The following is a 72089-nucleotide window of genomic DNA, read 5'->3' on the forward strand; positions in this document are numbered from 1 at the left end:
AAAAAGCCATGAAGGCTGAGACGGAGGGAGCAAGGGTATCAGAGCTGACAGCTGTAAGTGCTCCTAGGCCCTCTACAATCCTCAGTTTTAACAATTTGTTCTAAGTAAAACTCTCCTGCTTTGCTGTGCCAGTCATTGGCTCTACTGCCTTTGCCCATTTAGCCAGGGCTGTGGTCCCAAAGAGCTGGCAGGCTTTTAGATCTGACTGATAGCAAGCTGGAATAAAATTAGTTTTTGCCAAACCAACTTACGGGCCATTATGTTTTCTTTTAAATGTGTGTGTGAAGAAAGGGTGGAGGAGAGGACCGGCTACTCTAGCCCGCCCACCCAGCCCACCTCACCCGCAGGAATTGCATCACCATAAGGTGGGGGTAAAGAAGATGACAAGGTTCTTCGGAATGGGGTGAGACGGCATGGAGAGCCCTACGGCTGCTGCCTGAGAGGATGCCCTATCTGTGGTGGGACTGTCCTTGCAGCACAGGGGATGAACTGGCAAATTGCAGCTGTCAGTGCTGCGGCAGAGGCATCAACCCACGGAGGGCAGCGAGCGCTTTCCTCTCTCCTCCAGCTGCTGCAGACCCTGCGAGCAGTTCCTGCTGCATGTGAGCTGAATGCCAAATGCCCAGGGCCATGGAGCAGGCGAGAACCTGCACAGACCCAGCAAGAGAGCCGAGGTGTCCTGCAAACCCAATTACAAAGTGCTTTCCCCAGCTGCAGTTTTAAGTCTTCTGGTCAACACTGTCATGCATCCCCATAGATGAGATGGGTGGGGGTGAGGAAGGGCTGTTATGGATCCTTACCCACCATCTGTGTTTCAAAGGCAGAAGAGGAGCAGGAAGGCTCTGGTTCTTGCCTTGGAGGGGTATAATGGAATTTTCTCCCCCATTTTCAAGCAGACATGGGGACTGGAACTCCCCATGGGTGAGTGCCTGCAGGATAGGGTTGGTCGCAGGACAGATGAACTTTCTATACTGGCCTGTTATACCCTTAGAGGGGCCATCCTCATTGTATCAGTTGTATTTCTTCCCTAACTGCTTATCTTTCCACTGCATTTAGCTCTTCCAACAGCCCATTCAGCATCTGTGAGAATTTGTGAAAACCAAGACACCTTCCCCCTTGTGTGTAAGATCTCACCTCCTCCCAGGTGAGCCCCTGGGCCAAGCAGAAATGCTATGAAAGCGTGTCTGTGGCCAAAGGCGTAGGAGGGAGAGGATGCAGCTGGCTTCGCAGCCCGTTCCCTCTGCTTCCTTGGCTTCGTGGCTAGGCAACCACCCTGCATAGGAATTAATCGAATGACCTTCTGCCTGAAGCCTCTGTTGAAGCACCAGACCCATTTACTAGCGGAGGTCAAGTGACTTGTGTGGGGAGCTGAGATGTGAATCCTCCCTTGGCGTTGTGTGCCAAGTCCTGTCCGTCTGCTCAAATCTCTGCCACCGGTCCTTCATCCAGGCCTGCTGCTCCCACCATGTTTGCCATTATTAAACACCCCAGGAGGCAGCAGGGAACCTTGTCCTGCCACATCCCAGATTTGGTACCGTTTCATCCCTGCATCTAGCTCATCTGCTCCCGTTCTCTCAGACGCTATTTGGAAATCAGGCTTTGTCGGCAGCACACAGCACTGCACGTGCCCAGTCTGGCAATAAAGCCTCCTCCGGAAGCTCTCCCATTTTCCCTGTATGTTAATATGACCCTAATGGCCTCATTAGTTTTAATTTGTTTGGCCACCAGATTTAGATGAGTATTCCAGTGATAACGCAAGACCTGGAGAGAGTAAACAGTGACTAATTAATGCAGCTAAAGTTACTGCCTAGGGTGGCTGTTGAGGAGGAGGACAGTGCTGGAAGGCAGATTTTCATGCACCTGGACACTGCTGGCCACGGCCACTGATTCACACTTCTTGTCCTGCAGAGGCTCAGAGCTGATAAACAGCATCCGCAGTCTGACCTGGAGGGAGGTCAAAGAAACTTCCCAGAAATCCCTGGAGCGGGGGCAACACCTCGGCTGGCACGATAAGTATAGAAATGTAGGGATCAATCCAAGGGGCGCTGATAGAGGTGAAATGCCTCACTGCCCAATTTCACCAGGGGTTCAGACAAGTCAGTTTAATGGGCAACTGCCTACACAAGCTGCTGCTAGACAGCATCCTCCATATCAGCATTAACAGAGGGAATTTGCACCTTCAGGTGCAAATATAGGTGAGGATGAAGGAGTCCCAGGAGGATGGGGTGATGGCTAATGTGTATTTTTAATATGAAGAGAAATTCACAGTGGGAAAATAGCTTCATACGCCTCCTCCTTTGCATGCCCCTGCTCCGCCACTGTCCCCGGGGTACTTTGCTTGGAGTCCTCTAATAGAAAATAGAGCACAGAGCAGATGTAGGCCTTTCTGGGCTAAGAAAAGAGGAGGTCTCTCAGAAATACTGATGGTCTGTCCTGGATTGTGTTCTTGTGATAGAGAAAGAAAACATCCTTCACTTCTTCCTGCCCTCTGGGTAGCAGCTTCCTCTGGAGTGGATGAAACCATTGCAGCTCCCTCCTGGGAGTGGTCCCTACTGCCCAGTACAAAGTTCCCTGGTTCAGACCATGCCCTCGACCACGGTATTTCCAGGCTCTCCTTAAATCTGAACCTTCCTCCTCCTTTCCTTCCAAGTTTTCTCTGCCATTTCATATTCATGGCCTTCTTTCTGCCTAAAAAAAGAAGAGGCAAAATAAAATAGGGGACTAGCAAGGCTGCAAGATGGCTGATTTAGCTAGGATTTTATTGCACCTGAGAAAGATTCAAACAGTCACTATGCTGGTGTTTGTTTTGCTTTTATTGAGGGCTGTCTTGAAACTTCAGCCAGGTTCTGGGACAAAGGGACTTGAGCCCTTCTTCAGCGCCTGCTGTGTAAATAATGTTTTTGTCCAAATGGATGAGTGACTCCTATAAGAACTGCAATGATTAAAAAAAAAAAGAAGTGTACGTGAGACCTCCTTCCTCATGCTATCTGTTCCCAAAACACTGCAATTGCTGCAAGCCTTAACGGTATCACAAAACATTATCTCACCCTTGGCCCCACTCCTATGCTCCTATTCACTGATTTCATCTGATGTTAAATGCTGCTTTGCTTTTGCAAGCAGAGTAACAAACCACTTCAGGGAAATTCCTTTCCTCTCCAGGAAGCAACGGCCATGAGTGCCAGGCGAGAAGCAGCGCACTCCTCTGTGCGTGTGCGTGCATTTCAACCATGTTTCCTGCATCGTCTTAATTCATGGCTGGTTGCAAGAGCAATAAACGATGCATATTTATCATAGAGAATGCTCGTTTGACAAGGGCATCTCTGAGCAGAAGCAAGGAGGAGTTGAACACTACTGATTAGAGTTTTGCCTCCACATTGGTCCTGCAGATGGGGAAAAGACTTTGTGCCGATCCTGTTCTTCACTGACAGGATAACAAACTCATCTTTGTGACAAAGGCACCCGGAAAGTGTGAGTGCAGGAGTGCGACAGACAGAGAGCAGAGATGTGAATAGCTGTAGGTCTTCAACTGTGAGAACCACCAAGTACAAACACAGCTAGGCTCAGGTTCTCCCTGCGGTTTTACACTGGGGAAGGCTGGGGTAGTGGTTAACTGATGGCGTAATGAAACCTAGAATTGCCACCAGAACAAAACCCCATGATCCTGCTTGCAACACAGATCCTGCTGTAGTTCACTCTCCCTTTAAATTCATTTGTATCCAACCAGGAACGCCAACAGCAAGGAGGTACTTCAAGAGTATGTCTTGTCTATTAATTAAGTACAAGTTAGACCCCCTTATGTAAGCTCAGGCTCAGTGCGGTTATGGACTAACATGCATTTAGACTCCGATGTCACCTCAGCTCTTGAAACACATGAAGCAATGAGTGCACACGTGATTGTGCAAGCATTTGTGTGGGTCCAAGCTCTTCGTCTTTTGCCCTGGCTGTATTAGGGGTGGGCATGGTGGGCAGCTCTCAGTCCAGTTCATCAGTGCATATGTTGGCTGCAATTCTTCAACGGCATGTCTGGGAAGCTCAGTAGATCATAGAATCATATAATGGTTCGGGTTGGAAGGGACCTTAAAGATCACCTAGTTCCAACACCCCTGCCATGGGCAGGGACACCTCCCACTAGACCAGGTTGCTCAAAGCCCCATCCAGCCTGGCCTTGAACACCTCCAGGGATGGGGCAGCCACAGCTTCTCAGGGCAACCTGGGCCAGGGGGTCACCACCCTCACAATAAGGAATTTCTTCCTAATACCCAATCTAAATCTACCCTCTTTCAGTTTGAGGCCGTTACCCCGTGTCCTATCGTTCCAATCCCTGATCAAGAGTCCCTCCCCATCCTTCCTGTAGGCCCCTTCAGGTACTGGAAGGGGCTATAAGGTCTCCCTGGAGCCTTCTCTTCTCCAGACAGAACAACCCCAACTGTCTCAGTCTGTCCTCACAGCAGAGGTGCTCCAGCCCTCTGATCATCTTCATGGACCTCCTCTGGATTCGTTCCAACAGGTCCAACACACAGATGTGTGCTGTGGCGTCCTGTTGTCTGCACCATCCAGACCAGGGACCTGCCCAGAGCACATGGCAGTTTGCTTCCAACACTTGACCCTCTTTGCACACCTGGAGCTCCTTCCAAAGGCTGTCTGTGCAGGTGTTTATGGTCAGCATGGCACTGCATGGCTGGGATACTGCAAGGTCTAAGGAGATGTTCCCCAGCACACGCTCAGCTCTGGGACTCTGGATTTTCTCCTGCTTCCCAGTTTGAACCTTGCCTTTTGGGGGTAAGCACTGTCAGGAAAAGCAGATATAGCACCATCAGGATCCCCAACATTTTACAGTTTTAACATATCCTTAAGTTACCTGTGTTCTCTGATGTCTCTTCTGCACTGTTTGAGCAGGATCCTCACCATCTGGGCAGTATAAAAGTACCCATGTCCAGTACCCAAGTGAAGCTGCCTTGCCTGGTACCTTTACGGTCCTTCTCCCACCTCCTCTTGAGGGCAGAAATGAGATTTGCTTTTGCAGGAGACTACAGGAGCCCTTGCTCTCATGAGGTCAGTTATCATCATTAGCTGTCTGAAACACAGCATGGGCCAAAGTACAGCTACAGCAGGCCTGAGAAAATTGCTGGAGGGTTCATTACAGCCAATGATCCTGGGGAGACAAGCACCTAAAAAGACATTGGGGTTGAATTAATCTGAGCTGGTTGTCTAGATTCCTACTTTAGTTGGAGAAAAACAGGTACTTCCAGAGCGTGATTAATCTCATTGTAAAGTAGACATCTCAAATAGGTCAGATGACTCATGTCCTGGCAGCGCTTATTTCTCTCTGCAGACTATAAAGGGAGCCGAAGGTGACTAGCTTAGCTGCAGACGATCAACGTGGTAGACATCTAACATTAGGTAACATGAATCCCATCCCGTAAGGCAAATCAAAGCAGTGGACTTTGCACGCTACAAGAAAGAGGTTAAAGTTGCCTGGCCAGTCAAAGCCACTGAAAAGAGTTGTTGAGGGAGGCGAATTTAAAGAGCAAAATCTTGTGGAAATGTTGTCTGGCAATTATTGTCCCAGGAATTGTATTTTCAGCAAAGAAGGAAGGAAAACTGAGGAAGAGGGTGAAGCAAAGTCAGCTGTGCTGGAAGCTGTGCGGAGGGCTCTAAAGAGGTCAGGCACTTTCCATCTCCACCATGACCATCAAAGGTGTATGAGGGTAGGGACTGAACTGCAGATGGCTCTTTGAGAAGACACAGACAAAAGGGCTGTAGCCTGGTGAGGTGAGGTGAGGGGTAAGCAGGATGGAACTAGTCGGAGGTTGCAAATCCAGCCTCATTCTCCATGTTCAGTGCTTCTTCTGTCCTTGGGAGATATGGAGCTATACTAGGACGCAAGAAAGGAGAGACAATGACTGGCATTTTTGTCCTGTTTAATGAGTAGACTCACCACTCCTCCTAGGGATGCAAACTCAGGCCTTGAGGTCTGGGACAGCAAAAAGTACTGCCCATGCTGGTTGTCTCTGCACGTGCACAAGACTGAGTGCATTTGGCAGCTTGGATGTATCTCCATTTTACAGCTTTGCTGGAGGAAGAGGCAGCCACCGGAAGGCCTTACAATGTCCTTACTCTCCTGGTGCTCCTGAGAGTCTTTTCTACAAGAGAAGGCTTCCTATCTGCTGGAGAATTGACCTGTGTGCAACCAAACCAGTTTGCAGTTCACCTCCAGGTCTACCAATGAGGTCCGGCTCTGGCATCTGCTCCTCCTGGGCTGCTCTGCAGCAGGACCATGGCTCAGCTGTGTGTGGCATGCAGGAGGGAGGGGAGATGTTTTGGGCCAGGTTTGTTCCAGCTGTGTACCATGGCTGCTGCCAGGAAATCGGCTCCAGCAGATTATTCGACCATATGGGAACCTTCTGGGGTGTCTCTGGGGGACATCCTTCGACTCTTGGCTTCAGAGGACTGCAATTCCCTCCCTCCTGTGGCCCGCAATGAAAGCTCACAGGAAGGGGAGTGTATATATTTAAGACTGGAGAACTCGTAGGATTAAAATCAAAAAACATGCACCACCAAAATCAGATATTTCACACATCTTTTTTTTTTCCTTTTTTTTTTTTTTTTTATACAAATTGCTTCCACTTCTTACTAGGTTTTAGCATCTGATTCCCTCAGTGTGGGGAAAGGATACGGGGTAGACTTTCCCTGTTAACCTGTGGGGTTATTGAGTGGGGTGGTTCTGATCCAGGAGTACTCCCATTTCTCTTAGTGCTTGGCAAAGATCAAGTAAGAATATCCTCTCTGTTTAACACCTGAGCATCCTTCCCCACAAAAGCCCAGCCCTGCTGTTGTCTGGGCACACATCCCTTTTGGAAGAGGAGCCATTAGCTTCTCCGGAGCCTCTTTCTCCCAGGAGGAGGGAGCAGAATTGTTGGTTAGTTAAAGCTGCCTATTCCATAATTTTAAATGCATTGTACTTGGACGGTAATTGCAATTCATACTGAGCAATCACTGTGTCAGCTGTCACAATAACACACTGCTTATTAGAGGTACACTGACGGGCCATCACCGGAGCTTCAGAGAGAAAGAATTTGGCTCAAAGGGAGATATCATTCGTGGTTTGACAAGATCTAAGTAGTCACAGGGGCTGCTGGTCCTGATTTGCAAGTATGCCCAGGACTTCCCTTGGGCTTTTATCTGCTCATTCCTGATGTCTGACCCAAGTTACAATTTTGTCTGACGTGCTCATCACAAATTCTGTTCTGCTACTTTTCCTCCAACCTTTCCACCTCATCCCAACCCTGTCTTGCTGCTCCTTCTTGCGCATTCACTCTACTTTTCCAAAAGAAGGTGAACATGAATGCCAGGTGCTAAGCAGGAGGCATTCGCTGGTCCCAGGCTGACATGACCAGCCCATGGTACGAGGAAGGAGATGTTCTTGTCCTTGTGACGCTGACAGGTCCTGCAGACAGGCCCAAGGCCAGACAAGTCAGGCTTGTGATGACAGGGTATTGTTTGAATTGCAGCACTGATTGGATCCTTCTACTGAGAGGAAACAGAGGACAAGAAGGCACTAATAGTGTAACTGAGACAGGAGGTGGTGGGTGTTGCTTGCATGGCAAAGTGGCAGCATGGAGCTGAACTTAGAATGACAGAATCATAGAATGGTTTAGGTTGGAAGGGACCTTAAAGATCATCTAGTTCCAAGCCCCTGCCATGGGCAGGGACACCTCCAACTAGACCAGGTTGCTCCCCATCCAACCTGCCCTTGAACTTCCCTGTCTACCTTCCCTGGTGTGAGGGAACAACCCTTCCTCTGGCAGAGGTTGTCATGGAAAGGAAGGAAATGAAGGACTTGGGAGCATACAAGTAATTTCGGGAGTTCAATGCTGCAGATGAGACATTGCCTGGAGAGGCTGAAAGGTTAAATACACAGAAAATTAATTTCTAAAGGAAGTGTTATGTACGAGTTGGAAGGGAAAGCTTGCTGCTGTGGCCAAGGATGTGCCCACCCTATGTGCTGCAGTGGGATACAGACTTCTCTCATCCAAAATGGCTCTAAAGCAGACATGGGGTATATTTGATGGACATGAGCTCCACTCCCCTGACAAGACCACTCCTTGGGCCCAGGTAAAATGGCAATGCAGAAGGTTTTACCTGGAAACCAGTGGGGTATGTACTTTAGAATTACTAGAACAGACATCTCAAAGGCTGGGGTAGCTCACCACCTTGTGTTACTGTATTTTGACCACCATGGTGAGTACAGGATATCTTGGTGGTTTTTCACTGACTAGCTACAGAATCAAAGAGCACTCATTAGAGATGTGAGGTTGAGATGACAGGTTTGTGGCTGGGTGAGCATTGGTAGATAAGGGGAAAGCAACCGACGTCATCTACCTGGATTTATGCAAAGCATTTGATACTGTCCTGCATGACTTCCTGGTCTCTAAATTGGAAAAGCATGGATTTGATGGATGGACCACTCGGTGGATAAGGAACTGGCTAGATGGCCGCACTCGAAGAGTTGCAGTCAATGGCTCAATGTCCACATGGAAACCGGTGACGAGTGGCGCTCCTCAGGGGTCAGTACTGAGACCAGTGCTGTTTAACATCTTTGTCGGTGACATGGACAGTGGGATTGAGTGCACCCTCAGCAAGTTTGCTGATGACACCAAGCTGTGTGGCACAGTTGACATGCTGGAGGGAAGGGATGCCACCCAGAGAGACCTTGATAGGCTGGAGAGGTGGGCCTGTGTGAACCTCATGAAGTTCAACCCGGCCAAGTGCAAGGTCCTCCACCTGGGTCATGGCAATCCCAGGCATAAATACAGGTGGGGCGGAGAATGGCTGGAGAGCAGCCCTGAGGAGAAGGACTTGAGGGTGCTGGTGGACGAGAAACTCAACATGAGCTGGCAACGTGTGCTCACAGCCCTGAAAGCCAACTGCATCCTGGGCTGCATCAAAAGAAGCGTGGCCAGCAGGTTGAGGGAGGTGATTCTGCCCCTCTACTCTGCTCTTGTGACACCCCACCTGGAGTCCTGCATCCAGCTCTGGAGTTCTCAACACAAGAAGGACATGGACCTGTTGGAACAGGTCCAGCGGAGGGCCATGAAGATGATCAGAGGACTGGAGCACCTCTGCTGTGAGGACAGGATGAGAGAGTTGGGGCTGTTCAGCCTGGAGAAGGGAAGGCTCCGAGAAGACCTTAGAGCGGCCTTCCAGTACCTAAAGGGGGTCTACAGGAAGGATGAGGAGAGACTCTTTATCAGGGATTGGAATGATAGGACACGGGGTAACAGCTTCAATCTGAAAGACGGTAGATTTAGATTGGATATCAGGAAGAAATTCTTCACTGTGAGGGTGGTGAGGCACTGGCCCAGGTTGCCCAGGGAAGTTGTCAATGCCCTGTCCCTGAAAGTGTTCAAGACCAGGCTGGATGAGGCTTTGAGCAGCTTGGTCTAGTGGGAGGTGTCCCTGCCCATGGCAGGGGTGTTGGAACTAGATGATCTTGAAGGTCCCTTCCAACCCAAACCATTCTGTGATTCTGTGAGAGAGATCTGCCCATCCCTGAAGTCAGCAACATCTGAACTGCATGACAACACACAGAAAGGACCCAAAAAGTTGTTCCCTCCAGAGACTGTGAGCACCCTGACCAGGAGTCCAGTCCACACCCTGTACAGACACTGTCTGACCTTTTATACAGGTACTAGGCAAAAGGAAGAGTGTCTGAGCATGTCAGAGGAAAAAGACAATTGGAGATCTGGGGACAATTTTGAGCTTACAAAAGTTGTAGCCTACCATTGCAGGGAAAAGGTTGGAAACTCTGGAGCTTTCTATGAAGCCTTTATGCACACAGACTCTGTTATTGCGATGTTATAAGGGATTTCTGCTACAGAAAAATCAGGGTCTTTAGTCACTGAGGGTCTTTAGTAGGACAAAGGCCAAGGCCTTTGAGATGTGTCTTGGGTACAGCATGCAAGAACTGTCAACCACGTTGACATGAATGTTACTGGGATTGGCTGTACTGGGAAGAGAAGTGAAACATGTTGGAGTAATTGTGAAGGAAAAAGAAGGAAAAATGGGAGGAGATGGGGAGACGTGGCTCCTTTCTACAAGATGTAGGATGGCCCAGTTTCAAGCAAGCCATCCGAACGCTGCTGTCCCACCGCAGCCTTAACTACTGTGTTCACTGAGCTGCTCTGGCAGGAGATGCAAGTCCCTTCAACATCTCCTCTATTAAGATGTGGTCCTGGGTCTTGAGTGTTTCTGACAGGTCTCCACACCGGTAATAAGCAGCAGCTGCCTGGTTCTGCCTGGCTGCACGCTGGAGATGGGTGGAGGAGGAAAGCAGAGATGTTTTTTTACACCTGAAGGGACATGCTGGGCACCGCACACTTCTTCTGACAGCTGCTTCCCCCGCCTTTCCCTCTCTTCTCCCCTTTCCCTCTCTTTCCATGGGGAAAAGCTTTGCGAGGTATGGAATGCTGTGCTGTGGAAAATGACATACGCTGGCCTTAACCAGGTTGTCATATCAACAGGGCATGGGAGAAAGGAGCCTGCACCTTCCAAGCGGGGCTGCTCTGTTCAGCAGCTTGCAAGGTCTCCTTTCTGGGGGATTAGTCTGGAAAGGTGTAACAGGGAAGCAGAAAGGGGGAGAGCTTATTGGCACTGAAAACTTGGTTGCTTTGCCCAAAGACTTCAGTTAATGAGTGGGAAAGTCATTGTCTTCCTTTATTTGTAAACAGGGCTTGGAGAAGCTACTTTCTGCACCATCACCAGCCCGTGCATTACAAATATTACTGTAGGTTTTACTGGGTATCTTCACCCTTTCCTCCCCGACATGTACGGGGAACAATTTATTGGAGAAGAGCTTATTTACACTTTATAGGAGTTCAGGCTGATCCCTACTTTTAGTAGTTATGGTTTACCTTGTACCTGGTCACTGTCTAAACATCTCTCCGGGGAACATCTCACCTGCAGATGACACCTTCCCATTTGAACACAGAAGAATGACACCCCACTGAAAACCCTCCTTCCACAAAACTCACCTCCTCTCCTAAGGATGGTGAAAGCTGGTCATGCCTGCGAGAGAGTGCCTCAGTTGAGGGCTGCCACTCAGGTTTTAGCAACGAGCAGAAGCTGCCCTTCCGCTGCAGCTGGGAAGCCAGGCTGTGCAAGTAAAGTGACTTTACACAAGTTTCAGAGTGGAGTCAGGAATAGAAGCGATGTCCCTTGGCCCTTTTTGGGATGAATCATCCTTGTAAATCCGCTTGCCTTGACTGATCTGGTAAATATAGGGTGTGAGAAAGGGTGATTAAGTGACTTATCTGAAGTCACATGTGGCATTTATGGGATTTGGACACAATCCTAAACCGGCTCCACTGCTTTAACCACTATGCTTTCCCTGCTGTAGCTGTGACCCTGAAAGCGTGCAAACACCATCATGTATTACAGCAGCAAAGAATAAATTCGCAGCCAGCCTGGAAAATCAGCTCCCTAAGGAAATACAAGATTAATCCCATACGGGAGAAGATGCAATCTAAAGCAGGCTGTTAATTAATTATTATTATCTTAACCAACCCAAGTATGGAGTCAGGGACGCAAGTAAGGTTACAATTTTTGACAGATGCAGATTGATTTCTTAGAGCATCCATACCAGGCAGAGCAGCTAATCCCTTTCACAAAGGTGCAAATTGTTAATCTGATTTGCATGCTTGGCTGGCCGCTTTTGTCCCGACGATTAGTTTAGAAGTCACTAGCCGGTGACGAATAAATGAGAAGTTGTGACTGGGCTCCCTCCTGAAATGAATTTCTGATTGACTTTGGAAGGCGTCTCCCTGGGGCTGGTTTCTGTCTTCTGAAACAACCCAAACCAAAAAGGGAGGAAGGAGGTAGGTGGGGCTGGGGAGAGGAGGAATGAAATTAAACAAAGGGCAGCTCTTAATTAAGGCCTAGAAGCACATCTGAAGACACTGACAGGTGGTAGCCGGCATTAGTACCTTGCAAGTCAACTCATTAAACACCAGCCTCTGCCTGCATTTTTAATATCTGTGAAGACGGTGGTTGACTTTCTTCTCTGAGGAGAGCAGATCTGTTTATAATTATATTACATTTAAAGCATGCAGCAGTGAAAAAATTGGGACTGGAGCCCCAGACCTCTTAAGTCAAAAGGCACAGTTTGGTCTGCTAAGCGATGCTGTCACTTAAAATGAACTGCATTCTTTTTCTCTTAGGGTCTTTCCCATTGCTGATGAAAGGTGCTCTCTCTTACCTTTTAGTCTCCGGCAAGTTATTGTATGTGAGGAGTTACTGAGTCTCAGACGATCTTCTAAAATTGCTGAATTCATAGGGGAGGACAAATCGTCTGAACCATTGTGGGTCTGCAATTCAGCATTCAGATGAAGGCATCTGAATGTCTACGTAGGGGTCTTTCCTTGGGAGATGGTGTCGGATCTCCTGCTACAATTAATACTATCACACTCAGACTCCACTGACTGCATCAGCCAGACCTCCACTAGCTACCCGAAGAGCTCAAACAGGCAGCTCACACAGAGACACCTACAGAGAGACACCTAAATGTGGTCATCTCCATCTGTAAGCCAAGTCTTAGCCATAGATACAAAAACTTCACATGCTTACAAATGAGCTTTTCCTCTCAGGCTCCTTTGATTACCAGTCAGATGTGACTTTCTGCCTTCTGGAGTGAATTCTTATTGTTTTGGGGGTCATCTGAACCCTGTTGGCAATAAAGAGGTCTGAAGGAAGTAGATTTGTGAACCTGCTCTTTTGTGGCTCCCTTGTCAGTGGCGCAGACAGCTCAGGAAAGCTTCAAGATCTGATGTGAGTAGGGTTTTGATGCTATATCCAGACGGGTGGATTGCTTGTGCCACTGCTTCCACTTTCCTGCATATTTTTAGCCTCTGGAGAAGAGTAGTATACTTAAAAGAGTTGCCAGCCAGCCACTGAAGCATCTCACTTCAGACCAAGTGTTTGGTGTGATCTTGCATGTCTGTGTGTGGTGGTCAATTTCTGCTAGACATGATTTGCGTTAAATTCTCCTCTGTGACTCACCTCATCCCCAAGTTGTTGAAGCAGAGGATGTTTGGCAGCTATTTGGTGGATATGGTGTACAAACATCTTAATTGATTTGCCCAAGGCTAAGCTGGAGTTTGGTTGCAGAGCTGAGAAATGAACCAAGTTAAAATCCCAAGCCATGGACTTTCCTTCCTTTCCTATGCAGATCCAAAGGTGATGGTTTTGTGTGATACAGCAATTAATCCTGTACGACGCCTGGCTACTGCAGCAAGTTTGATGGCTGCAGTTGGTGACACTTAGTTACCCAGAAGTGCTATCAGCTCTGTAACGCAATTTGCAGTAAGTCACCATTAATTAATGCTAAGTTATGAAGCACTTCTAGGGAAAGTGACACACCAAGTCGACATCAGTGCAAGAAGAGTTCATTATGGCTAATGTTACGACAATAAAAGACGGAGGAATTAATGATGAATTTCAATGTTAAGTATCACTTTTCCCATGCTTTAATGCATTGTCTCAGGAGGGAGGGGGCACTTGGAGAAGATCTGGAAAGGGGCAGCATAATTGTAGGCTGCCAAAAAGAAAAGGCATATCCTTCATCTTTTCCTTGTGCAGTGTCTGAGGTGTGCCCTCTTTGCACAGACACAGTCACAGACCCTGGGATGTGCACACACCCTACCCATCCCCATCCCTGTAAATGCATCCGAAAGTGGTCCCTCGCATTTCATGCACTCCCGGCTACGCATCACGCCTCTCCACAAGGAGGAGGTTTGACATTGATAGACCTTCCTACAACTTACAGCCTTGTTTCGACAGCTTGACTAGTCACTGCTCAAAAGCTGCTTGTGCCCATCCTACCCCACTGCCGACAGACCTGTCTTTCTCTCTGTTCCTCCTCTCTTCCCTCCTGCCTTTTACGCTCCAAAGTTTCTGCCAACCCTTTTGTGCCAAATTCTGGATTGACTGTTTGTGAGGCTGCCTGCATGAGTGGAAAACTCAGAAGGAAGGTGGTGATTTTAGGTGTTTTATTATTTTATTGAAATCTGTTCTCAGTTGGGTTCACGAGGCAGTATTAAGTCTCCCTGGAAAATCTCGCTTGATCAACATACACGTGTACTCGGTCCTCTCTTAATTCCTCCCCCTATATACACATATATGTGTAAAAACACATACACGCACCACTGCTTGAAATACACATTTTTTTCTGTCTCCATATGTATGTATGCTTCTATATCTCTCCACCCAAATGTTCCTGGTGACGGCTGTGCATGGACACATGTACAGCGCATAAATGAGCAAAGCGATGCAGCTGCCCTACACAGCCATGCTTCTTACCCTTGTCCCAAGGGTAACCTACATGGTTTCAAGCCCCTTTTTATATCATCAAGCCCTTACACAGTACAGAAATGGATATTCTTTCTGACAGTTCTTGTCCCGCATGACTTGACCACGCTGGTGGCAGTTCAGTGATGTAGTTTGGTTACTCCTGGGACATGGAGCATCCCTTCTGTTCCTCAAAGGCCACAGTCACAGAACAGCAAACTTCAAATAAAACTTTTACTATGCCACAGTAGCCACACAGGCTACTTTGGAAGACCAAAACCTTGAACTCTCAGAAAAAAACTCTCAAACCAACATTTTACTAGAGTAAGGCTTATACTGAACTCATGACACGTTTACATCTTCATGTTGTTTTAGAAAAGAAATGAAACCACCTGAAGAGTTGAGCATTGACTAACAAACCATTGCAAGATGCACATATACAGATGACTACACTTAAAAACTCTGAATGTTTTTTATGCCATCAAGAACTTCAGAAAAATTAGTCACAGGGATTAAAACATTCCAAAATGATGAAGACATAAGTTTAATTTTAAGGAGAGAGGTTTTGGGGATGTCCCATTTTAAATTCTGGCTAAACCAAGCTTACCTCTACCTCTGCTCCCTCAAAATTGCAAACCTGCATGTGGCTGTTGTGCACAAACCCTTCCACAATGGGCTACAAAGCCAAGCCGGAGCAATTCCCTCAGCTAATCAATATACAAAGTGCTGCTGCAGTTCTGATCTCAGTCAAAGCAACACACGCTCCCCTCATCACAAAGGCCTGCATGATCAAAACCAGAAATTCAATAAAAAACACACTCCACTCCTGTGTAGCTGCACTTCTGAGGTGAAGCAACATTGATACTGAAGTGCTTGATGCTGGCAGCCCCACTGCGCGACAAATACACTTGCGTCCTGGGAGCAGGCCCTAAAAATAATAATAAAAATCCAATATACGGGGTGCTGTGAAGATCAGATTGGAAACAAGAAGTTGTGTTGTAATGGATCAGTCCTTGGATGCTTCACTTCTGCAGGCTTTATCTGAGCAGCAAAAAAAACATGACCTCTTCCTTCGTTTTCGCCCCAAGGACGCACAACCAGAAACTTGGAGATGAATGACTGTAATGGTCCATCTCTCAGGAGGAGAGCCCAAAAGAGAAAAATATTTTCCTCTTCATTGTTCCAAATCTGGTGAGATATGAACAAAGCTCCTTTCTCAAATTATCTGAAAGAATAAGAGGGAACAAATAATCTCCAGATAAAAAGGAGAAGGAGAAAAAGAGCATTTTTTTTTTCAGAGTCGTCAGTGCTATAAATAGATGAATTCAAGAGTGGAAAGTTCTGTCACTGAATTAGGTAGGAATGGTAGGGTTGGATGGGCATCTGGATACTGGTGTTTGGTTATATGGCTTTGGACAAGCTTTGCTTCTTGGACATCAGATTCATCAAATTGTGTTGCTTCTTTCCCTGATAGGTATTCCAGGCATCACACAGGGTGGCCTTAATCCCAAACATCTCCCTCCCAAACTCTCAGAAGTCCTCTGACCCACTCATTTATATCCAAACACTGTCTCTTTCCTGTAGGTTGCCTCCACAATCTATAGGCAAACCACCATCCCCGTCTCCAGTGATGATCCTGAATGTGCCGGACATTGCAATGCGTGACAGTCGGGCAACGTTGCACAAGGATTTTCCTCCTGACAAAATTAGTAGCTGATAAGGAATTAAAGCTGGAAGGGATGTACGCAGTGGTACTGGTGGGTACAGGAACAGTATCACTCAGACACTGTTAGACATGAGATAATCTAGCCATGGGACTGAGCTCTGTAGGAAACCAAATTTTAGGACTTCCGCTCATAGAAGCACTCGTGAAACGTATTAAGATTGGAAGCCAAATGATATATCAGGATAGTGAATTACCCAGGGGAGTTTGGAAAAGTGGTATAAAAAAAGCCTTTTCCTCCTTTGGCCAGATTTTTCCCCCCTTCCCTTGGTACTCAACATCCCCTTGCTTTTGTGTTAAGAGGTTAGGAGGACAAATAAATTCCATCTCCTATCTTTCAATGCCATATGGCCCTGCACACCTGTACCCAGGCGTGTCTCTCGGGAGGATGGTCTGAAGCTCTGCTGTCCCTTCCAAGGAGCATGTTTGGTCTCTTCCTACACCAACAATCTCCTTGCCCGCGATGCTCTGTCACTGATTGACATCCTAACTGATGATACACCTAAATCTTTTGGTTTGTACCCACTTCGAGAACTCTTCACTCCACCCTCCCACCATCTGAACACACTTCACCTCCTTTGGTGCACTTCTGACCTGTGCACTGCTGCCTCCCATGTATCCCTCTGTCTGTGCACACCCATACCCACACTTGCACAGTGCTACGGTGGCAATGAGATGGAGATTAAAGCCACTAATTGCACGCAAACAAGTGATTACTGGGACAATTGCAAAGCACACCCCACCCTTGCACTAATTCTTCATTCCCTACATGGAGTAATGCCCTGTTGTTTCCCTGGATAGGTTCCTAATGATGTTAGGGGGCATCCAAAGAACACGGTGGCACCAGGGTGAGCTCATTAATGAGATTAGCCGAGTTTTAATTTAGATGAAAAGCAGGCAAGGCAGGGAACAAGGCCTGTTATTATTTAGCATTACAAAAGATGGGTTTTCATATGGATGCAGCAGGCTGAGTGGTGGGCTGGGAACCTTATGTAGGGAATGACAGCAGGTGCCCTGTTGAGTCATTGTCCTGTAGTCCTGTCCTAGACTTGCTGACCATCATGTACTTATTCACACCTTCAGCTTGATGCGAGGTGGAGGGAAATTTCTACTTTGTTTCTTTTGGGTTGAGCTGTGATTTGACTTAGCTTCCCCAAGAAGTTGCCAGCTGTTGGTGTGAAGTTGGTCAGTATGCCCAATGTGACGCTCAGGCTTTTGACCACTCATGATTTTGACCTGAGGGAGTTACTGGAAGAGGTTTGTCTGCATGGGTGGACAGTGACCACTTTCTGCCTGCAGCCTTTTTGCTACCAAGGTAGTGGTAATCCTGATCCCAGTGGCTTGTCTGAAGTCACCACTAGAAAGCTACCCTATACTCTGTCCCACCAATGGGTAACTTTTGTTTACCTGTGCCACCATCTCATTTAAAGGTCTTCTCAGAGTCCCCTCTAGACTGCATTGCCTGGTGAAATGTTACAGAGAAACCCAAATCCCTTCTGCTTCTTCAGCTGGGGCATAGGGTTTATAGTCCAGTCCTGTCTTTAGAGGATATCAGGTGTTGTTTTGAGTGCCCATACTTAGGTGAATGGTGGGTTCATTGGAACAGCAGCTCTAGGAAGGCATGGGGGAGCTCTGAAGACATCAACCAAATAGCCTCATCTATGTATCACCTGTGAATGTCTTCCTGTGTACATTACATCTCAGACACACAGCTTGAGTCACACGAATTCCAAAGGCAGGTGCATGAGGCCCTGCCCACGATATCTTAGGGGAGGCCTCATTCATGGTATGTGGGAAGATCTAACCTGAGTTAGACTGAGCAAAGGGGAATCCACAGCTCTTCCTAAGCAAAGTGTGAGTGCTGTGAGCCACTGGGCAAGCTGAGCTTGACATGGATGAGCTCCCCTGTTCTTCTCTACGACATAGTCATTGAATATTTGATGGGGAAATGAGATAATGAAACATTTCAGCCTTTCCTGTGAGGCACTGCCCTGATTTGACCTAATAATTTAAAAATCCCCATGTGAACCCAGAACCTCAAGGACTGCAGCTTCTGTTGGAGTTCAGTGTGAGGGCCCAGTGGTGAGGAGCAGAGATGAGAAATAGAAAAGATTGAAAATGGCTGGCAAATTTCTGAATCAACACCCATTTCTGGGGCTTAGTAACAACCAACGCTAGTTTAGGTAGTAGAGCAGCATGCTGAAGGGTGTCTCAGCATGATGAGGAGGGAGTCTCAGCCTGTCTGCATAGCTATGCTGGAATATCTGGAGTTAGTTGTTTTAGGGTCTACAACAGCTTCCTGTTTCTGCTCCTACATAGGAGACACAACAGGGATGTGTGAAGGCCCCATTTGGAGCAACAAAGGTGAGGAGAGACCACTCGCTATACTCCCGCTCACCACACTTTGCGTGCCCATTGGCCTGCTTTATCCTGCCAAATCCCATCAATGCTTCCTATGCTCTATTCTCCACACATAATCCCCTCAAAATCCCATTCATCCCTTCCAGCTTTGCTTCTTAGTCCTCCTCTCTGACTTTCCTCTCTCCCTCTTAGTCGGAACTCCTTCCTCTACCCCTGAAGCTGTTCCCTTCTCCTTACCAGCAGTACCGTTGAGATATTTGCTTTGGCTGCTGGAGGAGCCAGAAAGAGTGTTTGGATGGAGGGCTATAGCCTACAGTAAATCATGTGGTTCTCCCAAGGTCCAAGATCAGAGAAAATCCCCATGCAGGGTTTTAGGCAAAAGGTGATGGCTGGTGGCCCTAGGACATTCCCAGACCTGTGACCTGATGATGACAGACAGTGGTTTGCAAAACACAGCAGTGAGACAATGGGCTGTTGCCTCACCTTGAGTTTTGTCCAAGATAGAGCCTCTCTCTGCCTATTTCCCTAGTGCATCTAAATTTCCTCTAATCCAGCATTGAGGAACTTCTCCAGATGTCATATCTCCTTCTCTGAGTAAGGGTCAATCTCTGAAGTGCCTGTGGCATTTCATTTGAGAAGTTCATTTACCTGCAGCTTACTTGCTCCAGGACCTCCATGCCAGCATACTGAGGGATGCACTGGCCAGCCAAACCCGGTGCACGGGGTCCTGGAGCAGGAAAGAAGCTGTAACCCTTCAGGACAATATTGCCTTTTAGAAGTATTCCTTGAATGAAGAAGGCAGGACCATCTGCTTTCCTATCTCTGCTGAAACACAACTCGACTTCCCAAAACAAATACTCATGACTTCTGTCCCACCAGGCTTCACTGTCTCTATGCCTGCCTCCTCATCAGCTATGGGGACTTGTACCCTCACACAGATCTGGCATGGGGTTGTTACACCATGTTGTCCACTTTGCTTTGCAGCTCTGAGAGTTTGGACACTAAGGGAAAAGTCTAACCTCTGTCAAACTATTCACATTCGAGAGATTTCTGAGCAGCTCATGATACAGCAAAGCAAAAGACATAAACACTTTGCAAGTGAAGAGTGGGACATTTGAGAGACCTACCAGAATCAAAACTCTTGGAAAATGCAGGAGAGAGAGAGAGACGTGTTAAGCAGCACTTTGCCTGCACCTGCAAACCATGGATTCCAGCAGAAATGGAAGGCAGTCAGGAGGTGGCTTTATTTCTGTCAATTGCTGGCTGTGAATCACTTGATACTTTTAATGGTCTCCAGTTAGCTCAGGAAGAAGAGGCTAACTATGCAACGCTGAGAGAGAAATCTGAAGAGCACTTCACTCTGTACAAAAATGAAACCTACAAGGGAAAGATGAAGCATCATCTCTTTTTCCTGCCATGAGAAGGGACAAAGAAGAAAAAGAAAATGGAGAAAAGACAGTGATTTGCTTTAAAGATGAACAGCTCATTTGGGGACAATATCAATTAAACAATAGAAATATATTGCACGGGGATCTGGGACTAAAATGACCCCTAGGAAGAGCCTCCTGAAAGACCCAGAATCACCCCTGACAAAGCAGCCAGAATTCACTGAGCAAAAGGGATTTTCATGGTCCAAAATGGAGTCATTAGTTGATTTAAGTGCCTCTGAGACCAGACAGCATGAAGCAGACCATCATACTCAAGGTCAAATGGTTCTGGAGTCAATAACCCCCAGTTTTATACAAGCAGTAGTGCCTGTGAAAACAGGTAGCGGAGTGCCTGAGAAAGATCCATGCATGTATAGAAGGATGGTTGGTGACCACCTCCAAGCCACCTTTGCTTGTGAGGTTTGACAAGCCCAGAACTCATCACTTTCTTGTAGTTAATAGACTGCCTCAGCCACTGATGCCAGTGGGATTATGTCTTTTTGCACCTGCTGTTTTCTGGGACCGACAATGCCACTGGCAACACATTCATCCTGGAATTCACCCAATTCCTGCAGGCTGACATACAACAGAGGTCACCCAGGCCATGGGAGGACTTACAGGGCAAAGGGAATACTGAAATCACCTTACCAGCTGTGTCTTATGTATTCCCCACCTTCTAACGTGGCTGCAAATCTCATGTACTAAACTGTGGCAGCACTTGAGGTGGAGATCAGCTGGCAGCCCGGACACACTTTGCAGTCAGATTAGCATCAGTGGCTGCTCTAATTATAACCCCTATGTTCAGCCATGAGAAGACAATAAAGTCCTGCTAGTAGTGCTGTCCCCTTTGACTCCAAGAGGCTGCGGGAACCACAGCATCACCGCAATAAATCTGAACTGCAGAGACAGGAGAAACATCCTTTGGGGCTAACATTAATTTCAAGTAAGCCTCTGTCTCTTCCCTTCTTATTTTACCGACACATTGGTGTTTACAAACTTGTTTTCTTTTCTTTTAGAGCTGTGCGTTTCACAGGAACAGGGCTACGGGAAGGGGTGCACAGTTTACTGGGAGGTTTCTGTCTCTATCTGCAGGGAGCAGAGTGGGTTGTAAAGGGTGTGTCAGATAACGGGGGTCAGCGTGGGCATGGAGCCGAAAGACATGAAGTGCACTGCATTGATTTTCGTGTCTGTGCTTGCTAATGGCACCTGTATGAGCATGATGACTTTGGCCTTTGCTCATGCCATCTCTCTGATGACACAATATTGCTTGCCTGGAATAAAGAATGAAGATCCTCTGTGAGTTTAGGAGTATTGATGAAGAAATGAAGTCCCGAGGAGGTTCAGCAGTGTTTCTGATGACCCTTGAAATCCCTGAAAATCTGTGTTGATGTTGGTGGGAGCTGGGAAAAGCCATAAAGATTTTGTCTGTATTGATAGAAGAGATGGGAATAGCACAAGGTCCATGCCTTAGCCCAAAATCATCCATCTGCAGAATGGCAGCAGATAAACATAACCTGTAGCATGAGTTTTTCTCTCGTCTGGAGACAGATCCTTCCTCTGATATAATGGAGACCTTCCTCTAGCAGAGCTGTTTAAATCTCAAACCAAACCTCAGCTGGGAAAAGGTTGCCAATTTGTGTTTCCCTTCCTGTAGTTGCTGCTGCAGGTCCAAAATGAAATAAAAATTGTGAAGGCATATGGGCCCTGTCTGTTCACCTCTCTGGAAAATGGCATTTGGGAAGAGGAATGGAAAGCTATTAGGGCAAGGGCTTGGTGGGGCTAAATATCTGTTGGGACGAACAGCTTAGCACAAAGATGTCCTGGGATTTATGGCTTGAGGGTGATGCTTAGTGACTATATTACCTGGATAAGGAAGGTTCCAGCTCACCCTAATTCCTGTGTCACCGTCTCTTGTGTCTGTGTGGCGGCTCATGCAGAATGGCTCCTCTTCAGCAAAGGGAAGACAGTTCTCTTGACTTTGATGAGCCTTAGAGTGGATCTGACCAGGACAAGCTAGAGTGGTTTAAGAAGACATAGTGCCTGCTGTTGGAAGCAGTTGCCTCTCAGGTAAGATGAAGCCATGAAGTTGGCCTCAGTCTGTGACAAAGAGAAATAAAATAGGGTCATCGCAGCCCCTGCAGATCCCTTGTCCACTCCTGGTGGTGGCTAAAGCCATGTCGTGTGCCTGTACACAGTTAGTTATTGTGCATCATTTGGATACCTTTGTCTGAGCCACACAAACTAAACAAACTAAGTTGAAAGCCAGCAAGACCATGTTAAGGCCAAGTTCTGAGACTTATAATTTGTCCTGCTACAATTGACGTCAAGTCTCCCTTTGGCCTGGAGGTTTGGCCTGGAGATACGGTTCTCTCAAGAAAATCCTTTCATCGCTGGTATGCTCCCTCCTCCAGCAATGTCATCACCATTCTCCACAAAGGTGTCTCTGTCTTCCATCCTGAAAGCCTCTTTCACCACCCCACCCTAAGTGCAGAGGCTTTCTTTGAGACAGTTACAGGGTTAAAGGCTTTCTCTAAGAAACTACTTCTGAGTCCATGATTTTTCCCACTGTTACATTTTGCAGCTCCTCTGAGACGTGTTCTCAGCTGGAAGATATGACTGCAGGCTAGTGTAGATGTGAAACAGCACCTGCCTGCAGAGATGTCAGCATAGCTCCTGAGGCTTGATGTTGTCTGGACATGAAGGAAGAACCAGAACACAGAAAAAAACCTTTGAGCACTAAATGGATTATGGAGGCGGATTGTAATATGAGAATAATTGGACTTCTCCATAAAGCGATTATTACCACAGGAAGTTGTAGCATAGACTTTCTTTGAGACCTCATTTAGACATCTCTGATGGTTAAAGCCCTTTGACTGTCACTGTGCCATACAGACCCTTAGGAGAGGCAGACAATCCTAACAGTGCTGTTATGGAGTGCTTACGTCGTAGTGAAACTGGCATCCTGCTATAGTTTTAGTCAAGCTGGAGAGGTCAGGACCTGCCCCTGGCAGCAGTTCGATTGCAGCAGGATGCTGAGCCTGAGTCCAGACTTGATCCAGTCCTGAGCACGGCACTAAGTAGCACCTTCGGTACTAGCACAAATCTTGGCCAAATGATGTTGCCCCAGGTACCTGATGGGATAAACCCTGGAGATTTGTAAGATTCCAGTTTTGAAGTGATATAGAGATGGCTCCAGCAGTCACGTTTATTGGCTTGGCTGCCACTCAGAGAGACCAGCAGGGATTGAAAAGGCCTGAAAGAGTCCAATGGACTTTTCCAAAACCCAAGGAGAACCTCAGCTTTATCATCAGATGGATATTTGACCTAACCAGCCAGTCCTGAAATACACATCTTGGAAGCCCAAGCATCTTCTGGATCATCCATGAAGAGAAAGAATAGGGACCACAGTGTGGTAGAAATCCCAGGAGAAATCCACAGGGCAGTGATACCTACCCTGTCTTTATCCTGTCTCTTGTGATCAGGGACTACTTGTAGTGGAGAGCTGCTCTTCTACCATGCCTCCATGCAAATGGAGGTGCAATTGCCCAACAATGGGGACAGCGGGGCTGGTCCTGGTTCACAGGGGTGCACCTGAGATGCTGGTTCTGCTCCCCAGGGAGATGAGTCTCGCACAGCGCTGCCAGGGGATGATGTGGGGAGTGCTCATATCTACCTGTCTAACAGCTTGCTGGTGGCACTGGTGTAGGAAAGGAAACCGAAGCAATAAGAGTCAAGCATACGTATCTTTCAGTACATGCTTCTTGTTGCCACTGTGACTTTCTTGTGAGTATTGCAACACTTGCTCTTTTATTCTGAAGGTCCCTGTAGTTCAAGGACAATCTTTGCATAAGAAGGAAAAAAAAAGCCAACAACCACAAAATATTCAAATCAGCAGAGATTTTAAGGATATCTTCACGATTCAGGATCTGCCCTGCCCAGTTTCTGGAAGCCAGAAAATATTTATCCTAGTGTAGCCTAATGGTGAAATGTCAGGATGCAAATAAAACAAGCCCACGTTATCGCTTTGAATCTTTATTTAGCCAGTTTTGAGCCAGTCTTTTGATGTTGAGGAATCTGACCCTTAGCTTAGGATGTTGGCCAGACTAGTGAAAGTGGAGGAGTTGGCAGTTGGCCTGTTTGCTCAGTTGGCAGCAGACTGACCTGTCACACTGGGTCACCAGCAAGAGCAAAACACGGCCAGGCAGCCTGATGTAGCTTAAGAAAATGCAGTTTGTCTGGCGAGCACAAGTGGGATTTTAACAGACAGAGAAAAAGGATAAAGACAGCAGGGAGAAGATGCTTCTGTTGAAGATACCTACGTAAAACCTCTGCTTTAATAGCACTAATTGGTGTTTGACTTTAGTCAGACCAGAAAGATAGAGATAAATGAACAAGCTGTAGAAAGAATGATCCTCGCTGGAGCTGCCTGGTAGGGAGAGACAGGGAAAGCACGAAGGTTAAAAGTCTAATGACAAGCATCCTTAATGATTGCTCTTCCTGTATTCCCTCTGGGTAACATTTCCTGACTCTAAATTGTCTTAAAACCACTTTAACACGGCTGAAACATTTCTAAATATAATTCAGCTCAACTAACGTTAAAGAATATAATGGAATTTCAGGAAAGAAAATCAAGAGCAGTAAGATTTTTAACCATTACATGTCATTCAGAGCGGGCCAAATGGTGCATGAATTTGGCTAAACGAGGGAGACGAAACTGGCGCGTGAGATGGAGTGGAAGTTCACCCGTCTGCAGCAGTGCGTGGTCTCCCGGCAGACTCTCTCTCCTCCACAGCGAGTGTAAACCTCTGCACTGTGACAATAATAGAAACTCCACCCACACTCCCGCGGGAAAAAAAAAAAAAAATCAAGGCAGCTTTCTGTAATAAAATTAAGAGTTGTCACCGACAGTGATTTCTCAGTCCTGGGCAAAGAGATCTCTCCTTTGGTAGTCGCAGGTGTACGCTGGAGGCTTGCGTTGCCTCTTCTGCAGCAGCCTGACCTCACCGGCTTCTCCAAAGAGACACGGAGCTTGGCTGCAGAAAATGGCTTAAAAGCACAATTAGCTTTCTGCAACAATAGCCTCTTTATTCTTCATTATGAAAAGGCCTGAAAGGGAATTTGTTTTCCGAGATAGATGTGAAATGAAGCTCTATCAGAACAAGTAACCTTGCAAACCAGACACAATAGCCGGTATCTACCCATCGCTTCCTCCCTTGCCCTCCCAAGGCAGTGCACAGCAGCTCGTGAAAAGCGTGGTTTTGTCTGCTCCCCTGCTTATAAATTACACTCATTAATAATATTTTCATTTCATGTGAAAGCAATAAAATAATAAATGTACCTCCGCAGTTCCTGCTTTGCTCGGGGCCAAGCTCCCTGCCTCTCCTGGGCAGGAAGGTCAGTGCGGAGGGCTGGATTTGTGCCCGTTGTTTAGAGGCTCTTTTAGCTGCCACTTTCAGATAATGTCACTCTCTCCCTTCACTGACCTTCCTTGGTCCAGCCCCAAAGCTGATCTATAACCTGTTAAAGGGACTCTCCCCAATAGCACAGACTCAGGCTCCAAGTGCAAAACCCACATGATGAACCTATTTGTGCATTGACATCACCCAGCATTTGAGCAGTTAACGAAGCTAATGGCCAGGCCCATGCCTTGGCTCAATTTCCATGGAGCAGATGTGAGTGAAGACACCTGAGACAGCTTCTCCTGTCCTTGAGGGATTCCAGACCCAGGCTTGCCTCTGAGCGTTGCTGCCCGAGTCTGTTTGTACTTTCCTATCAACAAATCTGAGGATGATGCAGTTGCTTTTAGTACGAGGCAAATACTTTTCTTCTTTCAGTCCCCTTTGGAAAGTCTGGAAATATGAACAAAACTGTAATGAGCGGAATACACACACAAGGTCCTGGAGAATCAGAACTGGAAGTGCCGTATAGGGACTGGGGCCTATAGGAGAGATGGGGAGGGACTCCTTATGAGGGAATGTAGCGATAGGAGGAGGGGTAATGATTTTAAAATGAAAGAGGGTAGATTTAGATTAGATATTAGGAAGAAATTCTTTCCTGTGAGGGTGTGAGGCACTGGAACAGGTTGCCCAGAGAAGCTGTGGCTGCCCCATCCCTGGAGGGGTTCAAGGCCAGGTTGGATGAGGCTTTGAGCAACCTGGTCTAGTGGCAGGTGTCCCTTCCCATGGCAGGGGTGTTGGAACTAGATGATCTTGAAGGTCCCTTCAACCCAAACCATTCTATGATTCTATATGGGTTTTAGAACGAGGAAATAAAATTCACTATAAAGATATGAAAAAATGAGAACAAATAGAAACTAATCAATTCCCAAATAGTGTTAATCAGGAAAAACTATTCTGTTCTGACAGCAGAAAGGTAGAGGAACCTTAGGCACAAAATCTAGTGGAGCAGTCTCTAGGAAGCAAAGCTGGGTGCTAGGTGCTATTTGAAGAGTAATGAAAGACACATTGAGGAAAGGGTTATCCTAGCAATCAAGCTAGGCAAAGCCTGGGGAAAGGATTTGTTTTCACAAGCTTTGTGAGAACGTCAATAGCAGAACTGATATTTGAACAGTGTTTCCTGTTGGCAGTAGTGTGCCACTGGGGAGCAGGAAGGAGTGGTGGCCGGTTACTCAAGTCTTTGGACCTTCCAAGTAACAGGTTCAGTGGAATTCAAAGGGAAGGGCATGGACCCTTTCTCTTGGTAAAGATGCTGTATTACCACATCCTGGATCAATCTGTGGAAAAGTTTTTGGGAAGTCGGTTGCTCTTACAAGGCAGGAAAGGGTCAGGTCTTTAGACTACAGTAAAATAGAACTTGATGGCTGCTGACTCCTTGTTCTCCAAAGGCCTTTTAGAGATCTGACCTGAGTCTGGAGGTCAAGAAAACATAAGAGTAGCTCAGGTTGAGGGCTAGTGTGGACCAAGTGTGCTCATTGCCCCATAAATAGTGGTGTTGTACTGAGAGGTGCAAACAGGTCTTCAACCCCATCTGGGGGAACAACTGGAACTCTGTAGCCGAGGAAAGCCCAAGGCTGGTGAAGCAAGGGAGCAGGAAGATGGGAATGGGCAGGAGAGCAGGACAGAACTTATGTACACCAAAGCTAGTCCTCTACCAGACAAATAAACAGGGCAAGAGCACTGGTCCAAGGGCTGTTCATGATCATCCACGGGCTTTGTTTGCTCATTGGTACTCTTTTTGACCAAGGTCAACTAAACACTGTCACAGTGAAGGTCCAAGCGTGGTTCAAGGGATAAAACAGGCTAAGGGCGGCGTCCTAAGAGTCAGGGTGGGCAAGGCTGCACGGTTCTGGTGTGGGGAAGAAAGTTTAGTTGTTTGGAAGAGAGCTGTGCCCCCTGGGCCAGGAGATGAACTTTGGCCTGCTTTATTAGTAGCACAGACATAGTCTGATAGTGTCTGTGCGCTAGCCCTGGGAAGTCAGGGCATACAGTAATCAAGTCACACTGCCTGCATGACTGCTCAGCTCAAATGACTTCTGGCATTACAGGGAGAGTATTCCTATACATAGGAGGAGTTATTAAATCCTTCCAAAGCCCAAGAGTGCTCAGATACATCTTCTACAGGCACAGAAATAAATCCCCATTCCCTTCTGCAGGTAGTTTCTTGCCTGCTCAGACTCCTTGTATATACATGTGCATATGCAATTTGCACGTAGCAAAGGCTGTCAGTTTTTTCTGTGACTCTGCATGTAAAATCAGCAAGGAAGAGCTGACTGTGGCTGTCCCCAGGCTGGTTTCCTATTTCTCCAGAGGTAGCGGCTCTCTCAAGGCTCAGGAGCAGCCTTGGGGAAAGTGGTGATGAATGCAAGAGGGTAGGACTGAGCTGTTTTACCAAGTGGTAAAAACATCTGCAGGTAAAAACTTATATGGGAGGGGGGATCTCAGAGGACAGAGGGGAGGAGAGACAGGGCAGAGAAAGACAGGGATGAAACATGGGGAACAGCAAGACTCATTCAGCAGAGGCTGTGGCAGAATTCAGGCAAGATTCTCACATAAAGCTGTATCTAGGATCTCAGTTAGTGGATATTTGCAGTTTCTTCCCTGAATCTTCTTTAGACCTAAGCTAGACTAAATGGAAATAAATAAAGGTGTGCCAATTTACCCAAACGACATGCTGAGATGTTGCCATATAGAAAAAATTATGTCAAGTAAAGATCCCTTTTTCCTTTGTAAAGATCATGGTGGATCTTACAAATTGTTTCTGTAGTGACTCCTGCAAACGAAGAGCCTTCACTACACACAGCCCCGCAGGACCCCCATCCCTGCAGGGTGTGCACAGGGAAGTTGTCTTGGTTTCTAGGCTGGACATTACTCATCTGAAGCAGGAAGGCCCCCACAACATCTTTGCAATCTGCATCAAGGCAAGGAAAATTGCTGTCATATTCAAGCTGTCTTCGAGATAAACTGAGTGGGTTTACTATAAAACTCCTGGGTGATGGAAGTATTGCAGAAAGTGTCTTGCCTCTCTGAAGAACAGGGACACATAACTTGTTGTGGCAGCTCTTCTTTCCAGGACCTTAAGGCTGCCACAGTTCTTCCCAGTGCTCCAGCGAGAGCCTTATCCTGGTTGTGTAGAAAATGTTCAGTTGGCAGCTTGTAATTGTCCACCTTCTGCATTTCTCTTTGCTGCTCCAGAGTGGTTGAAGTGCTCACTGGGCTGATCTTCCCCTACTTCATTATTTCTGTTTGCTTGCTCCAAAATGAGCGCTCACCTAGCTTCGGAACCAACACCTGCGAGTTGTTTTCTCCGCTGTCCCACTATGTCTCAAATGCCACCCCACTGGAAATAACCACAAAAGATTTTGCTGCTGTCAGATAAGAAGTGTGAGCCAGAAGGGATCCGCCTGGGGACAGGGCAAAGCGGGACAAGCCTGAAGTTTGCAAGCAAAAGCATTCAAGACAAACACAAGTTGTCCCAGCTGCTCCCACCACCACTCTGCAGAGCGTGGTGGTGATGTTTCTCATAAGGTCACCCAGCCTGCAGTTTAGCGGGCACAATGAACAGACTCGCTGGGCTTCCTCCTGCTATAACAACATATGGTGGTGGGAGGGTGATTGACTGGTACAATGTGATTTTCAATAAAATGTCTTCAAGCCAGAAAAGTTCCAGGTGACTAGAAGTAAGCAATCATTGTGCCAATCTTTCAGCAAAAAAGGGTCACGCGTTGAGTACGGCAACTTGAGGGAATAAGGCAGCTTTTTATAGCGAGTAATATCTCTTCTGACAGTGCTAGTGAACTGCTTCAAACCACACTTGGCTGGGAATGTGCTAAGATGAATAGCTTTGTCTTTCAGTAAGTATTACCGGGAGCACTAGAAAGAATGAGAAATGGTCTGTAAAGTAAGCAATAGCTAAAAATCCTATTCTCTCCTAACCTTATTGTAAAGAGACCCTTGCAGTGTGGTGAGGGAAAAAAAAATAATTAAGGAAGTGCCCCTGGGGAGGAAGAAAAATCCACCCGAAAGGGAAACCTGGAAGCTTTTATAAAGGTGTGTTAAGGATTAGGTGTGGTGAGTTGGAATATCACAGTCCACTCTGGCACTAGTCTCATCATTCACTCCTTTTTACCTTAGTGTTACGGTGGTGGATTGAGACCTTGTCTGGGGCTGGGTGCGTGGTGTGGTAGGTGGTGTCTGTCCCTGTGGGAAGAAATAGCTGGAGAGAACCGCCTAAATAAAAAAGGCAGGTACAGGGGGGATTTTTATCCTCCTTTTTCCAGCCTGTCCAAGGTTACACCGAGAAATTGGGGCCACACAGGGAAGCGGGCACCAATCTCCTGCACCTCCACAATCCAATCCATTGCTGTTTTTTGCATCTTATGAGGGCTCAGGATTGGGAGATGGGGAGGCTTTCATGGTGGAGCTTGGTCCTTCATAGCCTGGAGATCAAGCTAATGGAGAATGGCTTTCAAGGGAGTTGTGGGCTTTTTCACAGTTCCAGGAGAGCGGAGGGAAAGGTATGTGGAAAATCAGGTTTATTTCTGAGAAAGTTGAACTGTGTCTCATGTCCTCCTAAATGTGATCTTGTAAAGACTGGAAAGCACAAGAGGACCTACTTTTACCCTCCCAAAAGTTGAGCTCCTGGACTGGCACGTCTCATGAAATTAGGGCTGGGGGCTGAGCTCCTCCATGGCAGCCAGTCCCCTTGGTATGTGCCAAACCTGCCCCTTGCTCTAACTCAGCCCTAATGCATGCAGAATAATTAACAACCTTGTGAGTCACCCCCTCTGACCAGCCCTCCTCTTTGAACAGCCATCAACCAGTACTCTTCCATAAAGTCTTCCTTTTGCATATGGGTCTGTCAAAAGACCTTTTTTTTGCATTAAAGTGTTTGTATACCCAGTATTTTTTGAGACCTCTTCAAGAAAAAGCCCTCCTAGCACACCTAGACATCCATTACTAATGCGCAGTGTTTACTAATTATTATCTTAATGCAAACTGGCTGACTCACTGTGCCATGGCTCAGTCTGCTAAATAGGGAAAAAATCTGCTATTTTCCTGGATTAAGCAATAGGAAAAAAAGCGAGAGAGAGGAATTAGAGACACCCCCAGACAACAGTCGTGTGCCTTGTACTGTGGCTGTCTGAGCATATGGTCTTTTATGGGACTCCAGGCTCCGTCAACTCAGAAAGCAAATCTTTCCACTCTGTCTAGTCAGAGAGCACGTCTGCTCATCTCTGACCCTGTCACCGAAGCATCTGGCAGGAGTTATGAACTCTCTATCTTCTTGTGTTAAACCTGAGGTTATTGGTTGTTTTGGTATTGTTATTATTTGTTTTTCCCTAGGGGGAAGAAAGGAGCAAGGATATATCTAAAAGAAGCGATAACCAGATGTTTAGTATTTCCATTTAAGCTCAGGCTTTTCTCAGACAGATCTTCCCCACTGATTTAATCAGAGAAATAGTCCCTTCCACCCTCATCTCCAAAACCAGCTCCATGTAGTCATGGGTCTTCTTGCTTCCTTTTCTGTAGGTGGATCCCAGATGTGCCCTTGCTCTGCATGCAGAGGGAGAAGATCTGTTCTGAAGCGAGGGAGGAAAATTGCCATTGTTACTTGACTGTCTTAGATACTGAGATCCTGTCACATACATGGGACAAGGGGCACCTTTGTGGGTCTGAGTTAGGAGCTGAAGGACTCAGGGGAGCCGGAATCACTCACGGTTTTTGTTTTACCAAATCCCACCCAGGGATGGAGCAGTAAGCTCTAAAAAGGTGAGTGAAACCCCATTTGGGACAGCCAAGATGCGGGGGAGGAATGTGAATGATCACTGACCCTTGCTCCTTAGCTAGGATCCCCGACATGGTTCACCAAAAACCAGTAGGTCAAACCTGATCAAGCAGACAATTTTCCTCAATGCCTTTTTGTCAGGACAGTGAATGTAGGACATGCTCTTCCTCTCCCAGCCCAGTGCTTGCATGATGATGGTAAAAGCAGCTGTCTGAAATCGAGAAATCAGGGCACGTTGCAGTTGTCAGGGGGATGTGCAGAGCTTCAGCCATGGTTATCGGCACAGAAAGGCTCAGCCAGGATTCACCTCTGTACACTTCCTTCTAGAAGTCACCTCCCACAAACGTATGGTCAAATATCGTCACATAACTTCATGATTTTGGCCAGAGTTTATCTCAAAGTAAGGCCTTCAACAAAGGTTCAAACTCTGCCCTTTTTATCCTTGATTATCTGAGTCACATGCCACCAAAATTTCCTCCAGTATTATAAATGATTCCACGTTAACAAAATCCGAGTGGACATCTGAAGGGTTAATGGCATATTTTTCTTTGGCATAATTGATGTTTACTCCTTTTTTAGTTTGAGATACAAAAATGCCTAGAAGGCATAGGGGACTTTAAGATCTCCTTTATACCCTTAATTCCTGAAGATCATTACAATCAAGGAGACTTTAAATCCCCAGATAAGTCTCAGCAAAGGGATGATGAATAGATAAGCAGCAGCAGCAGTGTGTTGCAATAATACTCATCCAGAGATCTACCACGGTACTTACACTGAAGAACTTGCAAAATAAAAGCGAGGTGGGAGGAGAGGCGGGCATTTGGCTAACACGAAAGTGTGAGCAGTACCGTGCGGATGAATCACAGTTTTGTCGTCAAAAACAAGTAGTCCCATGACACCAGAACTAAAGGAGTTTGGTTTCCAGCAGAACTGCATGACTTTATTTGGGGTGAACCAAACACTTTTTATCAGTCCCTCCTCTCCCTGATTGCTCCTTCTCCTTAAAACTTGTGATATTTGATTCAAATCAGCCAGTGCGTTTCATAGCCATTCAGAAGAAAGATGCAGAGACAAATGAGCTCTTCTTCCTCAAGAAATCAGAGAATCAAGGCTGCCTCTTTTTCAGCCTCTCCCTGTTTTCCCCCTGTAACACTGACCTCCTAGGCTCAAAACACACCATGTTTTTGCACAAATACAATAACGGAGCTCTGCTTTTAAGACTACTACTATGAGGTTGTGTCCTTAACATGCTTCCTGAGGTGTATGTTGCTTATCAGCATCAGAGAGAAGGGAGTAGGCAAGAAGGCCCTTGGGTCTGACTCCATATGCTGGCTCTTGTGCTCTTGTTCGATGCTTTGCCCGCTGTCCTGTACCCAAGAACATCTTTTCCCTTCCAGAAAGGATGAAAACAGGCAACACCCTTGAACCCAGGTATCTCACATTAAGGCATTAGGTATTTCCTTGTTTCCTCCGGAGCTCTAGTATTGTCCTGCGTGGGAGATTAGGACCAGATCTGGAGGCCTGTCTGCTATCTATGTGGTCTGATTTTCAGAGATGTTGCAGAAGGAAGAACCAGAATAGGTTCTTTATTCAGACTCCTGGAGCCCCCAAATCCAGAAGAAGAGTGTTGGCAGCGGTAGGTGGGTGTCTCAGATGTATCTTGCTTGGCCTTGTGAGGCTGGTCTTCAGGAAAAGAGGCTGAGTCTCCTGGGGATCGTACAGCACTGGCTAAAGTGGCATGTCAGCGTATTTGTCTAATGTAATCTGGGATTTCAGGCTCAAGAAAGTTGGTGCTGACCTATTATTTTGTCTAATAAAATACCAGAGTCAGAAGGCACCTAACTGCAGAACAAATCAGTAAGGAAACCCAACTGGAGAATTTGGTTAGTTGTTATTCCCTGTTTTTTTCCTGTCTTATAATGTGAAATCTGGTTCTCTCGGGCAGAGAATGACTTGCTTCAGCAAAATTAGTATAGTACTGTGTATATAAAGTCCAAATCAACTCTGTATGTGTGTGTGTGTGTGTCTGTCTATCTATCTCATTAACACCTTTCTTTTCCACTGTTTTTGGTGAAACAAAAAATGACCTTTCAAATCAAACACTTCTGAAGCCTATTACAGAAAGCCTTCGTATTTCAAAATTATTTCAGCCTCATAATAAACACTTTTTTCCTTCCTCAACCTCCTGCTTCCTGCTTAGCACAAAAATAATATTGTTTTGACATTCCACATCCTTTTTAAAATTTTTATTGTGTTAGGCTTTTCTTTCCCATGTTTTTCCCCAAACACTTTCCCATGTTGGAAATATCTAAATAAACAAACAAACAAAAAAGCGAAACTGAAAGTCTGCTAATCTAGAACTTTTCCAAAGATGGAGCTGTTTGAAAATTTTAGAAGGTGTTGCAAAAGATAAAATGAAAGAGAAAAAGAAAAATCAGAGCAAACAAACAAGATGCTTGAATTTTTTTAAGCTTTTTTAAAAATAAAATGTTTCCCACTATCAACTCTGAAAACAATGGAAACATGTCTGAACTTTTCTTCTGGTAATTACAGTCTTATCTTCAATGTGGGGCACTGAATAAATATTCTGGGACTTCCTGCCAGTATCTGCTCTATAATGGGAAACATGATACTCAAGCAAGTGGTCCAAATTCACCCAAACCTTCTGGGTATACATCTGGAGGGACTGTGATAGTTAGCCATGCAATGGCTGTTCTTTTTCGTGCTTTTTTGCAAGCTTTGAGAGAAGAAAGGGAAGAGAATACTGAAGCTGAGAAGAGAAAGCTTGTGATCCAGATACTGCAAAGACTGACCGAGTGTGGAGGCTGCTTACGTTCACCTGGGTAAGACCTGCATCTGTATATTTCCCAATCTTCCTATGAATGTGTTTGCAAAGGTGGTAAGCAATCTCTAAGAAAAGCTAAGAAAGCAAAGTAAGAAAAAGGAGACCGCTGGCATTGATGGACATGTGTACTCATACTACACTGCAATTTATAATTTACAGAATTTTTTGAATTCGACATGATTCTAGAAATGTTGTTGTAAGCTACAAGGAGAAAAAATGCCTGAACACAAAATGAAATAATTATTTGTAGGAGACAGAAAATGAGCGTGTCAGTTGTTTGAAGAGAGTATCAGAAGCATGAAATACAGATCACCAGTGCTCCATAGCTGTGACCAAGTTGTCCCTTCGTTGTATGTCAGACTGAGAAAATATTTGAAATCTTTTCTTTCCATAAGGCAACAAAAGTTTCAAATCTTTTACTTGCACATTCAATCTCAAGATGCAAACTTTTGCCTCCTTCAGTGATGAAACCATTTGTGTCAAGGAGGAAGCTGGGTCAGGGACAAAGTCAGGGTCAGAGATAGGGGGCGTGCAGCATCTCCAGCAGCAGTTGACCACTACATAGGAGCGCATGCAGTTGGCTTGCAGTGCAGGTGTGCACGGAACGTCCAGGACATAACATTCAACCTTTGATCTTCCTATTTTCTGAATAAAAAAGCAGCTTGGTGCCCCTGGCTTTAGATCTCCACCCTTCAAACAGTATGGGAAGCAGGCATAGGTTTGTAACCAGGGGACATTACCATCATCAATCACATTTCCAGGTAATTGAGTTGCTTTAATGCTACCTGGGCAATTGCATAAAATTTAGCCATCTAAATTTGTAGGATCGTTGACTTTTTACACTGAGCTAAGAGATGCCATTCTGGTGACTGATGGACTGGAAACCAAACACGGGCAGATGAGCTTTACAGGTCTTGTCTGAGAGCACTATCCTTAATGCTTCTACTGGAGGCACGAGTCATCTTCACAGCAGCTGACCTTAAAAGTGGATGTCTTGCTGAGGATCTTGCAACTTCAGCTAATCACTGGCAATAACATAAATGTCATGGCATGGACTGATGCTTTTCAACAGTGATGATAAGAAGTATCTGTAGGTGACACTTTCCACAGTAAAATGAGGATGCTGCATGTTTTGTCTGGTTGTCTGTGTCCCAGCCACTTATCACAGGGTCTAGTTTCTGAAGGACTCTTACATAAGGATTCATTCCTCTATACTCAAATGCATATTTAGGTCAGTCTTCTGCTAATAAACTGGGAAGACTTTTTTGTTTCATAGCTATTAATTTCTTTAAAGGAAAAGGTAACACCAGCAAACAGCACTGAATGAAGACATGAAGTGCATTCCTTCAGGCTAATTGGGAGGGACTTCGTCACTGGATTTGATGAAGCCAAAATATTTCACCCAAGAACTTAAGGAACCAGAAAAAACTTCAAAGACACTGCACCCTTCCTCCTGACGTGACTCCTGATTCAGGATGGAGAGAAGAAACTTTAACCATTTTAGGCCATGGGCTGTGGGCCTTTCTGCTCTGCCAGTTAAAGAGCTGCCTCTGCTGATGCCTTTTATTCCTACAAATTCCTATCCATCCTAGTTGCTGTTTCATTTTCTAGAGGATCTCTTCCAGTCAGACTCTTCCAGTCATTACCAGGGAGAGATGCTCTCAAGCCACAAACTTAAAAGCATGAGAGAAGGATTCCATAACCCAAGCCTACAAGCCATTTATTCCTGCAAGAGTTATCACAGAAGAATCCCAGCACTTAACAAACAGATCAGGAACTAATGAGGAAAAAAAAAATCAATCACATTGCAAGTCAAAACATGTTACTTTCGTTTTCCAAAGAACTGAAAATAAGATTAACCTTCCAGCAGAACTTTCTTTGAGTCTAAGGATAGCTTTTGACCCAAATGTCTATTGACGTCTTCCTTTTTGTTGGCAAAACAGAGGTCATCACTTTAGGGAGCCTGTGCTGTTGAAATGAGTATAACAAATTACCATTAAATCAAATGAAGTGTCTCAATGGTTTTGGACAGCAAACTACTGGGTCTTGATCTTAAACCTCAATAATGTTTCCAAAATGAGTTTTCATCGCGGAGCTCTGTCAGCGGGGTTGCAGCTGTAGAGTGCGGGGGAAGGACTTAATCACCAAGAAGAGATTCAAAGAGCCACCAGGAGCAGGGCAGCATGGGGATATTTGTCTCTTGGGCTGGTACAGCTGGTCTCGCAGTGAGCACCTATTAGTGATGCAGCCAGACATTGCATGGTAATTATTTTGAGCCCTGCTGCAACACTATAAAGCAAAGCTAAGTATTTGTGCGTGGCAGCACTTCTTTGTCAGAAGCCTTGCACATCAAACAAGAAATTAAGGGTTTCTCTGTCTACTTTGCAGAAAGGGAGGTGAAATGATGTCCTTTTGTGTTCGGTGGTCAGAACGGAAAACTATTTCACATTCTGTTGTGAAATCACAGGAGATATTTCAGATGTTGCATGTATGAGATGTTCCTATGTGTCATGCAGGTGTGTACAAACCTACTGTACCAAATGTGTGTGAGAAAAGTCCTGGCTGAGGCTGTGGTAGGTGCTCTTCAGACACATAGCAAAAGAGGAGTACACCTGTAAGACTGAGTTAAATCAGTCAGGCAAAAAAAAGTTTATGGATGATGAGGAAGGGAATATCACTTTCTTCTTTTTACTAATGGAGAGCTGAGGTCCAGCTTTCAAAGACCTTGGTGAAACCTGAGGTTGAATCCTCAAAGCAGCTCAATCCCCACCACACTTTGAGCCAAGCCTTCTTAGTTGCAAATATGAAATTATTTGTAAAATTTTCCTTGTGCTGATTTGCCCAAGGATAATGATACTTGTACAGCATCAAATCTTGTGAATCCTTTTCCTTCTGTAGCTCTGTCCATAAACCAAAGGAGGATGCCACAATCTACCCCATTGTCATCAACAAGTAGTGCCAGAACTGCACACAGGGATCTGGGTTGCTAATTCAACACCATTAAGTCCATCAGTCTATTGCAAAGCTAGAAATTACAAGCCTCCCTTAGCATCTGGTCATTTTCCAGGTACACCTATCAGGCCAGATCTCGGCTAGAAATGGCATGTTCTGTAACTAACGGCTTGGTAAAGCATTGAATCCACCCATGGAACAACAGCTGCTCTTTCTACACCATGCACTAGACCCAACCCTAAAGACAGACACAGCATTAAAGCTCCATTGCCCACAAGGAACAAGAGCCAGCTTTTACCCTTCAACTGAGCAAAGGCTTATGCTAGAATGGAGCTACAGGAAATGTATGAGACTGGCATGAACATCACCTGATGGAGCTGAACCTCAGCCTACAGTGGGCATCTGGGGTTGACCCTTGTTGATCTGCAGTGCTGTGATGGTCTAGCTGATGCTGCCTACCTTTATTTCCATTTGTTGCATTCTTCTAGCACAGGTTCAACTCCTACTCCCAATAAGGTCTAAGAGTCATGGTCTATCCCTGAGAACTTGTGTAAGAGATTGTAAAATTTTGCATTTCCTGATAAACTTTGGAAAAACTGACAATCCCTGTCCTGTTCTCTTGTTTCAGTGTCCCACTCCACAATAGATGCAGGATGAAACAAGAGGAAACAGCAGCCCCTGGTGTGGCTTAGAAACCTTTAACCAAGAGGAAATGTTAATAGAGTAGAGTTAATGCAGTTGAGTCTATTCTTTATAGAACAGAAGAGAGTTTGAGATGACTTGGCAGAAAACTTCGGCCTTAGGAAAGAAAAGGATGATAGTGGATAGTTTTCACTCTGATGTCATGGTGAATAAACTCAGGACATAATTTAAAACTGAGATTATTTGGGAGATGTGCCACATCAGGCAAAGGGAAGAAGATATAAGCAGTGAGTTACTCGTCAACTCAAGAGCTTTTATATACTAACGATAACAGTTTTTCTAGTTTGCCTGTTATCGAGAAAAATCCACAAACACTGATCTTGATTGTTCACATCAATATATTGTTGAAAAAAGGCAGCCCTGTGAGTTGTGCCAGAGGACACATTTATGCAGGTAGGTGAGTACCTGGTACTCAAGATGGAACAAGGTCCTATATCTTAACAATCTGGGGGAAACATTATGGTTTTACCTTTTCCTGTGGCTTAGCTTTTTTCCTTGGTAAATAGGAGGAATGCAGTATGCCTCAACACACAGACAGCATCAGTTGTTGATTTGTGAATATTTGCAGAGAGCTTGGATGGGAGGGGCTGAATAAGCGCAAAATGTTTTCTCAAACCAGCTAATGAATTTGTAACTTCTGGCATCTTTTTTAATGTAACCCCCATTCAATCAATTTGCAATTAACTCTAGCCCCGACACTTACGGCTGTTTGAGCAAGCAATACATCGGTGTGCTAGAAACCAGTCTGCTTGATAGGATCTGTGTGAAAAATTGCTACTTGTTGAAAGATAATATGGGAGAATGTCTGCACCTCTTAATGAGTTGGAATGGGGTTTATTGTGCTGAAGGAAAATTGCGTTCTGTCTCAGGGACTTCATTACCTGAACGTATACCCTCATGATGCCTCTTGCAGTTCGGTGGGGAAGCCTCCCAGTGAAGTGTGTTAGGAGTTTCTTCAGCCCTTAGTGTGAGCACTGTGGGTCTGAAGTAGGGTCTGGTGGCACCACTGTGCTTTAAGATGCACTGCTCACTAGGGAATCCCAAGAGATGAGGCAAAGCTTTGGAAGTTGGATTAGCTCTTAATTAAGAGAACTTAAAGAAATGTAAGGGCTCTTAACTGCTCTTACCACTCAAGCCATGATTAAAATCCTGCATCGAGGACTCAATAACCCCGTGCAATGACGTGGATTGGTGCCAACAGGCTGGGAAGCAGCTTTACAGAAAAGAAGCTGTGGTTTTTGGCAGACAGCAGGTTGCACATGAGTAAGTAGTGGCATTCTCGTGGCAAATTGCATACAGGGTAGTATTAGCCCGTAGGTCATGGGAAATGATTCTTTGCCTCTGACCAGCATTTGTGAGACTACTTCTGGAGTACTGTGTCCAGTTCTGGACTTCCCAGAACAAGAAAGACATGAGCATACTGGAGCGAGTCCTGTGAAGGGTCACCAAGATGTTCAAGATCCTGGCGCACATGACATGGGAGGAGAGGCTGAGAGTTGTGTCTGCTCAGCCTGACAAAGAGAAGGCTTGGGGACGTCTTACTGCCATCTGCAAATACCTGGTGGGAGCCTGTAGAGAAGGTGGTGCCTATCTTTTCAGAGATGCACAGTGAAAGGATTAGAGGCAACGCTCACATGTTGGAACATGGGAAGTTCTTATTAGATATAACAGCAAAACAAAATCACCGTGCAACTGTTTAAACACTGGGAAGGGCTGCCCAGAGAGGCTGTGGGCTCTCCATCCTTGCAGATATTTAAAACTTTGGTAGACAAGCTCTGAGCAACCCCATCTATTTGGCCATGCTTGAGCATGGGCTCTTTTCTAGCCTGTTATTTTAGACAATTATTCTATAAAACATACTGTCCTCTCATAAAGACAGACTTTTCCTTTTATTAGCTGATGGAGCTCTCCAGTGACGTTACCCTAACCTCTATCAGTGAAATTGAATGGACTTAGTCTATACGGTCTAAACCAGTACATCTTTACTGATGAAGTATATTTTTGACTGCATCAAGACAAGAAATGAGAAAATGAATTCTTTCTTGAGAGGTGGTAACCTCCAGCATTGTGCGAATAAAAAAAAAATCTGGGGGAAGTGATCTCTGGATCTAGATGCTGACTGTTCTCAACAGACTCAGATATTTAATTTTTTCTCACTCTCTTAAAGCGGGCCAGCTATTGCCTGGGGCTCTTTTTGAGTCAAAGCGTACAAATTGCTTTGGGGGCAACCATACCATATAATTTCTGCCAGAGAAAACACACAGAATGGTAATAAAGGCAGTGAATGAAGGCAGGGAGATTTTGAGCACATGGATCCCAGGCCTTCAGCAAGGTCTCAAAGCTTGTGGCAGCCTGCCATTGCAGAAGATGCAGACAGACATTTAGCTGTCATATTTAAAACTGTTTTGCTCCATGAATGATATGAGCGTAAGATGGGCTGTAGAGGGTCAGACAAAGCTTTCTGCTTCCAAAAGTGGCTAACAGCAGATGCTTGGGGAATATTGTGAGCAAGTGGCAGCATACAGTGATACTTCTCCAATATGTTCTCCTGGCCTCCAGTGAGAGGTTAAGGGGGCTGAGCAATAGGTGTTACATTTGTGTTTAGAAGCCCTTGATTGGCTTTTCCTCTGTGATCCGTATTTTGCAGTTTGTAGGAGTACTTCAGTTTACCTACATGCTGTGGGGATGCTTTTTGCTTCTGGTCAGCCTGATAACGTCACGGGAAAACCCCTGGTTTTGGTATTATTATGAGAGCTTGTGAACCATTGCCTTCTCTTCATCTTCTTCATGCTGGTCTAGCAATACTCAGATTGTACCGACTGGAGTTTGATCCCAGCACCAGAACTAAACTGGAGATATATAACCTAAAGCTAGATATAAACAGCTGAAACATTCTGGGACCAATGAATTCATGCAGGACACTCCAAAATTTACCCCTTGAAGTCGGCCAAAGCTGTGCCCCTGTATTAGCTCCTTCTCGAGTAGCTCCGTGTTATCTCTTGTGGAATGGCAGTTCCAGGCTCCTGCTTCTCCAGTGCTCAGAAACTGCTCATTTTTGTTCTGTGTTTATTCTTCTGCTCTATCTACAACATGCCAGGTCCCTTCTTTGGTAGTTCTTACAGACCTCCCAGAGCTTTACATCATTTCTTCCTCAGCTTATCCATTGTGGCACTAACCAGACTGGGTCTGCTCCAATGCTTGATTTGAAGTGACTATTTTCCCTCCTAACAAATATTAGCACTTCTTTTTCCTTCTTTTTATTACCTTTTGGTTTTGTGCTCTCCAGTGTTGGTGTCTACCCAGTGCTGGTGTTGCTTTAAGGGACCTTTGGAAATGGTATGCAGAGGCAGCTGCATTTTGCTGTTGTGCTTGTCAGAAAGTAGGGATGTATGGGATGCCATCACAGATGCAGGAACAGAAAGGGCAGAAAGGTTCATGAAGGTTCATCTGAGGTTGGCTTGCCAGGAGGTCATCTCAAGACCATTTCTAGCTATGAGGTTGGCTTGCCAGGAGGTCATCTCAACACCATTTCTAGCTATGACACAACCTAGGGGCTGAGATAAATCTCAAATCACATAGGGAACAAGTGCAAGTGAACTGTCAAGGGGTGCTAAAATTTGGGCTGATATCAGCCCTTCTGTGACTAAGATACCATCCCCCATGGAGAAGAAATCAGGGAAAGTCAAGGTGGAAGAGGTCTTGGAGGCTGTGCCTGACTTCACTGCTGAATAATAGGCCCCTGCCACTGTTGTGGCTATTCCTCTCAAACTTTTTTTGCCCCTGCTGCTGTTTAAAATGCATGGCAAGGGACTTGCCAGCTCCTGTCCCCAGTGTGAGTGAGTGCATTTGCTGACGGATTCCTGCATGCTGTGCATCGCATGTTTTCAAAGAGAATGCATAATGATGGGCCACCGTTCAGCTCATTGAGAGTTTGTTACATAGTTGGAGCCATTACTATGAAATTACCAAATAAAACATGCATTTTCATTCCCCATAGTAATAAAAATTATCGAAGTACATCTCCCGGGACAATTATAACGAGATAATACAGAACTCCTGACTGATTCCAGTGGCTGTATGAAAAAAACGGAGAGCATTCAACAAGACATTAGTATATGCCTTGGCTCCAATCACTTCCCCGTCTCATGGGATAATGAAGTTATCAAATTAGTTTTAAAAAGGTGAAATTTCCATTTTTCAAGACATCTGACAGGTTCTCCCCTGAATAATGTCATTACGATGAGGTGCACAGGACAGCATGAGCATTTATTGCTTTTGGTCTAGACACTACAGGACATTAAGAAATTTTGCCCTCTTGTCTCCACAGTGCAATGTTTATAATCCAAGGGTCCAGGCCAATCAAATGATAAAGAACAGGGTTTTAAGTTTTTGGTTTTTGTTTTTTGGTTTGTTTTTGTTTTTTTTTACTTCTGCACACCCAAAACATAAATACAACCGTATGTTCAAGCCTGCATTTGCAGAAATGTAGCATAAATGGCCTATTGGGTTATATAGCTCATCTGTTTCCCATTACTGCTCTGCAGCAAATTACATTCTTTCCAAAGAGCGGTGCTGGTACGGACAGCCTAACAGCCTTGTTTCCCGGGGATCCAGGATGCAGGTCACAAAACACATTCTGAACTGCTCTAAGGCCCGGTTTTTCAGACTGACATTAACAGAAACCCTGCCCTGTGATGCCTCCGGTGACATTGAAGAGAGCAAAGTGCTATGAGAAGATGTTTCGACCCATGTCTGAAAGTCCCCCCCGCCTTCATTGAACATGAAGAGTAACAGGACATCAGTGCTGCTAATTCAGGCACTTCAGTCACGTGCCAAAGTTAGGGCTTTGCCCGAGGGCTGATGGCTCCCACGGTTTGAGTCCTAGGGATATTTTTCATTTTGCAAGCATTGTCTTCCTTTGCTTTGCTTGGAAGTGAACCCCAAACTTCCAGGAGCAAAAGCACTAGCTCCCATGGTTCCAAACGGAATGGCTCCATAGTCTTCTTGGGAGCAATAGCAAACCCCTCATTCTGTGTAGGTCAGGCACAGTGGGGCATTAATTAACATATCCATGGAGCAGCAACCAGAGCCACTCAGACGTTTTCACATAGGTTGTCTGTTTCGGGAGCAGGGACGGTCTCGCTGCCTGTCCAGATCTGATCGTGATAACCCAGGTAACACTCTCCTCTCTGAAAAATGGAAATGGGAAAGAACAACCTCTGCATCCGCCCAAACGACCTGTCAATACATCGTATCTGGACACCCTCCCACCACGATCGTGATTTCAACCACCAGAGCTGCCTAATTTCCTTTGTAAAACAGCCCCACAGGCAACGCATGCACACACAGAGCAACTTCTGTATTTACCTTGACACTACATGAGCCACAGCCCTCGCCTCTTGCAGAGCAGTTGTATATATTATCATCTCTTTGGCATCGTGGTTGCTGCTCTCTCCGATTCTCCTTCTGTTCATCAGAGCAGATAGGTTTTTTTAGGGTCCCCCCCTTCCCCCCCTTTCCTGCACTCCTCCTCTGAAAGTCATTACCCAGAATGCCTGCTTTCCTTGAAGTAGCACTGAACAAGCAGTGCCATGTTTTTCCCCCTCCAGGCTTTTTTTACAGCAGTTCTTGCAGGAAAGAAGTAATTTATCCAGAATTAAAACATCTGGTTATCATGCTCCCTGGGTAAGTTAGCATTAAAATAAGAGGAAAACATACTGCCTGGCTGTCTCCATCATGGGAGAGGGGGAACATTCCCTGTGGCTCCGTGCAGTCACAAGGTGAAAGCTCATCCCAGCAGCCGGCTATGCGGGCTGTGCAGAGTGGCCAGGTTTTTGGAGCGAAGGCAGGAGACACACACAGCTTTCTGGGGCTGGAAGGGGAAGGGGAAAGTGCCAATTTTATCTTACACCTTGCTTCTCTTCAGTTCAGCATTATACAGTGATAACACGGGGGCTTACAGAGGTCTCCTCCACTCCAGAGTCCTCGTGCACAGAAAGGATGACGTCTGTGTTATGAACCCACCAGTGTATCTCTCTGTCTACCCACAGACCTTATCTCATTAATTCAGCTGCATGGACAGAATATCTGGAGAAAGTGGCCTTGCATAATGCCAAGATGCTGATGAGGGGTGGGTTTTACAGTAAAGTTCCTTTTCCAAGTCTCCCTAGGTCCTGTTTCTCCCCTTTTCACAGAATCACAGAATCACAGAAACTTCAGAGTTGGAAGGGACCTCTAGAGATCATCTAGTCCAACTCCCCTGCTAAAGCAGGATTGCCCAGAGCACATTACTCAGGACTGCCTCCAGGCGGGTCTTGAAAATCTCCAGAGAAGGGGACTCCACACCCTCCCTGGGCAGCCTGTTCCAGTTCCCTGTCACCCTCACCGTAAAGAAGTTTTTCCGTGTATTTGAACGGAACTTCCTATGTTCTAACTTGTGCCCGTTGCCCCTCGTCCTGTCACTGGGAACCAATGAAAAGAGTCTGGCAGAAACCCAGCCATGGAACAATTCAGCACTGTGCCATTGTCCCCCCCTGAGGATTTTCCAGCTTCAGTCAGGTGGGACAGGAGGAAACACAACTTTCCAGTGACATCAGTTGCTTTTTCACCAATCTTCCTTTCCAGGCAACAAACAACTGTTTCCATACCTTTGCACAACTGTTGCAGAATTGCCTCTTATGGAGGACATAGTGGAAGAGCCACAAGCTGGGAGACTGGACAGAAGGATAAGAAGAGCTCTGATGACTGTATGGTCTTCCATTAGTCACCGAAATACAGTCTAGACATCTTTCTCTTAGCCTCCTCTCAATGAGATCTCTTGCCATGTAGACCTTTTCTGTGCTACCTTATTTATCAGCGAGCGAGAGGCTGGGAGCCTTGCTGGAAACCTACTGTACTATCATCATTGCTAATGGCACCATAGCTACAAATATGCTTGGATAACACAGGAATGACTTTTGTTATGGATACAACAGCCATCCCAACCAGGCAGCCATGAGGAAAGGCAGAGATTCAGTGGTGACATACACAGATGATAATGAGGCGCTATGGTTTAACATTTGCTACTGACCTCCAAGGCACTCCTAGATGTGATGGTTGCTATGCTGGGAATGGTTATGTGGACAGTGGGACTCCATCAGCCATCTCCTAATCTTTCCCTGTGCTCAATCTGTCTTTCTTGATACTCCGTTCCCTCTTTCTCTTCTTCTCACAGGTAAGCACTCATCTGACCACCCTGTGAATGAAGTTCGAAGTTCAAACTTCCCCATCACAACGTACTGAGGAACCAATGTGACTCAGTCTGGACCAGGAAACTGTCCTGAGCAAGACAAGCTTTCTGGTAAATGATGCAGAGAAAGCTGAAACTCAAGGTCTGTAGAAGGATAAGTGTTTAGATCTCAAAATGGTGTTGTCTTCATTAATATCTGCGTATGGATGACTGTGACAAAGCTCTAGCTGCTTCTTCTGCTGCCCCTGTGCGGTATCTTGGTCAGGGACAAAGCAAGATAATACAGAAATAAATATACAAAAAAAATAATGTAGTATCAAGTGAGGGGGTGTGCTCCAGCGGCAGAGGTCAACACCTTCACCTACATTCCAAGAACATGACCATGGGATATGTGTACAGATTGGGTCTGTGTTGTCACATCTACTGCTGACCTGTGGAGTAACCTTGAGGAAATCACTCCACCCCTCTGCTCCTTCTCTCTCCTCCCAGCATTTGCTTTGACTATTTAGGCAAGAAACTTTCCATTCCAGTATGTGCACACAGTGTTTATCACGTCGGTGCATCCTCAGGCTATCGGCATACAAATAATAAAGAGCAGTAATAACTGGTTGCCAATCAGCAGAGAATCAAGTTTTCGGTTTCTAAATCAGTTGGAAATTGTTTTTCTCTCGCTTTGAGTAATGCGCTGGGAATATGTAAAATGAAGTCTTGATTTTTTTTATTTCTTTTTTTTTTTTGCTAGCAGCAAAAATACCTTTTATCAGCATTCCAAAATATGATTAATGCTAATCTTGACCTTTCAAAAGTTCCATGCCAGGCAGCTGATGATCCTTCTGTGTTGTAAAGAATCAAACAGAAGGTGTTTCTATCCACAATGAAGTGTTCTTTATTAATGAATGATTTGCTTACCAGGAACTCCAAGAATTCCTTTGCACTCTCTTTTTACAAACCTGGGGGTGTTTAATCATTTGGAGTGGATTGAAGGCATGAATATATTTATGAATTTCTCATCTCTTTTCCCCTCCTGTCTTTCTCTAAAGTTGGAACACAAACACTATTAGCTTATTACTGTAGGTCAGAGATCATTTTTTACCTTCCCATGGCAAATACCTGGGTTATCAAGTAAATTAATAACTCAAATCAATCAACATTTTGATTGATCAGCTGTTTCTGAGACTCTCCACAACAAGAGAAGAATACATATTGCAAAACATGAAATAGTAAAGAGAGTAGTTGTCCAGCTTCCAAAAAGGAAAGTATAGAAGTGTCTGGGCTTGAGTCAGGTCTAGGGATCTGAACCAGGACCTTCCAAGATGGTCATTTTCATTCACCTTTTCATTCATGTCTTCGGTGAGTAAAGTAGAAGATGACCCTCCTACCAGTCTGAGTACTCATATACTTCACTGGCTCACACAAGTTTAGGGAGTCTTTAGGGTGTATTTCACATGGGGACACCCAGCAGAAGGGCTATGCACACTGGGATGGCAGTGTCCCTTTGCACAGGGACAAGGGATAATCACGCTGATGGACTCCAACATATGTCATTTAGTACCAATGCATAATTAACAATAAGAGAACAAAACCCTGAAGCATCCCATAGAGCATATGTACTTGTGTCGCTAGAGGGGTTTCTACACCAGTACCCTGGAAAGGTTGCTGCTGAAAGAGCAGAAGAACTGAGAGGTGAAGTTGTATTCCAGTCTAAGAAGAGCTTCTGAATTAGAGTGCAGTAGGTTCAACACTGTGTGGTGAATTGCTGTGCCATATGCTACCACTCTGTCCATGCGTAGGGAATTCAGTTACCATGAATATAGAACAGACAATGTCCTCAAGTCATGCTCTGAGCAGCACCAGCAGTAGCCCGTCCTGGAGAAGCATCTGGCTGCATGGAGCAAGGTCCTCCTCTTTCTCCCCATTGCTTGTGGTCAGTAAAAAAAGCTGAGAATCATGCAGGTGATAGTGAAGGGCATGTCCACATTGTTAAGTGTCTTAAATATTGTTAATCACTCTTTGGAGAAACTTACCTCTTTCAGTTAATGCTAGTAAGAACTTGGGCTAAGTTCTGGAGATCTGAAGCTCTTTCTTTTAACGTAGAAGTCTGTTGTAGACTAAAATGAGTGAGGTAATGCTCCTTTGTAAGAACCACACAGGACTGTGAAAGGCACAGTATAATCAGAGTGGAAATGGCAATAGGAAAGTAATGCAAATTAGCAGGGAGATGGCCTCCTTGATGACAGCTGGTAGAGAGAGGCTCATTGATAGGCCAAGAGACATCTTCATGCATGTAGGAATGGGAAGGATGGAAACCAGGGTCAGTTTGCTGAATTATGGTCAACACAATGAAAGTGTTTGAACCATTACTCTGAAAACCTGCTAGACCCTGAAGATTTATTAGATCCTTCAAGGATTTTCAAGTGCAAGGTCAAATAATAGTGGCATTTTCTTCTGGAGATTATGGAGGGCAAGGTGCTTAATAGAAACTGCAGGACCACTGGTCATTCTGCTTAATCTGTTCACAAGCTCAGTGTTTTCAGGTTATCGAAGTCTTCTACCACCAAAGGGTTATATGGATTCATTAAGTTCTTTGAGAGTCATAGACTGGGGGTATGAAACAACTGTAAAATATATTTCTTATTTATCATTATTCCTACTTGCAAGTAATTCAGGCCAGTTATCTCCAATCACATTTCTACTGACTACTTGCATTATCTGTGATAGGGATGTCTCAGGCCATTAGTGACTAACACTCTGAATAATTAGACTGTGAAAGTCTAACTGCAGGATTTATTATTATTAGTATTATTATTATTAGCAATTTTCCATTCTGTTGTATTAATTCCATTTGGTATTGGTCTGTTTTCTTGGAGAACAATGATCATTCATATAAAATCATTTCTGTGCAAAATGCTTTTCATCATGTGATTTAACAGACCATAAAATGTCTGACATTGTTTTTTAGATTTTCAACCCAGTGTCAATATTACGATGACATTAATACCTTCCTTGCATCACCCCTGGAATATGTATGTGAATCCACTATGTTATTCTTCTCCTTTCCATTCCTTTTTCAGCTGTCCTTTGTGTCCTTTCTTCATCTTCCTCCTGTTATGCATAACAATTCTTGCACTAGAGGTTTCAATGATGGCCTGCTTCTGCTTTAAATGCCAGTCTTGGACATACCCAAGAGGTCACACCTGTAGAAGAGAAACCCTACTGCCTTCAAGAGAACCTCCTGGCTCCACCTTGCCCTGCGTAAAGATGCTGGTTTCTCTTGCCAACTTTCTTGCCCTGACAGTGGTGAGACAGCCTGGGAACCATGCCCAATAGGTGTTGTGGATGAAACCACTACAGCTGAGCTGTGCCACTTGCCTCAGGGCCAGTGGGGAGGCTAAAATCTCTTTCATTTGCTAGTGCAGACAGAGTCTGTGTGTCTGCTCCTCCCCTGTTGTAAAAAGGATGGTTTTAGCCTGTCCTGCTAGCTCGTAAGGTCTAGCTAATATGTATTTGCTCTGCATCTGTAGAAACAAATGAACTCCAACGTTTGTGGATATAACAAATAATACCAATGAAATGCTGTGCAGTGCTGTACAACAGCCCGGAGATGTGACTACCACACAGGCATCGTCTTTGGACCAAAGGCAGTTGAATGCCCCCCGGGAAAGAGGTCAAGTGGTGATCTTCTGTCATCCCCACCAAGGAATCCTGTCTCTTGCTCAGCCCTCTTCCACACGGTCCACACTGCCCTGCTCGGCATGCCCACAAGCCAAAAACCATCCCTGCCAGTGGGAGACAGCAAGAAGAAAAGTAGGAGGCCAAATGGTTAGGAGAAAAGCTCCTGCAGGAGATGCTGAGACTGGGGATAGTGGTCCTAACCAATATTTTTTGAAGACATCTCATGCCAACAAGCTCACTCATTCTTCATTCCTCTTTGCCTTGCTATCCTATCCTATCCTATCCTATCCTATCCTATCCTATCCTATCCTATCCTATCCTGTCCTGTCCTGTCCTGTCCTGTCCTATCCTATCCTATCCTATCCTTTCCCTTCTGATTAATGGTAAAGGAGGTGAAGATCAGATTTTCTCCATGGCTTCTTGGCTTAATTTTCAAAATGGCCACTTGCTTTTGCCATTCACCTCACAAATCATTGACTTTCTCCTGCCTTCTGCATTCCCTGCACTCCAGTAAACTCTGCTCATTTATCTGCAACTTGCTAAAAAACCATTTTTTTCCCCACAACAAAATGCTGTTGTCAAAAACTTCAAATCATCTCATCCATCAAGTGCCGTGTGAGTGTGCGCGTGTGTGCGCGCATGTGCGGGGGGGGGCAAGTGTGCGATACGTACAGCTGACAGATTCATTCTCTCACAGTGGTAGCCCCAAGGTTAGCTGGACTCTTTGGGGTTTATCTGGACCAATATTAAACACACACACACAAAACACACACCCCCCAAGGGCACCTACACCTACACTTTTTTTTTTTTTTTTTTTTAAGTTTTGGGAACTAAATTAGGGGCACGGTAAAAATGCTTTGGCAGCTGTAAAAAGTCCATTTCACCAGAGACCTTGCCCTGAAGCAAGCCTGAAACCTTCTTCTTGGGATTTGCAAAGGAAATGGCTTCCTTCTGACAGCCCCATCCCTGCCCCAGTGAATGGGCTGAGGAGCAGGTACTACCTAAATTTATTTCTCCCCACAAAGGAAGGCTCCAACAGCTGGGCTTTTTTTTTTTTGATTTCCTGTTGTTGCATGTTCTGCAAGTCTCTGGTTCATCTGAGAGCTAAACCATTGCCTTTTTGAGCCAGTTTTGCCTGTGAAGGTCTAAATGTTGTGCCTCTAATTTTGGAGACAAATCTGATGGTGAGATTAGGGGACGCCGTATTTTCAAGGGGCTGTTCCATCTCCAAAGCAAGAGATGAAACCATAATTCATTCCCAGAGCTGCCACTGGTGTGCCAGGCTGCTTTGGCAAAGCCTCTTCACCTCCTGGCATCTCCAGTTCCTACCCTGGGATGCTGATGCTCTGGCAGGCAGGGAGGGAGGGATCTGCTGATGAAGGCTTGAGGGGACTGGGAGCCAGCACAGCCTCGAGCACAGTGCTCTCACGTGGGCTGTGGAGACAGATTTAGCATCTTGCATCGCTTTGTCCCATCTGTGCCTACAGCTGAGGCCTGAAGGAGCTGGAAGATATCCCCCCGCTGAGCTGTGGCTCTTCCTGGAAGAAGCAGAAGCAGAGAATGGTGGTTGTGGCAGCTGGGGAGGTTAAACACCGCAAATCTTGTTCAGCTGTGCTGTTCTGCTTGCTAGGACTTAAAGGACAAAAACCAGGACAACAGTACCTGCAAGAAGTCAATTCCTGAGCCTTATGAGTGGCACACCTCAAAAATTAGGACATGCCCAAGTTACCTTTGTCCTGGCATCCTTTGCTCTTACTCCTCCAGCAGAGATCATTTTCATTCAACATTTCACTCTGTGACCGTTTATCATACTAATAAAAGGGGAATGGTTGATTGCTAGGAAAGATGAGTGCTTCAGGTGGGTTTCAGGGAAGAGCTGGGTAATCGCTAAACTCATTTAACGGCATGACTACACAGGCTGAACATCTCAACTGACTTTTAGTGTCATTTTGAGCAATTTGCAGAGCACAGCTTGTTCCTTTGAGGCATTATGCCCTTTTTATAGGATGTAATTCCATAATTAACAGCAAGGTCAAGAGGCTGTAGCAGGCCACTGGCAGAACCTGGGTGGAAATAGGTTGGGCTGAGCTTGCAAAGGCTGAGCTCACAAGCCACGAGCACTAGCTGGTAAAGAAGCTTAGAGGGCGGATGAGCATCCCAGATGCTCATAAAAGCAAGGGTAGGGTTTACTGACATATTTCATGAGCTGTTTATAGCATGACCTGCTGACCATGTTTCCATAAGCCATAGCCAGACCCGATGTCTGTATCTCCGTATGAGGTAGACTTCCATAATAAGGGAGAGAAAAAAGTGGTGTGGGAGACATTATGTCTTTCACTTTCTCATTTCTGAGTGATGTTTTGGCCATGTTTCATTGGACAAAAGCTGTATTTTTATTATTTGTTTGTATATCTTTCTTATTACCCCTCATCACTGTTTTGGAAATGGGAACAACTGTTGTGCCCTTGTGGGATGAACTTTTCAATAGAAGCATTGGCCAGGTCGGTCCCATTTTCCTCAGAAAAATGTAATTCTCCATCTAAGCTCTTTCAAAAATGCAGGTCTCCCCCTCCCAGTCTGTTTGTTTAAATCATAATTATTTATTTGGAAGAGGAAATGTAGTCTTTTATTTAATTTTGTAATCATATCATTCTAAAAAAATTAGTACTTTCGGATTATTTTTTTTTTTGGTTCTCATTTCCTCAGACTGTTTACTTTCAGTTGGCCAGGCCTGGAGAATTTCAGCCAAAAGGTGATGAAAAAATTAAAATGGAAATGTAATACTGAAATGTTTAAATAACCTCAACTCTCGCTGTCACCAGAAGCCAGCCCTCTTTTTGTTTGCGGTGGAAGGAGTGAGAGGGGGGTCCTGTCAAAGAACCTGATCGTATTTTTATGGGGTAATAGATGCATTTATAAGAACTTGTGACTATATGGAATTTTCTTCAGTTCAGTTTTGGAGAACTAAAATTTGGAGAACTAATGGCATGTGATGCAATACTGAAATGGTGTGAAAACAAATGATTTTTCCTGGGAAAAGTGTTCATATTTTCACCTGTTCCTGCTGCAAATGTGTAAGTAAGTAGGAAGAGGTCTGCTGGTGGTCCTCTTCTTGTCTTTATTCCCATTCAAATCTTGCTATGTTGCTGCTGAAACCCTCCTACCCTGCTGAAGACGGCCTCTTTCCTCTGAAGAACATTTGCAAACATAAGGCAGTTTCACCACAGACTGTGGAAAAAAATAAAAGCGTACTTCACATTTCAAGAATATTTAGTTTTATTGCTCAAATTTCATTCAGCTCTCGCAAATGCAATTCCCGTGTTCGCCCTTTCCCTCGCCAACTCCTGTCTGTAACATCTGTTCTGACAAACCACCCTCCAGGGTGACTTGCTTTCCCCCCATAAACTTCTTCCCCCCTGGTTATTTATTGTCAATCCTGTTCTAAAACTCACTGGAAATGATGGGAAGATTTCTGTGGGTCTTAAAGGATATTGGAGCAAGTACTGACTCTTCAGCCAAAGAGGTGGCCAGCAGGTCAAGGGAGGTGATTCTCCCCCTCTGCTCTCATGAGACTCACCTGGAGCACTGTGTCCAGCTTTGGAATGCTCAACACAGGAAGGACATGGACCTGTTGGAATGGGTCCAGAGGAGGGCCATGAAGATGATCAGAGGGCTGGAGCACCTATGCTATGAGGACAGGCTGAGAGAGTTGGGGGGGTTCAGCCTGGAGAAGAGAAGGCTCCAGGGAGACCTTATAGGGGCCTTCCAGTACTTAAAGGGGCCCTACAGGAAGGATGGGGAGGGACTCTTTGTGAGGGAATGAAGCAATAGGAGGAGGGTTAATGGTTTTAAACTGAAAGAGGGGAGATTTAGATTAGATATTAGGAAGAAATTCTTTACTGTGAGGGTGGTGAGCCCCTGGCCGAGGTCGCCCAGAGAAGCTGTGGCTGCCCCATCCCTGGAGGGGTTCAAGGCCAGGCTGGATGGGGCTTTGAGCAACCTGGTCTGGTGGGAGGTGTCCCTGCCCAGGGCAGGGAGGTTGGAACTAGATGATCTTGAAGGTCCCTTCCAACCCAAACCATTCTATGATTCAAAGTGATCTAGGAAGCAGTTTGGAGGACAGAAGATATTTTGGGGAGCACCAGCTCTTGCAAGCCTTGCTCACATCCATTTCAGACCCATGAGGGAGAGCTGTTGGCAGTGAAAAGGGCTGCCTGAATCAGACCAAAAGCTTTTTTTTTCCTTTTTTTTTTTTTTTCAGATGATCTGAATGCCAGAAGAGGGAGGAAAGGGCACATTGCAACACCTTGTGCCTGCAAAAGCAGACCGGCAGTATGCCCATATGCTCTACATACCTGATTCTCCCCCCCATCTGCTTTGAGATCTGAATCGCTGCTATCCCTGATGATTTCATTTGCAAAAACGCAGTGGGCTGCTTCTGCCGCAAGTCATGTGGACAGGAGGGGGATGGCGGGGGAGGGATTTTACGTCATAAAGATAACAAAATCATCCCCGTAACGCACTGTGATTTATTGCTCTGTCTTGTGGCCTCAATAACTTTGGTATCTTTGCACAGCATCTGCTCTGGATGCTTGAGTTTTACACTGTTTGAAGCTGCTGCAGCAAGTCAGACCTCCTCAGACTCCAGGAGAAGTCAAGAGGGGTCTTATGTCTGAGGGTTGTTGTTCCCCAGCTTCACTGTGCCTAAGTTATCTGCTGCCAATGCAGCATCTGCCATCAGTGGTAGGCATCTCGTGTCCCAGGGAGAGGTACCCATGTAAATTTTACTTATAAAATCATCTCTGTGGTCTGATATCAGCAGTGACAGTGGGCAACACAGAGCCAGCTGTGGATTTGGAGGTGTGCGATGGAGCAGTGAAGGGTGGCAGGGCGGCATCATGAGGATGCATCAGGAACCATCAGGGTACCTGCCCCTAACCCCTTGGACAGAGGCATACTTTTCTGTAAGTCTTGTCTCTGCCCATTTTTCTCAGTTTATTGCCCAGGGGAGCATTGCCTTTCCCAGAGTCTTGCAATGCTGTCCCCACCCAGGCTAAGAGCCCTCTCCTTTCCCCTCTGGACACCTCCTCCTTCTCTGCTGCAGCCTCCACAGAGCACAGGAACTGCATGAGGATGTTTCAGGGAAGTGATTTTGCTTTAAAAGCAGCCAGTTTATCTCAGCCTTCATTTGCAGGGAAGGATACACCATTGTACCAACAGGGAGTTTCTGTTCACAGAGATGCCATATTTCCTATGGTCCAGGAGAACCAACAGTTTCATAATCCCACTCACCTGTGATGATGGAGATTCAGGTCATGAGACAGCAGATACCTTTGCTAACTCCTACAAAAGTGGAAGGCTCCAGCTGGAGACATCAATCCCCAAGCCATGCCTAGGATGGGAAAATTTCCTTGTTTCTCTGCTGTTCTCACAGCAGGGACATGACATTTGGCATTGCAAATGCCAGGAGGACACCTGAGCACCAATGGAGGGAAGAGAGAAAGTTTTTCTCTCACATGCATTTCAGGAACAAAACTTGAAGAGTTTGAATTCATCCCCACATAAAATAGAACTGCTTTTGAATTCTTGCAGGACATAAAATTATTTCCCACCCAATTTTGCCAAATCACAGGCTTGATGAGGTTAGAAGGGGCCTCTGGAGGTCATCCGGTCCAGTCCCCTTGTTCATCAGGGCCACCCAGAGCCATTTGTCCAGGACCGAGACCACACGGCTTTTGATCATCTCCAAGGATGGAGACTCCACAACCAGTGCTATTTCAGGAAAGACAGAAGTGAGTCTTGCAGTTCATGCTGAAACATCTTCAGTGCTCTCAGATGTTTGTGGATGCAAGGTTTGGCACTGGAGATGTCTTTAATTCCAAAGATGTGAAATATTACTTTGGGTCAACTTGGCAAGCATTTTTCTTCCAGAATTCAGCCTTGAAAACCACAAATCTCAGCAGCAAGCAGCAGCACAAATCTTTAATATTGGTGGTGGGTAGGACCTGCTGCTTTTAATTCTCGTTTAACCTTTGCTGAGCTTCTGTTCTTTATATTGCTGCTACAGCTACTTAATTTCCCTGTCCTGCATTAGCATTTTTATTTATTATTATTATTATTGTTATTGTTATTGTTATTATTGTTATTATTGTTATTATTTAATTGTTTCTTCTCACTTGAAAGGTGGAAGATAATAGCTGTGTCACAGGAATGCACCAACCCTGGTAATGCCATGGCCATGTCACAGCAGGCAGCAACTTTCTACAAGGACTTTGCCCTAAGGGTAAGGAGACACACACAGGCCCAGTCTGTACCCCACCATGGTCCTACAGGCAGCTGGAAGCTCCCTGCAGCCATAAGCAAAGGGATTTCCTCACCGTTCCCCACAACTGTGTGTCAAAAAACAAAAAATGTTTCTGAAAATACTTTTTTTGATTCATGAACCCTTTGGCTGGTTCTTATGGTTTGTGCTGTTTTGTGGGTTTTTTTTTTGAAATGGGGGGCATTTTCCTTATTGTCCTTGTTCCCTTATTATATTTAATCTATATATCTTTATGTCTTATTAAACAAAGCATTACTACAACAGGTTTCAATTTGGTTTACAATACATTGCTGCTCAAGGAGACGGTTCTCACCTTCTTCCCAGAATGCTCCCACTAATGCCTTGGCCCCTTTCTTGTATCAGGATAAACATTCATGCAGCTACAGTAAGTTTGATCAACAAAGAATCCAGCTGAAAAAGAGTCCCATCCTTTCCCCTTGCAATCCGGATCAGTTCCCTGAACAAAGACTCTAGTTTGAGGCCAACCTATTTCAGTATTATTGCTGCTACAATTGCTGCTTGTATTTTGCTATTAGTGTTATTATTGTTACTATTCCTACCTGGCTTTAAGTGAGGTAATTTATGTCACCTCTATTTTCTGAAAAAAAAACCCCATATAAAGATACGTCTCTCTCTGGAAACAGCCAACAGTTTGGGTGCAGTTTGGTGAAATTTGCAGATGAAGAAACCTCATGCCATTTTCTCCCCCGTTGTGGCTTTACTCCAAGAGAAAGGGCAAGTTCCTCCTAATGCCCTTTATTAGCATTGTGCTGGACTGTTAGTGTGTCTCCCTCTAGCAGCTCTAGCAACACCTAGGAGAGCCTGGCACTTTCCCCAGGGAAACCGTCTCCATTTAAAATGGCAATTACAAGCGTTTTGGTGCTGAAGTTTGAAACCCACCATCTGCAGTCTTGCTGCAGTACTGCTGTATCCTAATTCCATCTGTCAAAGCTCAGGAGAATTGAGGTGATGAGTCTGGCGTTGTGAAACAGCATCAAGCTCGGGCAGAGAAGGGAATTCCAGGTCCAAAAGAAAATTAGGGAATCTGAAGCTGTCACCACTGGAAATAATGCTCACCCATTTAATGAAAAAAGGGACAGCTGAAATTCTCTGCTTAAAGATGTGAGGAACACAGCTACTGAAAACATAGTTTTCTGTCGTCAGAAACTTGTTTTATGTGTTCTGTAGATCTGTGCTTTCCCCTTAACTTAAAAACCAGAAAAAATTTCCCTTGTCTTCTCTGGCACAATCTTTATTGGGCTCATTGCAGTGCAATAACTCCAGCTCTAAAACCTTTTCCCTCTGATTCGTCATGTGCAAGCCAGTTCAGATTACTTCAGCTGGGGCTTTCTACTTTATTACACTTGTTCACGCTGGAATGGGCCAACTGCATCCTAAGAACATTAAGGTCTTGCATTTAATACCCCTCCAAACCGTCTCCCAGTTGCCTTTAGCTTGTCTGTCTGAACCATCCTAGTGGCATCTACAAACTCCTCGGTCCCTCTGATCTCCATCCTCTTCCTCCTCTGAAAAGCACACTAAATAGCTTATTTTCCAGGTTCAGGAGGGCTGAATTATTCATTGCAGAGGGATGAACGTAGCTCTTTTCATCTGTCCCTGAACGGATTCTGATCTCAGTGAACGTTTATTGTTATTCATAACTATTCTCCGGCTAGTTTGGATAAACAGCTTCAAACCAGCAGGCTGTTTCCAAATGGTTCCTTGCTGTTCCCCACCTCAGGGCTGGTGGTGGCAGGTGCTTTTGCTACCAAATGGGTGGCTGAAAGTTCGGAGAGGGAAGGTGAAAGATGGGAAGCAAAGGAGAAAGAGGGAATTATCTTTTTTTTTCACACTGCTACCCTTGTTCTTAAGCATACGTGGATGTTTGCTGGGAAAATGGGCATTCCTTGAATGCTAGTGTGACCAAGCATCCTTTTGTGGAAATGTTTCGGAATAGCAAATGACAAGGGACATGGACATTGTCACCCAGAACAGCTGTGTGAGATTCAGAGGCGTGTGTGTGAAAACTGCAAGTGTCATCACAAATGCTTCAGCTTTCCTACTATTCATCTCTTGCTCCTCCTGTAATGAGCAGCCGTTCACCTCCACTCTTTGTTTCCTCTCACTGGGGAATTTGGAGGGGATTGTGGGGATCTGGTAACAAACCTCAGCCTTGGATGTGAGGATGAACATCTGGAGCCAAGGTTCAGCCCAGGCACAGCCTGGACCACTTGGGAGTCATGGCCAGCATGTGGATTTACATTGTATTCATGAAATATGGAGTTTAGGGTCCAACTGTTGGATCAAGCTTAATTTTAAATGCAAAAGGGTTTTGCTCCTAGCTCCGCTTTCCTAAATTGTATCATTTGAGGCACCCTGAAGAAAACTCCATGGATTGCTCGAGTAACACTTCTGAAGGCTAACCTCAGGTTACAGGGGAATAATCTGCCTTCACAGCTATCACCTCAGCTTAGTTCTCTCTGAAGAAAGGAGTTCTGGATTTCCCACAAAGCATCACATGGCGCACAGTGAAATGACAACATGTAATTACCTAGTGGAAATGTGTCACTTCCCATATCCATGGGGAGCAGACAGAGCTAGGCAAGGTGGTTAGCTGTGTCACTTCACCTCTCCCTGCACACCGCCTTCTCTGATGCTTTGGGAAAAAGACACCACTTCAGCAGCGGCAGGGGAAATTCTGTTTGCAAACAATGTGTAAAGCTTCAAGGGGGATGGAAATGGAATGGGCTAGGTATTTTAGGTTCCTTGGCAAGGGAGAACATTTATCAGAGCAAGCACAGGCACAGAGGAACAAACTGGGAGTTTATAAAAGAGCCACATTCAGTCACTGAGAGAAAGAGAGATCACAGTACTTTGTGTCCAGCCATAGATCGCAGGTAGAAAGCTCAATAAACATTTCAATAAACGCACAGACTCAGGGGGAAGATGATCCAGCAATCTGGGCACACTCAGGCAATCAGGAATTTATTCTTCCTTCGCCCTCCAAAGCCTCTTCTTCACTTGCATTCCCAGGTACTCTATTCAGCTTGGACGGCAGGAGAGAACCATAACCCATGATACTGCCTCTACATCATCCTCCAAACTGCAGCTGAAGTCCCTGCTGCAGAATCTTTTCCCTTGGTGGATGCTGAATGACGGACAGATGGATTATTTGCATGCCAGGTGCCATTCCCGGCACGGAGCGTAAGGGGAAAGCAACCCCTTCTTTCTCTTTCCAAATGGATCTGGAATGATCTGGAAGACACTGAGAGAGAATAAATACGGAGCGTGACCGTCTGTCATTCCCACATGCTCACTGCTATTGGGGCTATTGCCATTACCTTAAAAACAACTATTATCTCCCACCTGCATAAATCGATACCAGCCTCAGCACCAGTGGGGGCCACATCGTCTGAGTTATTTCAGGTTTCCTAGAGAGAGGGAGGAAAGAAGCAAACAGCAGGGAAATCCAGATTTTTTTATTAGGCTACAGCACTGGCACAGGAATGGCAGTAAGATCTCCATCTGAGGAAACCCATGTCCAGAGCTCAGAGGGATGACGAAGCCAAAGCCAAACTTTGAGGAAGCCCTGTGATCACCAGAATACCAGCCTTACCAGTGAAAAGTCTGACGTCCTTTATTTTGGAGTTCAGCTCCCAAATTAATCTAATTAAAATCTTAATATCGAGGAAGAGTGGCAGGATAAAATGAGTTTTATGATAAGGAGAGCTGTGGTGGGATAAAATGAGTTTTATGATAAGGAGAGCTGTGGCGGGGGGGGTATCAGTAGATGATAACACTTACAGCATCCCCTTTGAAGAACTGTGCACTGGGATGGCTCACGTCTGGTAGTCAGCAAGTCCAGAAGGAATTAGGCAGTGTCAAGGAGCATCACTGCCTACAGAGTCTGTGTGTGGCTTCCCTGCTTGCAAGAAATGGCCAGTGCTTAAATGCAAGGAGGAATGAGGTTGGAGGTGTTGGTTGAGGTCATTGGGCTTGCTGGAGGTTGAGTTTCTTTCGTGCATCCAAGACTTGCAGCAATCAGTGTACCAGTCTTCTGTCCATTCTCTTAAAAACGTGGGAAAAAAAGCACTTAAGAGTAACCTCTGAGCTAACGCTTCTTTAGAGGGTACAAGAGTGTTTTTTTATTGTATTAAGGTGTTTCCTCAGCGTGTATACATCTCTGTCCGCTGGGGTTTCAGAAAAGAAACATCTCAAAGGCCTCAGTGCAGGAGGTTTTTCTCTTGTACTGTAGCCCTCACTAAAGGGTCATTTTCTGGGGACTGCTGGCTAGGTGTCTTCCAGAAGTGCTTTTGCTCTGGTAACAAGCGCCAGCCTGAAGCCAGGCACCACACCACAATTAGGTTTAATTCCATCTTGTCTGTGGAGCAGGCTCTCAGACTCACGTTTGTAGAAATCGCACTTTCGAGTGAGTCAGATGAAAAGGAAAAGAGCATTTTTAGTCTTTATGGAAAGAACCCTTCTTCGGTGCCACTCATCCAGGGCTTCACTTTGATTAGGAGTCATGTATTTTCATCACGGCTGCAGTATGCGCTGCTCCACAGTGCTCCACCAAGAGTGGAAGGTGGACCTCCAGCTCCTTCCTTACCTGCTCTCCTCTCTTTTTAATGTCTTGTGCTCTACTTTGCTTTATTTGGGAGATTTTGGGCCGGGGGATGGGATGCCAGGAACAGGAGCCGTTATCAATGTTAGGTCCAAAGCGCTGTGCATAATCAGGCAGGACTCACAACTCAAAGCCACTTTGTCTTTGCCCCTACACCTAATACCTCCATCCCAAATGAATCCCAGTGCTGTGTTACCGGCTCACATCCCCCAGGATGGTATTGCCTGACTGTCATTGCCCTTCAATAAACACACTGGACAGTGCTTTGAGTGAGAATCAGTAAATTCCCTTCCTTTCACCCCTCTGCTGAAGATATCTGAATTTTCACTTGGCTAGCATATTATCTACATCTGCAGGATCTCTACTTTGCCTGCCAGGGCTCCTTAAAGAACTGCACAAATAATTTAAATGGCTGGTTTATTGTTAAAGGCATGTACCTGATTTCCCTGGCGTTCAGGCAGAGTGAATCGTCCCAGCTCCATTGATTTCAGAATTAGAGTGTCAAGGATCCAGCCCATACCTTATTGAAATCAATACCAGTGATCAGGACCACACAGAAACTGCTCATAAGCTGTTATCTTGATATCAACTCAAGTTAACTGGCAATGACAATAAGTTCCATTGAATCAGATGGGCCATTAAATTTAGACACTCAAATCCTGAGCTGAAATTCAAGCCAAGCGTTAGCAGGAGAGAGACACCGTTGCTTGCAGTGCCAGAACCAAGTCTGACCCTTCTCATGTTGGACGGTGTTACCAGTTGTTTTAATTACACAGGGTTTCCTTTTGCGCTGCCTATTAGCTAATTTGTTTTGGGGGCTTTCTTTTTTAATTGAGCGTGGCTGGAGGACAGCTGAAAAACACTATTCACCTGCCTCGCTAGCGCCGTCATCTAAACCTCTGCCTCCCAAGGGCAGGCAGAATAACACTGCGCACCAATAAAATCATCATATACTCAGCTTGAAAGCGATAAGACAAAATCAAACTGCCTGCAATAACAAAGACCGAGTCTTTTGATGGCGAGGAAGGAGGGAGGGCATCATTATGCACATTTTATTACTGCAGTTTTCCAACCTGGTAGCGATGGGGATTTAATTCTCTGCTACACTGGCACTGTACCTAGAGCAGAGAGAGAAGGAGGTAGTTTTTAGCTACCCTGGGTATCCCGTGGTTCTGGATGCGCTGCCTAAGCAGGCAATCGGAGCCTCTTGGGGTTGGCAGGAGGAAGGGTGCTCTCACCATGCCGAGAAATCAAAGTGTTGGGCAGCTCAAGAAGTTAACCTGGACTGCTGGGATCGCCTGCCTGTGTGCTCCTACCTCCCCTCAGCCGCAAAGTAAAACGTGTTTGCTTAAAGAGAGATTGTTTATTGATTAAGAATCCTTTTTAACTTCACTGCTTCAGATGATTAGGAACAGGCAGCAATCTCAGCTAACACGTTTCAGGTCCTGGCGGGGGCACATGTAGAAATAAAGCTCAGTTAGTAGGTTAAGAGAGAGTATTTTTTTCGCAGTGAAGGGGGGGTTAAGGGCATATGAACAGCTCGTGGGAGAAGCTCACTCTGCAAAATTGGGGAAGGGGAGGGTTACAGGGAGAGCCCATTAATGCTGACAAACAATAATGAGTGAAAATGCAGGCATTCGAGCACTTGTGATTATGTCCCCGTGCCCTTTACCTGCACACACCTCCAGTTCACCCTTCACACTGGGGGTTTTAAAGCATAACTATGCACAAAGCCATAAAATAATTGAGGTGGCAAGTGAACTCTGAAGGTCATCTGGTTCAACCCCACCCCCACTCCCATTCAAAGCAAGGCCAACCTCAAAATTAGATCTGACTCCAAAGTTAGACCACGTGGATCAAGGTCATGAGCCCAACACGTGATGCCACTTAGAAAAATGCATCTAGGTGAGGTGTTCTTCCTCAGGGGTGGGAGCAGGTTTGCTGCAGTTTTCCCATCATCTCTACAATGGTCAATATAGCCTCAAAAGAAAAAGGCATCTCCAAGAGGTCTTAATGAAACACATTTCAAAGGCCCTTTACACCTGAGCACCATAAAAGAGACCTAAGCCAACTAAGAATTACTCTTCCCCCATGCATTCACAGCTCAGGCTTATTTCTTACAAGAAGAAGCAGGAAGATATCATTATGGGGAAAAAAAGGGGAAAAAAAATGTTTACTTTTGTTCGCCATGTACCATCAGGCAGTGATAAGGTGCAGCTAAAGTGGCAGACTTCACTTTATGGGGATGAACTATTATTCAGATAAGATGGAGGCAAGAGATCTTAGCTGGGGTAAGAAAAAAAATACTGGTTTAAAGTTATTACGCAGGAAGCGCCCTGCTGCACGAAATCTATGGGAAATTGCATATTCTGTCACATTTACTTATTGAATCCCAATTTCATCGTAGCATGAGGAAGAAATACATCAACCTCCCTTGTAGCTCTTATTAGATTTCACAACCTTTCAATATTAAAATGCCAGCTCCGGTAACAGTGTTTCTCTCTCTTCCCCCTCCTCCCTACCCCTCGGTAACACTGCAGTATTGGAGGTGTGGTACGGCAACCCTGGTGTGGAGATGCTCTAAACCCATACGCCACAGAATGAATTGGACTTACCAGCTCTGCACACAAAGATCCTTCCAGCTTTCTCCTTGACCACCCATTTATTCTCCACAAGTGCATGGGCAGTCCTAGCAGTGCCCATTCCCATGCTGACAGGCTTCCAGCCTAGGACTGCATCCCCTCCCTTTTTTTCAGGGATTCCCCAAATCTGCACGTTTTGCGGGGCGATTTAGTTCCTGCTCAGACCAATAGGAGTTTAACAGTCATCAGTTCACCCTGTCCTCCCCTTCCCCTTGGACTCATTCTCCCAGCAACATCCTTGATGCATTTGAGTTGGTTGACGAACCAACACCCTCACGCAAGAGGTGGATAAAATTGCCCGGCACCCCAAATCCTGCCCCAGGCTGCTCCTCTGCTGGCTGAGGGCTGGGCATGCAGCCTCCAGTAAAACTGGAGGAGCGTTCTTGATTCTAGCTAGAAAGACCACGTGCTTAGATAGGACCTGAGATTTCAGGACTGTTTGCATGGATTAAGACATGCCCCCAAAGGTCATCCTCTCTGTTACCAGAATCTCCCCAAAACTTGATGACCTTTTAAGCCAACCTCCATGAGCATCTTTTCCACTCTCCTAAAAGTTCATCCAGGCCAAGTGCAAGGTCCTACACCTGGGTCAGGGAAATCCCAGGCACAAATACAGGCTGGGTGGAGAATGGATTGAGAACATGAGAGCAGGCCTGAGGAGAAGGACCTGGGGGCACTGGTTGATGAGAAGCTCAGCATGAGCCAGCAATGTGCTCTCGCAGCCCAGAAAGCCCCCTGCATCCTGGGCTGCATCAAAAGCAGCATGGCGAGCAGGGTGAGGGGGGGGATTCTTCCCCTTTACTCTGGTCTCGTGACACCCCACCTGCAGTGCTGCGTCCAGCTCTGGGACCCCCAACATAAGCAGGAAATGAACCTGCTGGAAGAGGTTCCAGCAGAAGGCCATGAAGATGATCGGAGGGCTGGAGCACCTATCCTATGACGACAGGCTGAGATAGTTGACGTTGTTCAGTCTGGAGAAGAGAAGGCTACAGGAAAGCTCGGGAGGGACTCTTGATCAGGTACTCTAGCAATAGGACAAGGGGTAACGGTTTCAATCTGAAAGAGGGGAGATTTAGATTAGATATTAGGAAGAAACTATTGTGAGGGTGGTGAGATACTGGCCCAGGTTGCCCAGAGAAGCTGTGGCTGCCCCATCCCTGGAGGTGTTCAAGGCCAGGTTGGATGGGGCTTTGAGCAACCTGGTCTGGTGGGAGGTGTCCTGGGGGGGTTGGAACTAGATGATCTTGAAGGTCCCTTTCAACCCAAACCATTCTATGACTCTAAGTGAGAAAAGGCAAACCCAGCCCTGGCTGTAGCCAGAAGGATTGCTTTGCCATCCCCAGCCTTGTAAATCTTCCCTTGTTATGTAGGGAGCACGCAGAGGGACTGGCTCTGGAGTGAGTGGGTGTTTAGTGTTTCAGAGACAGGCTGGGAGTGCTGTGCTATAAAGTTATTAATCTCTTTCTAATGTAAAGCACACCATAGCTGCTGCAGGGCAAAATGTGCTGCTTTTTCTACTTTTAAAAAATATCCTTTTCTGTCTGTAAACAGATCAGGGGAAACAAATGGTTTCCCCCAGTTAAATGTTTTAAAGAGGTTTTGGATATCACATAAGGCAGGGAGGAGAAAGCAGTTGCAGGGTAAAGGAGTGGATTGCTTTCCTGGTGTCTGCAGAATGGACCTTGCATATTTAGCAATATTTAGCAGTCTCTACCTGTGATAATTTCCTGATCTACCCAGCTCTAGGGAGGAGGAAAAATCATGCCAAACTCTGGTCAGTCCAGGAAAAAGCTGGATTTGTAACAGGCCACCGGAGAAATAAATCCCATGACTCCATAGTGGAAGAACAGGAGCCAGCAACGGGGAAAGTTCTGGAGTGCCTGAGGCTCAGTTCAGATAAAAGCTGCAGCTAATTGTCCAAACAAAATACCCATATCTTTGATTCAGCAAAACGGGGCTGGAAACTTGAAGAGAGCAGCCTCTCCTGAGATGTCGCAGTCCCTCGGCTTTGGTCCCCATCCCCTGGCAGAAAGGGTGGAACCAAGAAATCTCCAAGTGAAAAGTGTCCAGGACTCAGGGAAGACCTTGCCGAGGGAGAGCTGGGTATCTCCTTTCTCTAAACACTTTTAAGGAACTCCTCCTCGCTTCAAAGAGAAGAAAGCAACATTGCACCATCCTGAAAGCCTGCGCCAAGTCTGCTGGGGCTTTTCTCATTCATTACCCCACTTCTGTGGTAGTTTCTTGCACAAATCAAAAGTACTCTCCGGTGAGACACAGAGGGACAGGTGTGACATGTGTTACCTTACACAACCCAGAAAGGATGAGACAAATGCTCTTAGTTCATGCTCTTGGGTGAATGGCCATAAAAAAAAAAAAAAAAAAAAAAAAAACTACTAAAAAGACTTTCTTCCTCTGAAACACTCCCTCGGAATAAAAATAACAGTGCTGAAGCAGCACTTTCTGTTCTTAAATCCCTGTGTGCTTTTCCAAAGGAAGGTCAGTGCCACTGCCCCTGTCCACAGGTAGGGGAAAGGAGCCGCTGCTTTTTATAAAGGTGTTGCCACCCCACAGCATGGCCCTGTTTAATGAGGCCACCGGGCTTGCTTTTTTTGCAGGGGCTGAAGTAGTCCTGAAGGTTTCTGTGGGGCTTCCCACCTTTATGCTTTCTTCTTGTCCTCCCTCCTTTTAAAGAGAGCAGCGTGGCGTTACCCCATCCCGGAGGACAGATTTGCCTGACATTTGCTGGATTTTGCCTTCTTCATCCAGTCACACTCCCGCAGCACTTTGCCACAGTGAGAATGGAGCGAAGAGTAAATGAAGTTGAGGCTTCATGAAATTAAGATTTTCCTGTCCCTCAGCCCCTTTTTGAGATTGTGTCTAGCCAAAACTGCTTGTCTCTTATCTGGCAGCATGTGAGTCCGAGCAATGACCAGACAACAGGGCCAAACCCACCATCTTCCCATCTGCCATCCGGGGTTATCCCCTCCCTGCTGTGCTCTCTTGTTTCTTTTGGAGGTGCTTGTTTTAATCCTCCAGCTCTGTCTACCCCTCTTTCCCTGGCTTTCTCTTCCTTTGCAGCCTCAGTTTGTCCATCCCTTGCTCCACGTTACAGGTTCTTGCTCTGCTGGTGCCTCGGATTAATTAACCCTGCTGTCTGGAAGATACGAGGAGGTTGCCATCAATCCACATCTCTCTCAAGCCCTCTCATTTCTGAATTGTAACCAGTTTTCTCCCTCATTTCCCAGCCTACAGAGTATGTGTCTCTCTGTGCATCACAGCATTGAACTGGTTTTTCCCCTCTTAGCCAGGCAAGACCTTCCCACACCAGGGTCCACTGATAGCTGTGGTAGGAAAGGATGTGGAGAAGTGTTTAGATGAGAGATGGGCAGTAGCATGGGGAGATCCAGAGTAGAGACTCTGGCAAGAAAATGGCTCAGGCTTCCACCATCAGAAAGGCTTTCTCACATTATCTTGCTGTAAAATGGGTAGAGCAGCACCACGGGGTGGAGAGCAGTTGGTTGTGTTGGTTGAACAAGTGACCAGCTGTAGAGCTGGGAATTGCCCCATGTGTTTCCCATACACTGAAGACGGCATTCCCAGTGCTTTACTCCAAGCATCAACCAGAGCCAGTATCACACCTCTGGGTGCTCTGATTGCCCAGGTCTCTCTCTGCTTCTGCTTCTCTCCATCGACTCTACTGAGGAAAAGGCTCCTAATGTAAGACCAAAAATTGAATACACCCCCACCCTCAGCCAAATAATAGCATTAACAGGAGGTGGATGCACTAGAGGAAGAACATGCAGCCCTATGATAAGGTGTTGACATTGCTCACAACAGATCATAAACTCTACCGAGCTTGCAAATCCTCAGGAGTCCGGATTCACAGGCAGATGTTGTCTGATCTTCTCTTAACTTGTCTGTAGCTCTGTTTTACTTGGTTTAGCTGCAACAGAAATTTCTCTAATTGACCAGGTTGTCTATGGCTAATTTGTTTTACTTCTGTTTATCTTTATGTGGCGCAGTCATAGCTGTATATAGAGAACAATAACAATAACAGACAGTGGCTTTATGTAGAATGAGATGTTTACAAGTCTGAAGAAATAATGAAGTGTAGAGAAACACAGGCCTGGTGCGATAGCAGAGGTGTCCAGAAGCAGAGACAGGACCAGTGAAGCAGTCCAGTGGAGAAAATGCAAAGGTGTAAAAGACTGTTAACAAACATATAAAAATGTTCTCAAGCAAATCCTGGAACAAAAAAGAAGAAATCATCAACACGAACACTGCATTCCTCCTAGTGAAGGACTCTAGATGCCATAAGACCCCCACCAGTACCAGGCTGAAACCACCAAGCCAGAGGAGCTGTGGATGGATGAGCAGAACACCAGGAGAACGAGAGAAACCCAGAAGTGACTGAGTAACAATTTTAACTGCATTATTATATTTTTTTTCTATATCAATTAGCTCTGGGCTAATAATTATTATATTTGTAAGATTACAGTTACACTAACAATAAATTCTTGGCTTTACATATATAAAAGGTGTTGTTCCTCTTTACCCATAAACAAGCTTTTGAACATAACATATGTTTTCTAAAGACGGTCTGAGTATGAGCATATCATCATAGGAATGAGAATTACTATGGATATTAGAGGTTATTACACAGATGTGAAGGATGGCAGGGAGTTTAGGAGGCTCCATATTAAATAAAATGATGAAGGATTGGAGAAGTCAAAGAACTCCTTGGTTTTGAATGGTGATTTAACATGTATGCCAACTTTGATTTTCTGATAACATGTGCCACTCCTGGCTGGTAAATGCATAGCCTTGTTCAGCATTACCTGGCAGTGAGTAAGCTGGGAGTTTGGAGGTATGGGAAGGTATGAGATGTTCACATCCATTATTAATGGATCAAAGAAGTCAATTTGCAAATAATTAATTTCATATAGGACTGAACATCCACTGTATGCTATCATGCTTTTTTCAATGCCTGGAGCTGTATAGGTAAAAAAAAAAATCTATATTGCTTCTGTCCAGACTGTGTATTCTAACAATTGTCCTGTGTTTGGAGTAAAAGTAAGTCAAGACTCTCTATCCATGGGTGCAGATTGTGTCTCCCAAGACACTGAACCGACATTTGTAAGCCCATCCCAGACGACATGTTCTGGTGAGTACCTACCTGGAGTCCTGCATCTAGCTCTGGAGCCCCCAACATAAGAAGGACATGGACATGTTGGAGGAGGGCCACAAAGATGATCAGAGGGCTGGAGCACCTCTACTATGAGGACAAGCTGAGAAAGTTGGGGTTGTTCAGCCAGGAACAAAGAAGGCTCCGGGGAGACCTTATAGTGGCCTTCTAGTACTTAAAAAGGGCTCATAAGAAAGATGGGGACAGACTTTTTAGCAGGGCTTGTAGCAATAGGACAAGGGATAATGACTTTAAACTAAAAAAGGGGAGATTTAGACTAGAAATAGGGAAGAATGTTTTTACACTGAGGGTGGTGAAACACTGGCAAAGTTGCCCAGAGAGATGGTAGATGCCCCATCCCTGCAAACATTCAAGGTCAGGTTGGATGGGGCTCTGAACAGCCTCATCTAGTTGAAGATGCCCCTGCTCATTGCAGGTTGGATTAGATGTCCTTTAAATGTCCCTTCCAACCCAAACTATGGTTCTATGTAGTTATTGTTGGAGGCCTGATTCTAATCTTTTACATATGAAGGAACAAATTCTACAGAGAGCACAATTTCTCCTGATTTATATTAATATGAACAGAATCATGACCACATGTGCCATTTTTAGACAGTTAAAACAAATCTTTTTTAACACTGGAGTCTGCTAATGGCTATAGACTGTAATTCACAGCCTGTCTGCTGAGTAATTTTGCATGGCATCAAAGATTTTTGCAAGCAGAAATATGGCCAAAATAACACTTCAGCTTCAGTAGATCAATACCACTGAAATATAAGGCCATCCAGTTGCTAAAGAGGTCTATTTAGTTTCTCTGTCAGGCACTGATTCTAGGTAGAATCTGTTGGTTTTACTTACCAGCATTAATATATTGCATGTTGAGGACTCCAAACCCAGGAGCAGCAGCGCTGTTCTTGACAGGGAAGTTGAGAAAGGGCCGTCTGATACGTGCTGAACATTCAAGAAATTTAAATCTGTAATAGTAACATCTGTTAACTTTGTGGCACTTCTTCATTTCAGCAGGTGTTCACTTCAAACCGAGTTTGAGGGAGGCTCTGGGGGGAGCGTGGAAGGTGTCATGTAACAGAAAATAGATGGTCATCTGTTCTCTTGCTGATGGCCTGGGAAATAAGGAGTGAAGGATGCGTTTTCAGCATTGGTCAGACTGGGTTGATACAAAATGCTACCTAGTTCAGGCAGAAGATACAACCCCCTGGTAAAGAATTTAAGAAAGTGTAAAGCTGTGAAGGATGAAGGAGGCTGAACTACTCCTGTCTCTGTCATTTTTTAATGGACTTCTGAATTAGCATTGTTCCTATGATGAAATAAAAACTCCAACTTCTTTGCCTCAGCCTGTCTGCAATAATTATCCCAGAGAAATTAGGACTACCTGGTTTCTTCTCAAAAAGTAACTCATGGAGTTATATACTCTTCTTTTCTTGAAGAAAAATCCCCTGAACACTTTTCCCAATGATATTGTTGGATACCATTAATTAAGAGGGGTCAGACAAGGTCGAGAACTTGGCTGGTACACCCCAGAGGATCAAGCAGTTGATGCTGGGGACTTTGAAAATATCAAGTTCCCTAATTCAGACTTGTACCAATTGTTAGGAAGAGCATTAGGGGGCACTGGAGGTACTTTTGTAAAAAATATTCATGCTCTGTTTAATTAACAGCTGGTTAAGCAAGAGCTAAGCTACCTAAAAGCCTTTCAAACCCTGCAGTGCTTATCTTCTAACCACCTGCATGCTTTCTTCTTGCAACTGTTGGTAGTGCAAACCTGCTTCTTTTCATTCCCCTGCATCAATTGCAGAAAGAATATAAAAGTGAAAGGGAGATATTCAGTCAGGTGTCCAGGTGCTAAACTCCAAACTGATGAAAGGAAACACGTCCCCACACAATTAGTCTGTGGCTGTTGTTTCCAGGAGGTATCAGCATCGAGACCTGAACCTCTGTGGGTTTCTCCAAAGCTTTGTGAACCTCCGTGGGGAACGAGGCCATACAGAAAAGAGATTACAAAATGACACAGTGTCTGTCCTCAGAGTGCCGGCCAACTTGCAGCTAATGAGCTTTAGGAAGAATTTTATTCTCTGGGAAAACTGTTTCACGAGCATCAACTCCAAAGTCTTCCTGTTATGTAGATGGAAATGTCCAGCCAAGAGCGTCTCTCAGGGAGACATGACTGGCAAAATAAGCCAGACTAAAGGATGGACCAGGTGCTTTGCAGTTCCTATAGATCTTCCATAATTAAATCTCTTAACCTCCCCTTGACCAGCAGGTCTTATTTTTGTTATTCTAAAAATTCCAGGCCATGTTTCCTCAAAAGACACTTTTCCCTGAAGGGTTCATAGAATCACAGAATCATAGAATCATAGGGTTGGAAGGGACCTCTGGAGTTCCCTCCCTGCTCTCCTGTACATATGGAGATATATGTGAGCCATGGATGATCCCATACGAGCTGAATCGGATTCCTTATGCTGATGACTGAGTAAAATTTGAGGTAAAGGCTTTAGTACCACTGGCGCTGATGGTAATTCCAATGCATTTTCCCTTTGAGACTGAAAATCTTCTAATAGCAGTGTGAGAGAACAATAACCTAGCACATCATCTCTAGTTTTTGGAGTTAAAAAGAAGGGGAGGGCAAATGCAAACTTTTAGGGGGGACAAAAGTTTTCTGTTGCCTTTTTTTTTTTTTGGTGAAAATTTGAAAATGTTGTCAGCAATTTGCAAATTTCCCACCTGTTCTGTTCATACATGAAAACAGCCGTAGTCCCTTCTCCTTTCTAAGAAAATTTTAATGTATAGCAAGAACGCGCAGTGTTGACAGCTCTCCAATTTTATCACATTATACCTTTTTTTAAGATAAGGCCACCTATCCCAAAATACAAGATGGTTTGGGGTTTTTTTTGGCAAAAATATGCATGAAAAAGCGTCTACTTTTTTCCTTTTTGTTTCAGTCAAGGAATTTCAAGTACATCGAGCAACTCTATTTAAAGATCCACCACCTTTACAGGGATCACAAGATTACTTGTGATTCTTGTCTTCTGTTTCAAAAAGGAAACAAGTACGTTTCAAGCCTTTATGAGGAGGGGAAGGAAAGGCTTTTAAATACCATTTCCAGCAGGCCAAAACTTGGAAAGCTCAGTTATTATTTAAATCTGTATTTTTTGTGAAGGATTCTGCCCCATAACTGTTGTACCCTTTGGAAGTAGAAATCAATGAGAAAGAAGCAAAGGTCTTTCTTCTGAGAGGGTAGCGGCATGAAGGTTGCTGCAAGATAGTAATTGCCTCCAGGCAAAGCTGGGAATTTTGTCTATTTGAAGTTGTGACAATTAGCAAAAAAATTAAAAAAGAAAATCAGAACAATGACAAGGCCTCGTATCTATGTCTGCTTTGGATGAACATTTCCATTGTTCTGTTCTTAGGTAGATGTCCTTCTATTTACGCCTCAGAGCTAAGATGAAAAGTTCTTCAGGCACCCAAGAGGGGAGGCAAGGGGGCTGCAGACTTGTGTTTTTAGGGCCATAAATTCAGCTGGAATCCTGTGCTAAGCATTTCTGTCCTTTAAATGACTGACACACAAATCCATGGTAAATGTACGGAGCTACGATGGAGCCCTAATGGCTAAACTGGAAGTATGGGAGTTGGACCCTCCTTCAGAAAGTCAAGACTAGCTTAATTACTACATAGCTCAAAATGCAATTCTTCACACTGAGTTCCTGGGTTTCCCGAGCCTCGACTGGTGAGTTTATTTTGCTAATATCCATACAATATCCTTAGCATGGGTTGAGTTCGTCTCTTCTCCATCTTCCCTGCTGATGCTCCCCCAAGTTGTCCTTACAGACAAAGTTTCTCCACTTCAGTTGTATTGTTGCCTCTTCCTTCCCTTCAGCCCTTGGGCTTTTGCTTCTCCCAACATACGTTCCTCCATCTCCTCTTAGATCATTGCCTACATTCTCCCATCCATGTATCTATCCCCTTCCTGTCTTGCTTGGAGTGGGAGTCACACACTCTGCCTACAGACATCTTGCTTCCGTAAGGGTGGCTTGGCTTCAACCCCATTGAAAAAAAAAAAACACCGATGTGTATAAAGACAGCAGTTTACGGGATCTCCATAAGATTGCCTAAAAACTTTTATAACCTTAAAGAGCCAATATTGCAAGAGTTGCCCACTTTACACAAATTTGCATTCTGCTTGGGTAGAAGTCATGGCTTTCAAGTCCAATTTCCCTGAAAGCTAGGGCGAGGTTGGATCTGGCAGTTTTGATTGACCCCATATAATGAGAGGAACTGTGAAATTTGGATCCAAAATTTGAAGCTGGTTTAGTTCAGCTTTTATGATTCATGTCTTTGCTGTGCTAGTCTTGACAGATTAAGAGAATTACACACCCATGCTCCTCTTATTTACACGGACGAGTTGGTTTGTGATCCCCTGTAGAGTTCATTTCAAACCCCCCTTGTGCTTGGTGAAGGAAGAAACTTCAGTAACCATCAGCTGTGGCATTGATCCTTCAGAGAAATTAACCAACTGAACTGAGACTTACTGTGAAATCAGTGATGCTCAGCAGCCGCTAACTTCATTTGCAACTCACCAGTGTTAATGCATTTAAAGTATTGATCCTTCCTAGTGTGCTCTGCAGCTCTGGCTCCCTTTCGGCATTGCTAACACAAAGGCAGCTCTTTCCAAAGCCAGGATGAGCAAGCAAAACCCTTCGACCCCGAAAACAAACTCATTATTCAAAATGCTTGTCGGCTTGCTGCTGCAATTGAATTGATTGCAAAAAAAAAAAAAGAAAAAAAAAGAAAGAAAAAAAAAAGG

At 45.3% G+C, this 72089-nt stretch overlaps 1 long non-coding RNA gene across 1 annotated transcript; it reads right to left on the reverse strand.

Moving 5' to 3' along the window:
- Nucleotides 1–2799: 2799 nt before the first annotated feature.
- LOC134511100 (uncharacterized) lies at nucleotides 2800–25258 on the reverse strand. Its single transcript, XR_010069796.1, has 3 exons — nucleotides 25193–25258; nucleotides 4619–4786; nucleotides 2800–2932 (listed from the first exon to the last, which is right to left on the reverse strand). It is a non-coding gene; the product is annotated as an uncharacterized LOC134511100 (long non-coding RNA).
- Nucleotides 25259–72089: the final 46831 nt, after the last annotated feature.

This window comes from Chroicocephalus ridibundus, chromosome 1 (genome assembly GCF_963924245.1).
Source record: "Chroicocephalus ridibundus chromosome 1, bChrRid1.1, whole genome shotgun sequence".
NCBI classification, from domain to species: domain Eukaryota; kingdom Metazoa; phylum Chordata; class Aves; order Charadriiformes; family Laridae; genus Chroicocephalus; species Chroicocephalus ridibundus.